Source organism: Cavia porcellus, unplaced genomic scaffold (genome assembly GCF_034190915.1).
Source record: "Cavia porcellus strain 051 isolate PalLab524CR breed Dunkin Hartley unplaced genomic scaffold, mCavPor4.1 scaffold_14, whole genome shotgun sequence".
Taxonomy (NCBI): Eukaryota; Metazoa; Chordata; class Mammalia; order Rodentia; family Caviidae; genus Cavia; species Cavia porcellus.
The window spans coordinates 22,067,467-22,139,555 of record NW_026947497.1 but is presented as its reverse complement, the minus strand read 5'-3'; the positions used below and the strand labels follow the sequence as shown (position 1 = coordinate 22,139,555).

The following is a 72,089-nucleotide window of genomic DNA, read 5'->3' as shown; positions in this document are numbered from 1 at the left end:
ATTTCATGAGTGAATTCCTTTGGGATCAACACCAGCAAAGGGAAAGGAAGGGAAGGAAGAAGCAGGAAGAACAGCAGGGTGACATGTTTGACTGGGCTGGTGGAATGCTCTGAAGCCAGAGTGATTTTTCACTGGGTCCAAATGGCCAGGCCACTCTAAATGTTCTTCTATTTAGATCAGCTGCTGAATGCGGCCACCTGGGAAGGCGGCATGACGGTGCCTGTTCCCTGTCAGTGAGGCTGCTCCTGGTGGGCTGAAAGTTGAAAATCCTTTCAGTCAGGATACTCATTCATTTGGGCAACACGTCACTTACTAAAGGGAAAGGTGGGCATGATATCAGATTATCTGCACATTCGCTACATTCCCTACCAGGTAGCACGTGGCTCTCCAATCACAAGCACCCTTCACACATTGGTGGGACTCTGAAAGCTCGTTTTCCAAGCTTACGGTGAAGCCCAAGGGCTGGCCAGCTCTGCTCTCTCAGCTGATCACAGTTAAACTGACTCAAATTATAACCTCTTTCTCTTACTTGCTTAGTGATATATCAATCTCAAGCCCTAAAGAGGCCTTACAGGATCCAAATTGTTTGAAATATCAATCCAGTTGGTTGTGTAGCTTTATAAACCAAATAAGTTTTAGCATAACTTGCTTTACACAGTATCACAAAATCATTCTCCCCATACTAATACAAAGAATAAAAATAGTTTTAAATAAAGAAAGGAAGAAAGAAAAATTCACTTAACAAGCAGCAACCAAATAAGGAAATGAGAGCAAAGTGAAGTCATAAATCTCAAAAGAAAAGCTGAAGAAAGTTACAGAGGGCCTTACTGTGACAGGTGGTGGCCTTGGGCCTCTGAGCCAGCTCTCTGGCTCCCAGAATCAACAGTGAAAAAGAAAATGATTGCATAATCTTCTAATTTCTCACTAAAATCTTCTATTTAGAAAAATTTGGACTGGGAAGAAGTAGATTGCCTTTTTTTTTTTTTTTTTTTTTTTTTCAAGCGAGGATCAAACTCACGACCTCACACCTGTCAGGCAGTCACTTATGCCACTGAGCTAAATCACTGGCCCTAGATTGCCATTTTCATAGTTTTTTTCCTCTTCCATGTAGCTTGGATTTCTAAAATGAATTAATATATACCATTTTGTTTAAATAATCATAATTTATGCAATCAAAATTAGAAATAAAAAGTGGAACCCATAAATGATATCTACTTAAAATTGTCAGTATAATGCTTCAGAATCTTAGTAGTGAAGTTGATCAAATATATTTTTTTGTTCGTCAATTTGTTTCCATAGAGATATTTCCAAAAAAGAAACAATTGTTTCATTCAAATCAAGTAATAGAAATTATACTATATCAGCTTCTGCATGGTTTATTCTTTTAAAAATTAGACTGTCTTTCGCATAGCCTTATTATTTTGTTTTATTTTAGCAGTTAAAATTAGATAGTATATCCTTTTATATAGTTTTATAGTCTAGGTAGTATCACTAACGAGTAAAAAATATGTATTTATCTCCCTGCTATGCATTCTTACTCTTTCCATCTGGTAAATGGGGTAAATGCCACCCAATTTCATCCTTCATTTTCAAATTTTGCTAACACTGTGCAAGTCACTGTGGGAAATGCTGCAAATCTGCGTGCTCCAAGTAAGTGCAGAGCAGTTAGTGACACAGCTCCTCTCAGAAGCTACCGCATCTGCCAATCACAGATGCTGCACAGATAACTGCTACCTGGCATTCCCTTGTGGGCATCTGCATAGGACCTAGTATATACTACTAACAACTTCCTTTCATGATTCAAAATAATGATCCTGGAAGCTTATGTCCACACTCAATCCAGGAATACTGTGTTGAGGTTCTGCAGATGATATTCTGGCACTATTCTTCCTCATATTTCTAAATAGCAGAATCTCAACAATGGAGAAGTCGTAAGGAAGGGAATTAAAGGACAGTAAGGGATGGGGAGAGAGAAACGGACAGAGAGAGAGAGAGAGACAGCGAAAGCGAGAGAGACAGAGAAAGGGAGGGAGAGAAACAGAGAGAGAGTGAAGAGTCAAAAGAAAAAATTGTTCAAAGCTAAAGAATCCCTGTCAACTCAGTCCAGTCCTAAAGTTCTTGATGTCAAAGCCACTTCGTTGGCCTCACTGACTTTGTGAGTAGGTGTCAGGAAACTTCAAATTAACTCCTCCTATGACCTTGACAATTCTCTTGGCCTATTTATACCTCGATTTCATCATTTGTAAATTGATGACAGTAAAGACCTAGTATTTCTCAGTGAATAAGAGAACGGAGTCTGTGAAAGTATGCTATATTTTATAAGTGGTACCATGATACAAAACATAAGTGCAACAGGTTGTTCCAGTTGAACTTAGTCTCAAAGTAATTTACAATCAGTTTACCTAATCTGTGAGATGATGATTATAGTAGAAATCTACTGGCATGCCTTAGTGGGCAGACAATATTGTATTTCAGGCTGGAAAAAAAAAGAGCACCAGTGTGTGTGTATGATTGTGTGTGTTCTCAGAACTTGGACAAGTGTGAGAAAAGCAAGTAAAAGCATGGAACTGAGAATCTGTGTCCCCTATCTGTTTAATAAGGTTTCTATCCTTGCTGGGAGAAGACATTAAAGCCAATACTAAAGAAAATTTTTACATGAAATATTGTATATCCTAAAGCGCTAACCATGCTTTTTTTCAAGTGTCAAAATACAGCATCATTAGAGAAAAGGCCCCCTTTCTGGTCCCTAACCAGCATGGATCCCAAAGATCTCCACAAGTAATGAGGGCCATGAACGGCCATCCTAGAGAGAAAGTGGGAGAGAGAGTGGCTTGGCAAGCCAGCACTCGAAGCAGAGCACCACTGGGCACCATGACCCACTTGCAGGTGATGTCAGGGAGCCAAAATCCTCAAGGAAAGAACTGAAAAGCAGAACCAGACCTGCTGGTTCGTGTGTGCTAATACTTCCAGGGGGAAACGTCTTTCAGTAGCAAAAATCTAGAACTAAACAGAATTTCGGTATCAATTTTAATCTTTGCGTACTCAGGTAAGTGACACTAATTAGAATGACATATACATAACATCTATGAAACAGGGCTTCCGTGTCATTTTCCATCCTCTTTTGAATGAAATACTTATTTTATGGACTTAATATCTACAACCTGGGTGATGAAGTAGTCCACTGCAACTGAAGTTATACCTGCCTCCCAGGCTCCTACAGTAATGCTTTTCCAAATTTGAAATCATAAACCTCTTCAATGAACTCTACTGATCCAAGTATGAATATAATTAAAGCCAACATAATAAAGAAAAAAATCATTAACTCTAAATCTCATACCAGAGTTTTTACTTACAGAAGAAAAGTTTTATTGAGCAACAAACTCTAAAAAATATTTTAAAATTCTGTGTTTCTCCTCATTTTTTTCTATTACCTAGAGTTAAATTGAAGTACAAACAAGGTGAAAAGAAATTTTGGCTTTTAGAATAAATGTTTGCTTGGTTCTGTGTTCTATTTAAATGCATAAATCAGTGAAGCTAATCAGCACATTGAAAGTCAAAAACAATGTAGAAATACCAAGATGGAAGAGATGGGTGTGGCCTTAAGAATTTTCAAACATATTTAATAGTTTTTAAATGATCAGAGTTTCTTCACTTGGTATAAAATTGAGCCAAATGTACCTCACTTTTTAGTAGGAGAAAATCCTGAGGTAACAGATGAAACACATAAAAGTTGAACTCTGTTAGAAATAAATGTGAAGCCCCAGATATCCTTCCATCCATGGTCAATCTCAGCCCAGACAAGTGGCTCCTACACCATCTCCACAGTCACCCTAAGGACAGCAATGTGAAAAACATTAATCTTTCAAACTATATCCACAAGGAAGAATTTTGCTGAGATTTATGGATTTAGTGTTCAACTTTTATGTTATGTTCCACTGTTTTGGTTTATGTCAAGATTAAAGATTGTGTGTTGGGGATTTTCCCACTGTAAACTCACCTCTATGAGCACATTTAAACAGAAAGAAACCTTGTATGCCATAAGTCTCTTTTCTGTTCCCCCTCTTTCAGCCCTAAGACCTCGGATAAGTATTACAATTGCCACACACTACAATGAAGTTGTATTTCCCTACAGATGTACAAACTGGTCTTTGACCAGACATGCATATTACCGCTATGAAAGACATTTTCCACTCAGTCATCACTTTGAGTGTTTACTATGCTCAGGATATTAAAGGTAAGGCATGAAATGCCAGGTTGCCTCTGATAAGTTTCCAGGCTAATAAAGAAAAATAAAAAGAGCTCTGTTATACCATGATGCGTTACATATTATAAAACAGGTACAAAAAATGCTATGAAAACACACTGGATAAACAACAAAGTCTGTTTGGAGGAGTCGTCACCTGACAGAAGTAGCATTCTGCATGAATCTTAAGAGATGAGTTGGAGTTAGTCATGTAGAGAGAAGAAGGAGGTGATGGTGGGCAGGGGCGATCTGTGTCATTGGGATGAAGTGGTCAGATGGACAGAGACATGCAATAGCAATGTATTAGCTTAGTCTTCAAATTGATGATTGCCACACTGCAATGCAAACAAATATAAAGCCCGCTTGAATGTATTTTATTTTTAGTAATTAATCAAAAAATCTCAACGTTTTGTTGTGATTGTTAAATTTTCATACTGATTTCTCCCAGACAACACATACCTCATTAAACATGAAACATTTTCCCACTGTGTTTCCAGAGGTAACTTTCAGGCTTGGGCAAATTTCTAACTGACATTTTGCTGTCTGTTTAACCAGCAGATGGTAATACTCGATATGACAACAGAAATTTGACATTATGGGGCTTTCTGGCTATATTCAAGAGAAATGGTTTAACTCAAGTCAGGTTTTAACACGTTCATATGAAATGAGCCTTCAACCATTTAGAATTTCACTCATCATCATAATTATAATTCTGTATGTTTCTGAAGGCTTTAAAGTTCAACTTCAGCATTTCACTCGGGGCAGACACTTGGGCTTTCCCTTCAAAACCTCATAAGAACTAGAATCAGGTTCAACCAGTTTAGCAGGCTTCCCAGAGAGTGAGTTACACTCTCCCACACGGTCCCCACTCCAAACACTTACCCCCAAATTGATGGCTGCTGCTGCTGGAATGTCAACATTCTCAAAAATACTGTCAACAACAGCAGGGCTGCTCTCCAGGACATTCAAAACAAGTAACTCAATAAGGTACTATTTAGAAATATGACATCTTTCAGGCCGATTTTGGAGTTATTGGCCACATGTAATTTTATTTATCTGGCCTCTCTCGAAGAGAAAACTTCTCAGAGCTTTGTGTACTGATCATTATTTTTTCTTAAATAATAGGTCATGAAAAATTTTGAGGGCAGTGGAATTGCCTGGAAAGTCGTAGACAAATATATCATTTGTAACGCTAACAATGAAAACAAATATTGGTTAAAAACCCACAGGCAGCCATGAAATTACAAACTGAAACAACATAAGCATCTCATTTCTGTTCATTTTAGAGTATCTATAGTAAGTGACCTTTCAGGAGATTGAAGAAAAACTTAAATATGTTGTCACACATACATGATCATAGAATTTTAATGCTGGAAAGGACTTCCGATATTACCTACATCAACGTCTTCATTTTATGGATGAGTTGTAAGGTGTAAGAAAAGGGGGAGAATCCTAAATGTACCCAAGATTCTTACTAGGAAGGCTGTAGTTAGACAATAGAACCTTTCACTGCTAGTGCTAAGTTTTTGACAGGCATCATATAAAAAGGATACCATTGAGAACTATTACTCTATTTTTTTAAAACCATGTCCTATCCTTTTAGACACTTTCCTATTCAGTATGAAACAGCATGATGCTACCATATCTTTGGGAAACCAGTGTCTAAGAGAAGAAAAATTCATAGTTTTTCACTTAAAATACACATATACACGGTGGAGGAGAACACTTATTTAGGGAGAAGTTTTTCTTCATTTTCCCACTTCTTCCTCTGCCCTTACAAATAAAGGGGGGAAATGTTAGAGATAACAGAAACATGAAAACACAGAAGGGAAGACAATTAAAAAGGAGATTATATCAATGGTTTATTCCAAAAAGAAAATGAGAAATCAGCAGAAAATTTTATAGACAAGAGCATCCTATGCCTACGGACAGGGAAGCAGTGAAATCAAGGGTGTTCCTTGGGCTAAAGGGCAAGAAATGGCTGCCTGAGTTACTGGAGGTAGCATCCTTAGCTTTTCTCTAGTCACAGTCTACAAAAGACTCAGACACTCCCCAAATTCCTAAAGGAAATGGCCTGTACTATGGCTTACATCTAGATGTCCCCCCAAAGCCTCATGTAGTCATAATGGGGCCTTTCAGAGGAGGCGGCTGGATGCAGAGTGTGTGATGCCGGGATCCAGGACGTGACACTGGGATGGATTCGTGGTGTGATGTTAGAACTAAGGGTGCCCAACCTGGGAGTGAGTGCTCTCTACCCTGAGAGTGGGCAACCAGGATGGGATGTAAGGGACAGAAAAAAAGTAGCTGCTTGTTGCTTGCTGTTTCTCTACTTCATTACTTTCTGTCTTTGGCCCCCTGTGAAGTGTTTGTCCTCTGCAGTCCCTTCTGCCAGGCCACCCTGCCTGGGAGCCAGTCAACTATGAACTGCAACTTCTACAGACTGTGAGTTCCAATAAATGTTTGCTCCTTTAACTTTGGGTTTGGGGTATTTTGTCTTAGCAGTGAGACAAGTAACCAAGATAGCAGTCACCCGAGATTGAGAACTCACTGATCCAGAAGTCTAATGGGAATAAAAGAAGGGATAAGCAAAAACATATGCAGGACTTATAAGAAATCTCAGGAGTAACTGGTGGGCAAACAAGATAATATATACCTCTGGACATGACAGGGAGCCCAGAAGCCAACCAAAACCCAGCAATATCAAAGTATGTCAATACTTTGACTTCTACAAGAGTTTACACCAGTTTTAGGTTGAATTATATCCCCCTAAAATTCGTGCACTGAATTCCTAACTCTCCTTACCTCAGAAAATGATACTTGTAGAAAGGATCTTTAAAGAGATAATTAAGCTGACGTCAGGTTATTAATGTGGGCTGTAATCCAGTATTAGTAGTATGTCTCTAAGGAAAGGAAATTGGGGCATAAAAATTCATAGGGGGAGAATGCCTTATGAACATGAGAAAAGCCATAAACAATCCAGAGAGAGCATAGGTAAAAACAAAACAGAACAAACAAACAAACAAAAAAACAGCATTACCAACAATGCGATCTTAGCCTTTTATCGACTAGCACCAAAAAGAAATGAGCTTCTGTTGTTACACAAGCCACTTTATAATACTTAATTCTATGGTAGCTATCACAAACTAATGAACTAACCTAAACATCAAGGGAGGAAACCTGCATATAATTTATACACTGGCTACAGTAGCTCTGAAATTGGTCTTGGAACATACAAGATTAATTACAAAGTGGCAATTCAACTATCAATTATGAAACTGTACCAAGTGAAATTGTGCTAAGTTAAAGAAATAATTGTTTGAAGCTATCAGCTTTCACAGTCTCATTTGAGAATGATCATTTGAATTTTGTCTGTTTCTTCACTTCCTTTATGCTCAGTTCCTAAGGAAGTTATCTGAGAAATTTGAAGCAAGGACCTCTGCTTTTTCTACTGTCCTTCTGTAATTCGAGAGACAATTAGTACTAAAGGGAATGTACTTTGGTGTACTGCATAATGTCAAAAGTTTGACTTATTGAACTATGGAATTAAAAAATGTAGCAATCCTTTTTCAGAAAGATAATTTCCATATTATTTTACTAAAACTGCTGGCATAGATTGACTTTGCTTAGGGAGGTAAGTGAATCAATAATTTGGGACAAGGTGTTCTTTAAAGCTAATTTTTTTTTATTTTTTAAAGTTAAATATTTTTGACTATTGTTTTGACCAGGATTCTACTCCCAAGCCAGCTATACATTTGTCAAATATAGAAAACAACAGGAGTAAAACTTCAGTCATGAGGGTGTTAGACACCAGGCTCTATCACTAGGAAAATGTGTAGCCTTTGGCAAGTTTATCAAACTTCTCTAAGCTTCAATTTCCTTGTCTGTATAATTTAAAAATCTGATTTCTATATTTTTGTGAGGATGAAATTGGACAGCACTGAAAATATATAATAAATTATTGTGATAGATAAGACGTTAGTTTGAAGTGTCAGAATCAGTTTATTTAATTTTTCACATGCAAACTAGAGTTTGTACTTAATTTTCAGGTAAAGAAGAATATTCATAAATTGCTGAGAAGCCTCAGCTTTCTGTTACTACAATTAAAACTTGAGGATACTTATTCTCTGCTAATCTCTTGAATTCTGTGTGCTTGGGCACAGAGCCTGAAGATACCTATCACCTTGGAGAACTTGGTAAATTTTCCATTCTGGGAAATTAACTTCCCTAGTTGCAAATATCTTAGCCACCAGGTCTCCATTAAGGAGTGAATGACATTCCCCCAGCAGCTGAGAGTACTAACAGTGGGCACTCATCAATGGTTTAAAATTAAGAATTATTTTGCTAAAGAATGTTACTTCACCCAAATTATGGCCCCATAGGCAATTTACTCTTATACTTAGTGAGTGATGAGGGGTCCTTGTAAACAACTGATGGAAGAAGCAGGATTCAATATTGATTCGTGGAATGGCTCTATATGTGAATACAAGTTGGAAATGACCAAGGATTGCACTTGAAAGAAGATAACCTAAAAAGACACAATAAGGAAAACTCCAAAGAATAGAAAGCTAGGCAACATAACTGGTTACCCACATGGGCAGAAAAATAATAAGGATGGAATAACCAAGTAAGAAAAAACTATCAACCAGTGATGGCAGCTAATCTCCACTCTCATTCGTTCTTGTGCTGGAGCAATAGTCACATGACTGGAATAGCCAAGGTGCCAGGAATGCACACTGCACAGGGCCAGATAGCATTTTGATAGCTGCCATTCATAATATAGCAGTACATGAAGAACGCCCACTGTTGAACATTCAAGAAGCCAATGATAGAAAATGAGAAAGCCCAACGTAAACAAGCTCTATGGCAAAGAGACACATAGGGCCCCATCCTTTGTGAAGTGACAGTGATTCATTTGGACCTGTTCTCTCATAGGTTTGCATTTGTAGATCGCAGTTACAGACAACTGCACCATCCAAGGTTCCAAAGACTTTAATCCAACTAAAGTACAATAATACTCGATAGCAAAGATCGTGCAAGTGTGTGCTGTCGTCATGGGGTTCATTTCTTCTATCACATAGTACTCTACCTAGAAGCTTTTAGCCTAATAAAATGATAAGAAGAGACGATGAAAACACAGCTGAAGCATCAGCTTGGAGAGGGTAATTTGGGAGGATGGGAAGCGTGCTCAAGATGTAGAGAACATGCTAAATCAATGACTTCTAAATGTTGCTGTGTCTTCAGTGGATGGAATACTTGGAGCCAATATCTAAGTGATCTCAAGGAAGAGAAGACACTACTATGATTACTGTGAGTGCCACTCTTTGGGAATGCGTATTTTTCCTTTATCTAACTCTGGATTTTAAGGATTTTGAGAGCCTTCCTTCCAGCACAGAGCACTGGACACACAGACAGCATTCTATAAAGTTATTTTACTGTAAAGATCAATCGCAAGTGGATCATTTGGGGCTCCTGGTGATACACAAGAGAGCAGAAATCAAGAAGTTGAGTCCCATCTTATAAGGAATAATTGGACCTGAACAGCAGGTAGGGTTGCTGTTACATAACAAGGGCATAAAAATGTGCTACAGCCTAGGCACTTACCTTGGGCACCTCGGAATTCTGTGCACAATTGTATGACAAACAAAGTAAGTGCCCCAAGCAAGTCTGGGAAGGACACAGGTACAGAGCTCAGATTTCTCAAGGACGGGTCTCTAAGTAGTGACATTAGGTAAGTCATCAAGCAAGCAGTGAAATCTAAAGAGAACAGAGCACAGAAAGCACTGCTAGGTTATGCATATTCATTTCTCAAGGTTAAAAGCATCAAGGAGCCTCGAGGCCAGACTCTGTTCTGTAGAGGCAGACTGCTGTGAGTGCTGAGGCTGTCAGTTCTTTCTGCAATGACAGACTGCTGTCACTACTTCAGGGGAATATTCCGCCATTACCAGTCCTAGTCAGGAAAAGGGAAGAGAGAGCCTCCTCACTCAAGGGCACACTCTCTTCCCCCGGAGACTCATCTTAATGACTGATCACCTTGGGAATACATATCCCAACCCCTGGCACCAAATCATGACAACTCTGTAGGGCCATTCGACCTTTCCATTTCTCTGTGAATTCGCTGGAGGCCACTGAGGAGACTGCAGCAATCCCCCCTTTCCTTCTGCCAGGTCCTGGTTCCTCCCTTTGTTTCCATACAGTGTGTTTCCAGGACCCGGCCCTGAAAATTTCTCTCTATGGTCACCTTTATCTCAGGATCTGCTCCTGGTGAACCCAAACTACACCAAGTACCAACTACGATACAGAAAAACTAACCAATCTCAAATGGAAAGGAAAAATAAGGAAAGGGGAAAAAATAACTGAAATTAATAAGACAGACAGTCAAAGAATTACTGGGAAATATTCTTTGGTGTCATAAAATGCAATTCTGATATTTATGCCGAAGTAGTTTACAATAAAAATCTAAAGCTGACTACAAAAAAAGCAGTTTTTCTCTCTTCCTTTCTGTCATATTGAATGAGAATTTACAGAGATTGTTGGGATAATGGAATTATATCTCACCCCTGCTTGCTCATATATTCATCTACCTGGGTGGGAGTCCTTTTAGAAAACCTAAAAAATGAAAAAAAATAAAACAAAACTGCTATACTGTTCCAACAGGCAAAGGAATGCACAAAACAACATTATGCTATTAAAATAATTTGAAGTAGCTGCAGTATTTTCCCTGTGTGTTAAAAAAAAAAATCATATCTCAAGGCACTGTTAGATGCAGAAGCATAATGAATTTTTTACTTTCTCTGTAAGTAAAAACAACTTTCCTGCAAAAAGCTATCATATGATGATTATTAACCTCAGCTAAGCAAAAATAATCTGAACTATAAAGAACTCTAACCCTTGTGAATGTATTTGACCATCAAATTCTTCTGAATGCCCTAAAACTTATTTTAGACTTCATTTGGACTCCAATAAAATAAATTGTAAAACACTACTATGGTTTAGTATTTTTTCCAAAGATTTTCTTATATAATTTTTAAATTCAAGCCTTTGAATAAAAGACATATTTCTCTTTAAAATTCTTCATCTAATGTTTATAGTTCATATAATTTGTTTTATTGTAAAGAACAGATTAAGCATCTTAAAGACAAATGTGTTTTATTATTCAAAGACTTGGTATTCAAAATTATATTGCCAAGAAAGCAATATTTTATTAAAATGTTAATTAAAACAAGCTTATAAAATAGTTGAGGGCTGAATTACCCCACATATAGCAGTTCGAGAAAATATCACATACACTTGAATTACATTTTCTTTGTTAAGATTACATATATTATGCACAAAATTTAGGACATGATTTATTATGTGGAAAGTTTTACTCATGTGCTTTGAGATCAGCAATATATCTTCATGTCCCTTTATATTTTTTGTCTTCAAAGATATGATTTTTGGGACAAATATGGTAAGAAAGAGAAAACAATCACACAAACAGTACAGAAATATTATCATATTTGATCAAGATTTTTTTTCTAGAAACTGAAATCATAGTATTAAAACTAACTAAAAGAGATGTGTATAAAATTTCTGTCATGGGTTAATACTCAATAAAGAGAATGTATTGTTATAGTCAAAATGAAGAACAGTTGGAAATGCAGAAAGAGATTTCTTTTTTATGAGAAAATAATTGATTAAATTTTTTAAAAATTCGATTTGGATTTATTTATTTAAGATTTAGAAAGTTAGACACAATCCAAACATTTCAGTAAGGATAACATCCAATTTCTTAATTCATGATTTTCTTCAACTCATCAAAGAGTGAGATAATATTAAATCAAAACTGAGGAAACACAAATGCCTCAAGATATGATCACATATTTTCCTAGAAATGATGCCACTGGACACCAGTAATAATTCACTAATGCTCTATAACCCCAGCTAGTCAGCAGCCTGAGGAGGCAAGTTCATAAATTCAAGGTCAGCCTTGAAACCTAGGAAGATCCTGCCTTCAAAAATTAAAATTGTCTGTCTTGAGGTCAATGTCATTTCGTCACGATTGGTGTAACGTTGTGACAAGTCGTGGGATTGGGGAGAGTTAGAGCTCTAATTTTGTTCCTTCATCAAAGTTGTTTAAAATTTGAGTCTTACAAATGTAAGAATTATAATGTTAATCTTTATGAAAAATGATGTTGGCATTTTGATATGATTGTGTTTTCTGATCTTTATTATTTTTGTCTATTCATTTTTGGTTTTATTCTGTCTTTTATTTTTAATTTCTAAAGGGAAGATATGAGAATATTTCATAACTTTATTCTTTTCTAATAAACACACTTGCTGTTTAAAAAATAAAAGTAAATAAAATAAAAAGGGCTGGGGAAAAAAAATTTTTTTTTGTAAAAGGGCTGGGGACACAGCTCAGTGGTAAAGTATTCTTGGGTTCAAGCCCAGTGCATGAAGCAAAACACAGAAACAAAAAATAAAAAGAGAATTCAGTTAAAAATAAAACTTAGAAAAAGACTAATGGCAAAGTTTAAGTAATTGAGAGAATATTGAACTTCTGAAGGCTGCAGATGCAAGAGGAATTTGTACCCCTCCACAGCCACGGATCACACTGGGCACAACTGGTTGGGATGCAGGCTTGGAAGAGTGGATAAGCAGCCACTGTGGGAAAGTCACAGTGCCCTCCTGTACCTTTTCTGCTCCTGCTATAGAAAAACAAATAAACCCCTAAATCAAAACCACCAGGACAAAGAGAAAAAAAATAAAAACAAGTAATTGTTTCCTTAGACCCCTGGTAAAAGTCCATTGCACTTTGGGGAAGAAATGAATACAATGCTGCTTGCCTCTGTGTGGGGTAGAAAAATATACTGAGCCGATACTTGCAGTCTAGGAAAGGCAGAATCACAGAAAGGCCCACCCTTAAGATCCAGTGCCTGACGTTCAAGCTAACTAAGCGCAAAGAGCAACCTTCCATCCTCACAAAGTGTCAGGGATTAAAGAATAGTGGCTTACTGCTGGGAGAGGGGTCAGCGCACTCAGAGTGACACAGGAGAAACAGAACTCCCAGCTTGCTTGGCAGGAGATGAACCAAGTTCATGTTCCCTGAAACATGCGGAGTTTAAGCGTAGGAGAGATACATTGAGAGAGTTCTTGGGGGACAGACAGGGTCCTGAAAGTGGGCTGTCACCAAGGTCCTTGGTCAGAGGTAATTTATACAGCAAATTCACAACATGGGTATAACATAGGTCATTGCAGAATCAATCTATGGGGTTACAAGTGTAGCCACTTGGCTAATATTGACCCAGCAGGGAAGAGAGTCAAATAGCAATGGTACATGGAAAGAACAAAGGCATTTGGGAAGAGATGGGTCCCGATTCTCTGGCTACTTATCTGGGTGACTGATGCCTCGCTGGACTTGCTGAACCAGGGGATACCAATCACAGTGCAATCTCAAGTTACTGCTGATCCTTAGCGAGGCTATAGGCCTGGTGACTGTATCTTTACCCTGCGGACTGGCCTTCAACATAATTTTGGTGTGTTCTTGTCCTCTGCACTGACTCTCCCAAGGGCCTGTCCCTGTCTGGCTGCCTATGAATTTCCATCTAATTTAACTGCCTATAATAAGAGGAACCATCTTTGAGGCACACAAAGGGGAGGTGTAAAGTGTGGTTGGAGTGGGGACATTGATGAAAAACTTTAGACCTACTAGCCATTGTGTCAAATGAAAAGCAATGCTAGAGGAATGGAAAGTGGGCTGTGCACTAAGGATAAACATACCAAAAAAAAAAAAAAAATAATGACAATAATAAACAGGAAATGCATTGACTACTGATTAGCTTTACAAAATCCTCTTACAAAGGTCTGGAAAAGACAGGCAAACTCAATTCTAAGCATATAAGTTATTTACCTCAGTCTCTACTGTCTACACAAAATATCTGATTTTTACTAAATGACAAAAGAAACAAGCAACATAAAAGACAAAGTCAACAGTAGAGTTGGAAGCAGTTATGGCATAGATATTAGAAGTATTAAACACAGAAGGTATTAGTTGTTAATGGGTTAAGGTTTGTAGTGGAAAAGATGTGGATAATCGTAAGGGTGATTTTATCACAGAGACGAGGACTGTGAGAATAAATTGAATGGAAACACAGGATTAAAAACCATTGTGAAGTGCCCGTCCTGGCTCTGCAGTAGATCATCACAGCTGAGTTCATAAACTCGAAGATATTCAATCAACTGACACAAAATGAAACACAAAGGAATAAGGATAAAAACAGAAGGGAGCACCAATGTTATATGACAAGTGGTCTAACACACGTGTTTGAAATTCCAGAAAAAGACAACACAAAAGACAGATATTTGAAAAAATTCTGGCTGAGAATTAATGACAGACATTATACTATAGGTCACAGGATCCCAAGATACAAATAGGATAACTATGAAAACAAACACCACCCCCACCAACACACACACATACAATCTAGGTATATTCTCTCTCAATCAAAAGTAGCAAGGAGAAAACATCATATATAGCATTATAGAATATCTTATAGCAGAATCTACAGAAGATAGAACATAATGGAGTGACCTCTTTAAAACAATGACAAAGAACAAATTTTCAATTCAAAAATCTACACATAATAAAAAATGTTTCAAAGTGAAAAAATGAGTTTCTCAAACAAAAGCAGAAACTATCAGCAGAACTATCCTATGCTACAAGCGATGTTAACAGAAGTTATTCAAGCAAAGCAATATGACAGAAATTAAAAATTGGATCTAATGAAGTAATAAACTTGGAATGAAAATGGGCTGAAGGTGATTATACCAACTGCTTTTGATTTTTAAGGGAAAGTTACTGTCTACAGCTAAAATACTTCATAGGATATTTCTATGTGATGACACATGTAAAATCATAGTATATGAAAACAGTAAAGAATGGAAGGAAAAATAGGGAGTATTTTTATTGCAAGAATATTTTATTACACATGAAGCTGTATAACATGATGAAAATATGTACTTTGATTACAGATATATATTTTGAATGAGAATACAATCACTAAAAATACTTTTAAAATCATGTAAATAGTAATTAGTATAAATAAAGCAGAACTCTAAAGATATGAAAATAGCCTAAAAGAAGAAGAAAAATAGCAGAGAAGAAATGGAAATTAAGGTTTTATTTATAAGTGATCTAAACACAGAAGCTAAAACACAGATAACAGTTTTGATGAAAAAATAAAACTTAATCATTGGGAATTTATTTTAAACATGAAGACATGGGTTACAATAGAAGAATTTTATAATTATAATGTGAAAACACCATCAATAGAAAGCTGGTAAACAATACTCATATGATCTTACAAGATGGCAGAAGTCATACAGTGATAAAGGTATCAGTTCTTAAGGTATGATCCTCTTAAATGTGTAAATTTAACATCAGCTTTACTATTAATGAAATAAAACTAGAATAAATAATAAATAGAAATCAGGCAATTCACAATTATATTAGATTTCAAAAAGTTTCTTTTAGTAACTGATTAAACATGAACTTATAAAATCCACAAGCACATAGAGAACTTAAAAATACTACAGACCAAATTAAAACCTATTGAGATTTTTAGAAAATACTTTGAACGATAGAATATGCTTCATTCTCAGAAATGCAAAGATCAATTATATTCTGACCCATAAAATAAACCTTAAGCAGAAAGTACAAATCACACAGATTACTGTCTTAGACAATGAAAAAATTAAATTTCAGGGCTGGGGATATAGCTCAACAGTACAGCAGCTGCCTTGGCAAGTGTATGATCATGAGCTCGATTCTTTGTACCAAAAAGAAAAAAGAAATTAAATTTGTACCTAGACTTTGTAACCTGAGCAATAACTTCTAAGACAACAATATGCAATATATATTAACGTACTAATTTCCTACTTTTTAAAAAAATATTCTGTATCATTTCTATCCTTTTTTTCCATTTTGCTTTTTTAAAAAATTTTAAAAATTGAAATCAATAATGGATATTTGGAAAAATCTCAGAAATTCTGGAGATTACACTTACAAATATATTATTTGTCAAAACTGAAATCATAAGGTAATTATGAAATACTTTGAGTAGAATGAAATTTAGAGTACAACGTTAAAAGTTTTGTTTTCATCTAAAGCAAGGCTTAAGTGAACTTTCAGTACTAAAGAAAGCATTGCCAGTAGCAAAATCAAATGTTATCAGTAGCTTAAGCTTCCAATTTAAGAAACTAATGAAAGAGAAAATTAAAACCAAAGGAAGCAGAAGAAAAGAAACAATAAAAATAGAACAGAAATTGATTGAAAAAAGAAAACAAAAGACAGAAAATGAATGAAACCAGAGATCATTCTGTGCAGCAATTATTAATAAAAGTTTATCAGTGATTACATGGAAATTAAAGAAAAGTTTATTCCATGATTACATGGAAATTAAGGAAAACAAAAACCTCAAGGGAAAAAAAAAGGTACAAGTACACATCCGGCAATTATTAAAAGGATAATTGTAAAAAGATAATATGATGAACTATATGACATAAATTTAACAACAGTACTAGAAAAATCCCTTGAAATAATAGCAAATATAAAACTAATCTTCCACTTCTGCAAATGTGGAATTTTAAGTGAAAAACCAAACTCCACCACCAATCTGTGGTCCGTTCAAGTTTCAGTTAAGATCACAAAGGATTGAAGATATCCTGAAAAAGTGGGGAGCTGGTGGCAAGAATTTTGAAATGAAGAATCTGAACACTACTGATTTACCTTAAAAATGAAATAAGCAGAAAAACAAAATAATACCTACAAGAGAAAGTACAGCAATGTAGAACCTGAGTAGCCCAGAGGGATTCACAGGTGCAATTTTATCACAATGAAGTTAAAAAAAATGCATGAGCTCTGTTGCTTTAATTCCACCTCCAATTGAAAATATCATGCAGTGTTTGTTAGTATGGCCACGTACAATAAAAGAAAAGTTACGGTTTAATTATGGTTATTTAGCTTTACTCAAGTTGCTCTTCAAAAATGCAAAAGAGACAATGTCCAGTTTCTAAAGGCATAAATATACATGTGAGAATATACAAATTTTTATGTTTTGTATTTTAGATTTCACTGTTTTGCTTGATGAAAAGCAACATAACAAGTGCCTTGCAAATGCATATATTCTACACACTTACCGGTTTTGAAGTGGCACATGTGTATGCTAAAAAGCAAAAATATATAAAAGAATAAAATATATGAATCTGATGCTGAAAAATAAAACAGAAATAGAGAAAAGGGGGAAAAAGAATTGAAATGTATCATGTACATATACCAGTTCTCTATAGTGAATATAATCATTAAGTACTGCAAACATGTACTAATAAAAGTCAAAAAACCCCACAGGTACACCTACTTTCTAAGCTTATTAAATATTTAATAGAACAATTTGGCATTCTATGATATTTGTAAGTAATTCATTACCTAGAAAGGGGAGTAGAGAAAACATTCACAAAACTAATGAAAATGGAAATGAAGCTAGGCACAATTGAAATGAAATCTGAGAATTGGTCTCTTGAGAATGTTGTTATTGACACTGGTGATTTGAGAAGTTTAAGCAATTACACTAGTAACAACTGGATGCGAGTTTTATAGCCTCTTCTAAATATTCTAAATCTTTTTCCAAGACAGAGGATGAGAAAGATTAGATATAATACCTTCCAGGCAACAAAGTGGAAGAAATCTCCAACCGCTACAAATATAAGGGTTTATTCAAGAATAAATTTATGATTTTAAGTAAAATACAGAAATACCTAATGTGTGGTAGAATCTGTATTTCCCAAATTCTGAAATAGCTGATGTTTAAGTGGAGTTTGTGAGCCAAAATGGAATAGTTGTTCATGTAAGTATGTAAAGAGGATATAAAAGTAGATATATTTGAAGTTATATTCATTGTAAAATATTTCAAATCAGTTCATGTTATAATACTATAATATACATACACCATGCTAAAGCTAAAGAAAATGGTGGATACAGGAAAATCTAATATTGCTACACAGAGATACCGTAGCTCTCACTGTCAAAATCAGAGACAAAGATAAAACGAATCTTCCATTTCAGCAAAAGTGAATTTTGGAGTTCAGCCAGAAATTTTATTGGTCCTCCATTGGGAAAGCAAGGTAGAAAACAGGTATATGCACACACACACACACACACACACACACACACACTGATTAGAACATTTTATTCTTTACAATCCCAACGTGATTCATGGCAGCTAAGTGATTTTATTTCTGACAGTAATTCAATTTATATTCCATTTGGGAAAATTCCTCTTGAAATATTGAAACAGAGCCAGTTTGGGTTTGAATTTCTTCTAAGTGAAAGGGAAGAAAGCACAGTTATTCATAAGGCACATAATATAAAGAACAATAAACAACACTATTTTGTGAACTTAGTGGATCTTTTTGCAAACAATCTGTAGAATTGGTTCTAGTTTTAAAACTCATTATAATGAATTTATACTATCTTATTTCTAATCCTGCCAAAAATGGTAGAACTGGAACACTATAATTTAATATTCTGTTGGGATGTTGCTGACGAACTACACAATGGCAATGCTCCAGAGGTACCTAAGAATTACAGACATCCATTTCCGTGGGAAGAGAAATTAAATCTTACAGCTTGCTATCATCTGTTGTGACTCAGTACAAGTCTGAAGCTACATTCTCTTTTTTCTAAATGAGAAAGGATTGTTTATTATTATCTTCTTAATTATAACCTGGTATTAAATCCTGCAGAAACATAAAGGAGGAATATACAGCAAAGAATTAACTCAGAGGCAATCTAAAACTTACTCTTCAATCTAGATTAAAACACTTTTTCTCATTTAATAGATGAATAACCAACTGGTCACTAGCATTATTGATATCCTTTGCCATCAAGCATCACCCTTCTTAGGAAAAATGAAAGCCAGTAATAATAATTAACAGGATAATACTCTTCTCTGTGTAACAGGATTATGTTACTGCTTATTTTTTTAAGTACAAAATGATGTGAAATCAAATCTAACCATAACGAATCTTCAATACATTTGAGAGATAAGACAATGCAAAAGGATAATTTTTCTTTTGTCGTACTGTTAGAAACTATGAGCTCCAGAAAGTTATAAAGCTTTAATGCTCGGGTCACATGTTCCCAATTTCTCCCTTTTTGGGGGTACAGTGGCAAGCACATTGTCACTCTGCCATAGCAGAGGGGGCTTTTGAAGTAGAAAATCTCAATGTCAGGAAAGGTTCTGGGACACTCTGAAATTGGCAAATTTCCAGAATTTATGTTTTTATTCATACCTCATTTTTTGAAATCATGTGGATTCACGTTTCTAATGTTTCCCAAATTATTTCTTAAAATCAATTGACAATTCATGACAGATTATTTTTGCTCTTATTGTTCAAGACTTTATTGATATATCTAGAATTATTTGCTACTGGATAATAGTGTTTCACACAGCTCTTCTCTACATGAATGTATTATTTAGTGCCAATTGAACAATTTTCCTAATTTTATATATACATATACACATTATTAAAGACTTCTAAATGTTCTATCAAATATATGGTAAAATATTGCCAAATGTATCTTTGAGACTAGAGTTTTTCCAAGAGCCTCAAGTGCAGCTCTGCCTGTTTACACGGATAAGTAAGGTAAATATAAATTAAATAATAAGAGACTATTTTCTAGCCAAAGTCTTTAAATACTAATATATTGCCAAGTAAATTGTCTTAATATTCAAAGTAGGAACAATAATAAGTCTACACTGAGGAATTTGGTTCAACTAATTTATCAAATTAAATAATTCATACAAACTGGGTGTGTTGGCACATGCCTGGGAGTCTAAGGCAGAAAGACCACAATTTGAAGGCCAGCCTGAACAACGCAGTGAGATTGTATCTCAGAACAAAGAAATAAAGGTTGAAAATGTAGCTCAGTGCTCCTGGGTCTAAGCCTAGAAGCAAAAACAAAAAAGAAATATACAATTTTTACGTCTTCAATTGGAAAAGAGAAAAAGATTGAAGACATGTTATTTACATGTGCCAATTCCACACAAGGAATATAAATTTACTAAACACGTACTAATAAAAAAAATTCCTTACACATAATTTCTTAGGAAAGAGTATTTAAAATGCAACTGCATATTAGATATGCAACAGAAGAAATTGTCTACTAATATGACTTACTAGAAAAAGATTTATTTTTATTACATTAAATACAAGAACATTTGCTTTTTTAATGGGCTAGGATTCTGATCTAACTAGATTATTTCACTCTAACATACAGTACTTATTTTATAACTAACAAACAATAGGTACACTAGTTGAAACTCCTAGAGACATATGACATAGTTGGGTTCACTAAGTTGCTTATTAACAGCAAATTTATAAAGCCTTGGGCCTTTGAGAGCTTATTAAAATGGTGGATCTCTACATACACATACACATGCACACACACAAATATGTATGTGTGGTTGGGTCTATAAAATTAAATACTGTTTATACTATAATGATTTAAAAATATTAAAATAATTTTAATCATTCATATGAACTAGATCACAATTAACAACTGGTTGGCTCATGAAATTTTCTTTTCCATAGTCTAAACTACCTCCGTGTCCAAAAATATTAATAGATAAAACTATCTTTGTGAATAAAGCAAAACATTAAGTAGTTTAAATTAGTGCATGTGGTTATATGTGTAAAATTCAGAAATTTCCATCACTGTAATCAAGAACTTTCCATCAGATAACCTTTATGTTAAATTAATAGTCAAGTGTTATCACCTTTTCTTGGCCATTTAAAAAGTAAATTGGCTAGATGTGGCATATTGAACAACTATTCAGAAAATTTTCACTCACCTGGAGCCCTCTTTATGGGAAATGTATACTTCGCTGTTGCATTGATACTGGACTACATTAAACGTTATCCTTTGGCCAATGGAATATAGGCAGAAATGACAATATGTGTGACAGTGTGTTTGCATATTTCTACTCACCTCTAGGAACCTTTAGTCAACCCATCAAATCAACTGAGCCAGGTATGGTGGTATCTAACTGTAATCCCAGAACTTGGGAGACTGAGGCAGGAGGATTGCCATGAGTTCAAGGCCAGCCTGAACTATACAGTGAAACCTTGTCTCAAAAAGTAAAATCAGTCATTCTCTGGGGATCTTTGCCCTGTGGGGGGAGAGTTTCTGAAATGTAATTAAATTTAAATTGTTATTAATTTTAAATAGACTATCATAGGTTGGTATGGTGGCACAAACTTGTAATCTAGTTCCTCAAGAGACCAATGCCAGATGATTACAAGTTTAAGGTCAGCTTGGGCAACTTGATGAAATTTTGCTTCAAAATGAAAAATAAAGAAGCATAGATAGAATTTAAGAGGAGGAGTACTGCTGGGTTTGGTCTCCAATATAAATGAATAAATAAATTAAATGAAGTAAATTAAAATAGAACATTATAGTTATAAGGTATTTTAGCCTCATGATAACCACACATACAAAAAAATTCAGTAGATACATACGCACAAAAAAGGGAAAGGAACCAAAGCACATCACTCTAGAAATCAAACACCAAGGATGACATCAAGAGAAGAGAAAAAGAATAAGAGTAACACAAAACAATAATATTTTGATAAATGCAAAAAAACCCCAGAATTTTAAAGCATATAGAATACAACAGAAGCAGTTTTAAAATGAAAGTGTATAGTGATATATGTTTACATTATGAAAACATGGAGAGCAAGCACAAGCAAAAAGCCTAACTTTACATCCAAAATAACTAGTGAAAAGAAGTCTAGGATTAACAGAAGGCAGGAAATAATACAGATCAAATAAATTAACTGAAATAGTAACTGGATAAAATAGAAACTATTAATGAAATTAAGATTTTTTGAAAAAAAATTTAAAAATCGATAAATTTACCAGGGCTAAGGAAAAGCGACAAGACAAAAATAAAATTATGAATAAAAGATGAGACATTACAATTGATAATACAGAGTTCCAAAGTCCACACACATCACTACTATGAAAAACAATATGTTGGGAAATTGGATGACCTAGAAAACATGTGGATTAATTCCTAGAAATATATGACATCTCATGATCAAAACATGGAAACCTGTAAAATTTGAATGGATCAAAAATGAGTTTGAATCAGGTATTAAATTCTTCCTATCAAAGAATGTCCAACATCTGATACCTTCAATGATAAATTCATTTTTAAAAGTAAAAATTTAAAGAAATAATTTTATTCCTTCTCAAAACTTTACAAAATATTAAAGAGGAAGAACTACTTGTAAACTTATTTTTGGCCAGTATTACATCTAGGCTGATAAAAAAATTGCAGGTCAATAATCTTAAAAATATTAGTGCAAAATCCTCAGTGAAACACTAGCAAACTGAATTAAACAGGACGTTAAACGATCATATGCCATAATCAAATGCAATTCATTCCTAGAATGCTTGAATGATTCAACACATGAAAATTAATAAATGTGTTATATTATCCTAACAGAATGATGGATAAAAATTATATGAACATCAAAAGGCAGAAAAATGCTTTGAATAATTTAATTAAATTAGTTGGTGAGAATGTGTTAATAATTTCACAATATGAAATGCGTTTCTTAAAACATGCTATAAAACTTAAATATCTACTATTTTTTATATATACATTATATCTCATTAAAATGAAAAAATCAGAACATAATTTTTGAAAAGTATACATGGCATGAAATTGACTAATTTAATTAAATTAAAATAAGAATATTGAAAAACACACCATTGAAAGAAATGAGCATATCAGTGAAAGAACGAGCCAATATTTTTGTAATATCTTAAACACACACAGGATTAATCTCTCAAGTATATAGGAAAATTCTGAAAAATAAGAAGAGGATAGTAGTACCAATTTAAAATTGGATATAATTATAACCTAAAACAAGGTAATTTATATTTTTCTGTAATTTATTTTATTGTATTCCTATATATTTGTGATACATAATAATTATATTTATCTTGGGGAATTGGTACATATCCATACATCTTGATAATCAATATAATTTTTAATGAAAGAATTTCAAAAGGCCAATGTCCACAAAAAGTACAGACCAAAATGAAGACACAAAAACACAACCTAAACATAGATTTCATCTTTAACTATTATACAGAAAAATGAAAAAAAATGGATAATTTCAATTATTTGAGAGAATTACTCATATCAGAGTCCTGTACATTGCTCTTGGAAGGTAGACTAGACAGCTGTATTAGAGAGATATTCATCATTGGGCCAATAAATCACAAGCATAGCCTAAAACAAAAAGAAATTTTCATACGCATAGTTAAAAGGAATTTTTCAGAACATTCTATGTATTACTCAGGAGTTGGAGGCAGCTTGAATCCATCACTGATAGAACAAATAAATAAATATATAGATAAACACAAGTGAATTTTACTCAAAAAAGAGCAGCAGTAGATATATGTATAAATTATGAAATAGATTTATCTCAAAAACATTATTTTTATTTGAAAACAGAATGACATACACTTTACAATAACATTTAAATAAATCAAAATGGCCCCTAAAATATTTTGCAAGAATACACATTTTTAAAAGGTGCAAATTAAATACAATATATAGTTGTTCCTTTTTACCTTTGGATGAGTAACAGGTTACTTCATAACTTAATGTTTAAAACACTCATTTTTCTCAGAAATCCATAGGTGAGGAATTTAATCATGGCTTGAGCAGGGGATACCTTGCTGAATGGGTGGCATTAGAACTTATTTGATAGTAACTCAGTGGTAGCAAATGATCTGTTGTGTCAAAGACCTTGCCTTTCCTACAGCTGGCACACTAACAGAGATACTGCAGGCTTGGTTCTCCGGGGACCTCTCTGTCTCTACTGTGCCTGCAGGACCTATGTACATGATTTTTTCATAAAGATGGTCACAACGTTTGAGCAAAATAGCATTGCCCAGACTCTTGAAGATTAGCCCAGATGTTCACGTAGCAACGTTCTCCTCACAGATGACATAACAACTTAGCTGTTCATGGGCTAGCTCAGATTCAAGGTCTGAGAAAGTTCACCCCACCTTTCAAAGAGGGAGTTATCAAAGCACTTACAGCCATTTGCAGTCCATCATTGTCAATGTTATGATAAAGGAAAGTACATTAAATGAAAGAGGATCTATTAACAATGATATGTCATGAATTGAGGAGCATGCCTTTGACATTAAAAAGTCACTTTCAGATTCTAAAGGATAGACAATCATATAATGCTGTGCATCTCTTTTGTCTAATAATTTCTGTAGGCTTCTGCCTACAAAATCTTTTCTGCCTAAACATCATGACCAATATTTCCATGTTAATAGTGATATAACAATGAAAGTGTTTACTAAAATTTTTCAAGTTGGAGTAAATACTGCAAAATCTTAATTTGTGTTAATTCTGGGTAATATTTATGTGAATATATAGGATAATTTTGATAGTTTTGTGAGGATACCAAATTTTTCATAACTTAAAAAATAACACTGACAACTATAAAACATCCAGTTGGGAAAAATACCAACATTTTGAATAGGAAGAAACCTCAGAATTCTGAAGGAAGAATGGCCAATCCAGTTTAAACTGCTTCTAAAACTAAGCAGCGGCACAGCTGCATTTCATAAACAAAAGCAATTTGCACACTCATTTTCCCCAGTTTAACATGGAATGCAAACACATACCATTGTTTTAGTTTGAGAAATAAAGCATAGTTTGATTTTTAGAGATACAGTATGAAATATGAATCCTTTTGCTGAATCTACAATTACGTGTTTGTATGTTAAGAAATCCCGACTAAAGTCTTAAAAGGGGTATTTGTTGAAGTGGAGGCAGTTTAAATAACAAATCAGTCAGTGCATATATATCTCTCATGTATACTCCACTAGATAATTTTTGAATATCTAGAATGTATAATAACTCACAATGTAAAGTTAGAACATTTACTTAACCCTTCCAAATTATTACATAACATATTGATCAGTTTTCCATCCATTGCTGTGAAAAAATAACTGAATAAAACAAGTTAAAGGGAAAAAGATTTATTTTTACTCACGGTTTTAGAGATTTCAGTCCATGGTCAGCTGGCTCCATTGCTTTTGGGCTTGAGGCAAGACAAAAAGGTATAATGGAGGAAAGCTATTCACTCACGGCATTCGGAGTGAAGGAATGGGATGTGAGTGTCTGTCAGTGTATATATGTGAGAGAGACAGAGACAGAAAGACAGAGACAGAGATGGGGAGAGAACATGCCACAGAGGAAGGAGTTGGGTTCACACTTCCATGATCTACTCCTTTCAAGGAGATCCCATTTCATAAATTTCCATCAGCCCCCAAAGTACCAGCAAAATATTAATCCATCAGTGGATTAATTCACTGATCATTGCTGACCAATCATCCTGCAAAGCCCCACCTCACCTTAGCACACTGCGGCTTCCAGGATCAAGACTTCAGCATAGGACTCTTTTGGCGACTTTTCACATCCAAACCATAAGATACAATGAGGGGTTGAGCTACAAATTTAGTGTCTTTTTCCCAGAGAAGCTTCATCTTTAATAAAAGATATGAGCAAAACTAACAAAAAAATTAAAGGTAGTGTATGTATGATAGAGCTGCCAACTTGGTAATTAATCATAAATGTATTTTATTTCAGAGAGGGTGACCAAGCAGGAGGGATAGGAAACAGAGTAAGAGTGACCTACAACTATGGATTTGAATAGATGTGGATGAAAGAGAAGTTAGACATATTACATAAGAAAGGCTGATAAAACAACAGCAGAATGCAGGGTCCAGGAAGAGAAAAGTCAGTGCCTTCAAGAATCAGCCATGTGGGGACTGGGAGGAGCCCACCAAGAGGCCAACTAGCCAGCCTTTCTGGTAAGCTGTGCAAACTATGCAGGGCCCAAGAACAGCCCGTGAGCTTACCCGCGTCCCTCCCCATAAGCAAGTGGCTGATTCAGAGGACAAGCTGAGTTGATAGCAACTGAGGTACAAAAAGCAACTAAATGCTTGCATTAGTTGGTTGACTTTTCAGGCCTGAAGCCAGCAATCTGAGCATCTCTTGGGAAGTGACAGTATGCAATATAGCAAATATGAGAGATTTCCTTCTATCTGTCTTCAAAATCCAATGTTGTTCTCACTTTTGTTCTTATTAATTGTTTTGCTTTATTCAACATTCTGTTTTGGTTGGGTTTGTTCTGTTTTGTTATTTAGTTTCTGATTTTACTACACCTGATGAAATGGACAACTATTGTGAAGGTAACAAGATATACTACAGCAGCCATTGTTGTTTATCTAGTATCCTGCTTTGAAGTTCTGTACCAATTTTGCTCCTTTGTTTTCATTGGCTTTGTTCTGGTTTATTTTGTTGGATTCTATTATCTTTAAAAAAAAAAAAAAAGAAAGAAAGAAATGTAGCATAGATGGCTGCCAATGGAAGAGACAGTAAATCAACTTTGAGCAGGTACAAATGGTTTCAACCATTGCGTTTAGTTTCACAATCTGAATTGTTTTCAAATGTTTGCCATAATAAAAAAAAAAGTGTTTGTTTGTTTGTTTGTTTTGGCACCAGGAATCAAACTCATGTTTGAGTTTGTGTTTGCCAGTCAAGTGCTGTGCTGCTAGCTATAACCCTGTACCAAAATTAGTTTTGAAAAGTAAGCCTTTACCTAGCTCTCAAAATATCTGGCAAAACTGGCCACCATTTTACTAGATGAAAATGAATTAGAGCTAACTAGAAATTGTTTAATTTTAACTGATTCCCACTCATTCCTATGACACTCAATTAGTTTCACCTGTCTACAATTCCTGACAACCCTATAGATATTTCAGTTTGTCAAAGTTAGAGAATGGGTACATTTTTAAGAAAATATGGAAACTACTATTTCCAAGCTATCAAATTTTAATATCACCCAATTGATATCTTACTGCATACATTTTTTGACAAGAAGATTTATAGTTTTGAAATACATTTTTATATTAAAATAGTTCTAATTAAGGGACTGAAGATGCTAAAATCAAAGACAAATCTTTTCAGGAATTAGGAAAAGTGGACAAAGCAGGCAGTTGATTTTAGAGGCACATTGTTTTCTTTGAGATGGAAAAAAATATAATAAAATAGGGAAGCATAAGTGAAACCTAGGCTTCGAGTTGCCACGGAGTATGGGAGGAGGTATATAGATTATTTGCTCATAGTTCTGGGATGGACTTCAGGCTCTTTACACATGATTTTTATCATTATTGGCATCTCACTATCATCTATTGGTTCCTCTTAAAAAACAAAAGCTCAATCAAAGCTACTCAGCTCTTTTCAGCATGAGGAGGGGTTCCACCACGACAGGCCCTCAACATGGAAAGCTAGGCCCTGAACTGGGTGGTTTTAAAATGAGCCCCCTGGGCTGGGAACTGGTTGAGCTTGGATAGATAGTGTGTATGATTTTAATGGCTTAAACTGGTGGGTGTGCAAAATCAAGGTTTTAAAAAATGGTCCAGAAAAGAAAGCTGTCATCTTTAAGATAAGATGTTTTGTTGGTTCAGTCTTTTCTCCCGGAAGCAGGTACCTCCTGAGATATCTCAGTTATTTTTCCTGATATTAACATTATTATTGTTAACATAAAGATAGAATTATATGATTGTGGCATTAACACTAGAGCAGGAAAGTATGCAGATATCTGGTCCCAAGATGCTGGTTTCGGTTCTTATCACTCAACATGGGGTTTTATCTGCTCAAATAATTTTCTTAAATGGTGATAATTTCTTCAGAGAGATCTAATCTGACTACTCTGCATAAAAGAAGTCCTTGTTCCTCATTCTGCTGTCCTTCCTGTGTTTTTCCCTATTCTTTCCTACACAATACGTGGCCTTTTGTCATTTTAAATTTTTACTTTTTAATACCTGCTTCTTTATTTCTCCATGAAGCCAGCCTTCCTATCTATCTTACTTATCTTTTTCCTCCAAAATTTATCAGAGTCTGGTTCATAGTAAAAACTCATTTATTAAATGAATTGGTTAAGAAAACGAACGTATTTCGGTTTGGCATTGGAGGTTAGAGGGTTTAGGAGAGGTTAGAGAGGAGAGGTAGAGAGAGAGAACTCGATTAACCTGAACATCCTGAGAAAATATTTATATTTTTGCAAGAGTATTTGAAATGGCTAGTGATACCTATAAGGGCAATAAGTAAACAATCAAAAATTTATTACCATAAACTCAATGGAAAGAAAAAACATGTAAAATAGAAAAGCAATTGTAATGTAGCTCAGCCTTGAATCATATCTGTATAGTACATACAATTAGGCCAACGCAATGCAATAATTACATTTGCTCTCCATGTAAATAGTAATATAAATGTTGACTCAACAAACAAAACTAATGAAATGGGAAATAGGAGTTGGCAGAGAGTGTGGGAAGGATATTGGTGTAGGGATACTGAATTTCTTCCAGAGTAAATAACAAAAGGTAATATAAAAAAAATTAACATTAACATTTTGTTTAGAAATTTACAGGGAAGCTGAGGGATGAGATTCAAACATAGTTACCTGGAGAAATGGCAAACTGCAGGAGGAGGAAGAGTGGAGGGCCGCACACTGAAGCGCTGGGTTTTGCTTATTACTGACTGTAAGCACCGCAACAGTGTTGTCATTTGGAAGTCACATATATATATGCAACTTTAGTTAATGAGATGCCAGAAAAAGACCTTAAAAATACAGTATAGCCACTTACACATATAATTCAGGCAAAAGATCTTAGTTTTCCACCAATGTGAGTAAGTACAAACCTTCAAGGTCTACTTTGTTTTTGCAATCTCAACAACAATCGATTTTGCCCCACAGACGCTCGGTTTGGCAGCCCTTCTCCACACACAGTAAGCTCCTTCCTCCACTCACATAGCTACAATATTCCTTTCTTCTTTTATCCTTCACTAACCTAATTAAAAACTCCTGTGCAATCATGAATGCTCCACATAAAAACCTGCTTCTATAGAAATTCTTTCCTTCTACCCTGATCACCTCTGCTAGCTCTCTTTTTTATGCCCCCACTGTACTTAGCATTATTGATGATCTCCCTCACATACATACAGTTTAACCATAGCCTGTGCTCTTGAATATGAAGGAAATGGGTTAAGGTTAAGGATGATAAATACAATTTAATTGTCTATTCTTGAATACATAATACAAAGAGCATTTCTGCTAATATATTGAAAGCATCCTCTCAGTTGGTAAAAACTAGTACAGTTTCTTTTAAAGACAAAAGAACAGTGTTTTGTTTACAAAAATTTAAGAGAATTCATTCTCATTTCTTGAATATTTCAATTTTAAACCTTCATTTTCTCACTTGGCTGTATTCCATTACAGGGATCACTCTCATGGATCACAGCCTAATTATCTTATTTAAAAGCAAGTTTATCATAACTACTTAAATAAAAATGTAATTTTAAATTCAACCTATTCTCATTCTTAGCCTGCTGAGCCTGAATATCAATGCACCTCACTAGGTCCTCTAAATGACTTTGTTTCAGTAATGTGTTGATGACAGCTATTTGCTGGTTCAAATTTAAATTTTCTTTGCCTGGTCTATTTAAATTATAATTGACGCCGGCAGTCAGTGGTCACAAAGAGGCCACGGTTACAGAATGTGTATTCTTAGCAACCGAAAAATAATGGAAAAAAATCACTATAGCAGAAGCACCAGGGAACAGAGCTAATATGACCTGGTGAACATATAGAATATGCATTTAACATGACAAATATTTTATCTTGTCTCAGTAGCAAAATTCATCAGTCTCGTTGCCCCTACTGGTAAGGTGACAGTTAAAGACTGCAGTAATAATAGCAGCCCTTGATGTGTCAGTTTCTTTTATGAACATGTATACATGATTTATTGCTTTTGATTTTTTATATGGATTTTGGCAACACAAACGACTAAACTGTTTTGAATATTTTGTATAAAATAAACTTTCGGTATTATAATAGATACAGACTAGTTTTCCGTTTCCTTTCCCTTTGCTGCATGAATTTATGCCACACCATTGGTCATCTTCGCACTAAATACTTGCATTTGGATGTATCTGATGAGTGGTATAAAATCATAGTTGTTCTGTTTACTTTCAAGCAATGCATATACATTTCACAGAAGTTACACATATCTGTAAGATGAGATAAAATTCCATTACCTCTTGTGAAAATAAACATGAACAAAGAGCAATGGAACTCTGGGAAATTTTGTTTGGGCCATAGTGAGGCTGCTTACTACATACAACCTATTAAATGATGCTACCAGTTCCTTGTTTCAGGGTGCTGGAAACAAACCTCCCTCCAGTAACTGTCCCTGCCTTTGCCTCACATACACTCACAGTAGGAATTTATCTCTACAAATGTAGAGTCACTATAAAGACAGATTTTTACCAACATAAAACTAGCAAACTCCTTATGATCAGGAAACATATCTTTACCAAAAACAAAAGTCTAGTGCAGTGTAATAAATACCTGTCTAATGTCTGTGATAACAATTTTCTGAAGGATGCTTCTGTTAGTAAGAATTTTGGGGAACTTTGAAAAGAATTTGCAACTGGGGATTTTTCAACTTATTATTTATTAAATAAAATCCTTTTAGAGAAACATAGATGTTGCAAAATTCAACCTCTTAATGAATGAAATGATACTAGAGATTTTTGAATATTGATTTATAAAGCCATTTCAGGGGGAATACATAATGACCAATGGGGGAATATTTATATTATTTATTTTATTTTATTTTATTTTATTTTATTTTATTTTATTTTATTTTTTCTTGTTACCCAGAATCAAACTCAAGACTTTACACCTGCTAGGCAAGCATAGTGCTGCTGAGCTGTAACCCTGGCCCAGTGAGGGGAATATTTAATAAGCTCAGGACTACACTGGTTTGTGTTCCTGGCACACAGAGGAAAGGAGTTTGGGGTATACTTAGACATCACTGGTTTATAGACATAGACATTAAGCTATGTAAATAGTTTTCGTCCAGAAATATAGAGGAGAGTTCATTGAGTACCCACAAATTGTCTGAACAGTTCTTCACCTCCATAAAAACTCAAATGTGGGCCTAGGGATTTAGCTCAGCGGCATAAGTGCCTGCTTTCCAAGCAGGCAGTCATGAGTTCGATCCCCAGTACCGATAAAAAAGAAAAAAAAAACTCAAATGCCGAGCATAATTTCACTTTCTTAGTCTTCTCTACCCCTTATTATTCCTCCAGCAAGTCACTAGTTTCTGGGTCTCTCCACTTCGATACAACTTGATGATTACCATGTTGATTGATTCCCAGAATATGTGTTTGCAAAGCCTCTCTGATCTTGAGAATGCACATTAAACATGACATGGAATTTTCATCATGGCTAAGAGTGGATATGAGTTTATCCTGATGTGTCTCCTGTTAGTTAACATTTTCAAAAACCTAAAATCTGTTGTTGCTGCAAATATAAATGTAGCCTTTAAAAGTGTGTCCTTATATGAAATTTTTAAATGAATGTGACACTGTTTGGCATTATGTATTTCCATTCTTCCCTAATATGCTATTACTGCCTTTTGTTGCAGCATTAGTTTAATGTAGAATTAAGTGAAATGTGCAAGAGATATGGTACAGTAACTCCAACATTTTGAACTTTAGTTCTTTGCTCTGGGGCAAAATGAACAAACAGACTTATTAAGGGTCTAGCGTATGTTTAGGTTCCAAAATGCAAAGTCATTAATAAAACCTTTGATTATATTGTAATCAGAAAATTGTCTAAGCAATATGTCACACTGAAATGTTATGTTTTCTATGTTTTTTCTTTCACAGGGCATTACTTTACAATGAACCAACCACTTTGAATTGCTGAAATCAATTTTTTGCCTTTATTTCTATTTGGACTGCATAATATTCAGGAAGAAAAAAAGGACAGTAAATAAAGCAAAGAAACAAAAAAAGTATTCCTCCCCACAATCTACTTATGACTAAAGAATTACTTACAAGCATTTATGATCAAGTTACACCAGAAATTTAAGTAAAATACAGGTATATTTAAGGAATATTTGAAATAGGTGGCTAAAAAAAAAAATTTGCTGTTTCGTGAAATTTCTCCTCACCTATATTTCCCTGTCTAGTGCATGTAGTGGTATGCATGCACACACATATATTAGTCTTGCTTTGCCTTTTATAATGTATTTTTGTATTTTAATCTTACTTAAATGTAAGTTCCCTTCCAAACACATGGAGGAGCTTATATTCTGTGTGTTTAAAAGCAAGACTTAGTGGAGCATGGTGGCACACATCTGTAATTCCATCGCTTGGGAGGCTGGGTAGGAGGATCATTGCAAGTCCATGACCAGCCTCTGTTGCAAAGTGAGCTCAAGGCCAGCCTGAACTGAACTGCGTAGTGAGACCCTGTCTCAAAAAGACCAAGACCAAAATCAAAACCAAAAAGAGAAAGATGAAAGAAAGAAAGAAAGAAAGAAAGAAAGAAAGAAAGAAAGAAAGAAGGAAAGAAAGAGGAAAGTCTCATCTGATCACACTAAAGCATTAGTCAGCAGAATGTCTCCTGAGAAACAGTTCCACACCAAAGAATGGGTTCAAATCAATTTATATTCATTCTCATTGTAGTCACCTAAGTCACAAGTATTATATTGCTATCAGGATCACAACATAGTCCCTCCCAAAATATGAAGGATTGTTAAACCAAAAACAAGTAGCAGGAACTCTAAGATGGACATAGATTTGCAAAAATAACAAAGTACCCTGCCTGGTCCCCAAACCCAGCACCTCCTAGGAGGACCAAAGTTAACAGCAAAAGACAACTTTAAACTCATCTAGGCCCAGAACTTTACTAACAAGCCTTTATCTGCCACCTATCTGCCTTCGTGCAAACTGACATCCCTAGAGACTCAAATTCCTTTTTGCTGACCTTGTCACACCTGTTAACATGCATTGCTCTTTGCTGCAGTTGATGCATATACTGAAACCCAAAGCCACCTCTGTGAGAATATTTCACTCTCTACATGTTTGTCCCATTACAGCCTGTTGTTTTTCTCTTGTTAATCTGTCTCTCGTCGCAGGGGCCCATTTCAACTCAGAACCTCCAGTTGAAAAAGTTCACTTTCTCCCCACAAATTGAACTCTTCCTGGTGATTCTTTACAGCAAGTGTAAACTGTTTTTAGGAGGACAACAGCTGGTTTCACAATTAACTCTTGACTCTGAAGTTCATTCACAAAATGACAAAATTATTCTCATTTTAAGTGTATCAATAATTATTATGATATTTTATTCTATGCAGAAGAAAAATCTGTTGGATTCACTATTTCAGTTCAATTCAAGGTTTATTGGATAGTCACTCTTTGTCAGGTCTGATGCTAAGCAAATGAGACGAAAAGGCCAATAGTGGTATTTGGATACCAACAGATACAGGATTAAATTATGATTCTGATATCTATTATCTGGGATATTCTGACAGTTTATGCTAATGAAGTAGCTCTGGGGTTCTCTGTCAACACTTTGTGCTAATGAGGCAACTCAGGGTGGCATCTAGCCACCGCAGAAAGTTGGACCACATAAATAGAGGCTGAATTTTAAGCCAGTTCAAACTCAGAGGAGGGAGTTAGGAGAGGGTAGAGTTTGAACTTAACCACACTTCATCAATGATACCCGTGTAAGGAAATCTCAGGAGATCCCTGAACACTGACGCCTTGCTGTGTTTTCTAGAAGGGAAAATTGCACATCTCTAACTGTGTGGAGGCTTCCCATTTAGATCCTTCACCAGTTCACATTCTGTTTTCTGCATTTCTTACAGTGCATCGCCTTTGCTTGTAATAACCATGACTGTAAGTATAATTGGTTTCAGGGATTTATCTGGGTCTTTGTAGGGAATTTTTGAAAATGAGAGAAACCCCTCTCCAGTTTACAGTTGATGTCAGATTCTTAGACTAAATAGATAATCCAGTGAATTGTACCTTCAACCTTTGAGTCTGATTAATTCCAGATACTGAGCAACCTTCCTAGATTAATTTACTTATCTTTTAAGTCTCAGTCTTTATTTTTATAGATAAAACAGCAATACTTAAGTTATTGGTTATTAGGTAAAATAAAACATTGTGTAAAGTACCTATCATATACTGCCATTATAGGGGCTCAGCTAATATATCATTACTATTATTGGTTAGGAATTCAAAACTTAAGCCCTAACATTTTATCTTAATAAAAGAGAGACTCAGTAAAAATTGCTCTCATAGTACAGTAGCAAAGAATATGAAAATTTTCATGTAACAAATTTTGACTTGTCGGTTGGAAAAGAGAAATCCATCTGTGAATATCTTATCATTGGAGTCAATAACAACAGAGGAATCTTATTCCTATGACTAAACATTTCATCTTAATCTTTGAGCATTAGAATAAAAGTCTCATAAATATTCAAAATTTAAATAAAAAATATTACAAGAAATAGTTGAGAAAACCACCATGGAATAGCAGAAAACTCGGTGGGTCACCATTGTAGTCAGAGGTTGCAAGAATAATTACATACAGGACACATAATTTATAGTATAATTTATAATCATCACCCAAGGAGTCAAATACAAAGAAAGTGCAGGAAATCTGTCCACAACACTAAAGACCTAGAAAATTCAGCTGAGGGCCTGGATTCCATGGCAATAAACTGCCTGAGTGCAGCTGAAAACCTAGAGCCCAGGACAATGACTCATTCAAGTCTATTTCACAGATCTGTCCTAGGAAGGCCCAAAGGTCAGCAGTGAAAGCTAGAAAATCTGTGCCCACCAGATGAAAGCTTTGTGGAAGAAGCGCGTCTCTCAAGATAAAAACCAGGGCTCCCCCCAAATGTGCCACAGTCATCTTCAGCAGCAATGAGGTCCTGAGCTCCTCCAATGATGACAACAGCTGAGTTCAAATCAGGGATGTCAGCATAACAAGCTTCTTCAAGAGAACCTGTGCTTCCAAAAAACAACACTCCAGAGAAACTGAACAGTACTGTTCCTCTCTGGGTCTCCTTTTTATGCTGGCAACAGTCCTCAGGTGGGCCACCCACACTCAGTACCACACCTGGTGTGGTTCACCTGGTGTTTAAGTTGACCACCAGTTAGCAGTCCACTACAGTCCACCCCAGCCAACTTGATAACCATACACATTTCCTTAAACCATAGTCTCTAGTGGCAGATTTGTGAAAAGTTAACATGTCTTGGTGTATTCAGATTTACATTAACAGTTACATATATACAATTCTTATTACATTTATTCTAGCACCAAAAGCAAAATATTCAGAGTGACCAAAATTCAAGGTAAAGCACAATACTTTGATTGATTAGTCTAGTTACAAATATATAAAAACAACATTAAAATCAAATTAAAAGAACTATTACAATCACAATCCTTGCTTCCCATTAACTTTTAACATGACATGGCAAGACTAAAATACAAAGCTCTCCTGCAATTCAAATAAATTCTTCCTTTCAGGTGAAATAATTCAGTTCATTTTTCCATTTGCCTATTCTTCTCAATAATCACATTCTCCTCTGTTTAATCTTTGCAACCCACAGTTCCAGTGGGGCCTTCTCTTCAGTGAAATGTTTCAAATCACTCTACTGACACTTTGCTCTTAATTTCCAACTTAGATGTGGTAAAAAAAAAACAAAAAAAAAAAAGAAAGAAAGAAAGAGAAGAGAAGAAAAATACTCAGAAGTAACCATGCTACCATCCCAACAGTAGACTACACTGAAATTTTTCTACCACTCAAGTAATATCTCTAAATACAAGCAAAATGCAAACCAACTTTCAGCCAAAACACAATACACTCCTGAGATCTAGCAGCTGATGCAGTTCTTATCAGTAGAAGCCTCTTGAGCTTTATCTTACCCAGCAGCATTTCCACCAGTACTCTGATTTTCCAGGATCCAACCAGTCTCTAATATAGTTTACAGCATCCAAGGGTTGTCTTTTGGTCAGTCTCTCAAAAACTTTCTGAATTAATGTCCCAAGTTCTTAAGCCAATGGCCAGGCAATATCACAGCAACGACTTCACTCTCTCAGTACCAATTTTAGCCTTAGTTACTTTTCTCTCATTGCTGAGACAAAATACCTGATATCCAAAAGGAGACAAGAAAAAGTTTATTTAACTCACAGTTTGTGGAGGTTTCAGTCCACATCCAGCTAGCTCCAAGGCAAAGTGGCCCATGGCAAAAGAGCAGTAGTTCATGGGAGTAGGAAATAGCACAAGCAACAAGAGCAAAAGGGGAGGAGCAAGCCTCCTTCCCTCCCCTATAGCTACCTGCCTCTGGGCAGGCCCAGCACTCACACCACCAAACCCAGCACTAAACTAGACAATCAACCAATCACAAACGCTAGACTCAGTCACCTTCAAAAGGCCAGCCCCCATGATCACATGAGGCTTTGGAGGAACATTTAAACACAAACCATAGCAGTCAGAAACCTTACTCAGAGCTTTCATGTAAACATGATCTCTTTTCTGTTTCTCTTCTCTGATTCAGCAAGAGGCCAGTAAGAAAGTGACATTGTAATGCTTATTATGAGAGCCGCCAGTGTGACTACTAAATGAAGTGGTGCATGTGTAAGATCTCAGAAACTCATTTATTTGATGTACAAAATCCTTGATTTTGACACATGGTATTCTAATACAGATGTGAAATATTTTTGAGCAATGAGATATAAAATCCTAGTTATCTGAAGATAAGAAAAGTGGTATAAATCAAGTTACAATTTAGAAATGAACTAAGCTTGAAATCAAATCAGTGTTGCTTAAATATTTATCCTAAAGTATCCGAAAGAAAAATGAAGAGAGAGGCACATATCTGATACAAGCCAAATGAGTCCACATGGATGGTCTAGTTGATCTATAGACGTCTTTACATGTTTTTATATTTTGACTATCACTAGAACTATATTCCCAAGTGACAACTTTTGGCTGGAAATAAATGTACTTATTCCACCTCATATTTTCCAGTTCTTAGTCAAAACCTACCGTGAACAGAATATTTATGTCCTCTCAAAAATATATATGTTGACATTCTTATACCCAATAAAACTGTATTTGTAGACAAGGTCTGTAGGATGAAGTTGAAGTCAAATAAAGTCATGAGTGACTCTCATCCAATAGGAATTGTGTCCTCATTGAAAGAGACATCAGGGAACAGAGACCCTATGAGGACACTGTGAGAAAGTATCTATCTGTCTTCTAGCTAAGAGAAGAACAACCCATCCCTGCCTATAGAACCTCAGTTGTCTAGAGCCATAATCTTGTACTTCTCAAAATTCAAAAATCTGGAAAAAAATTGTTATTTGAAGCCACCCAATCTGTTATTTTATGGTGACCCAAACTGATGAATACAATTTTCATTTCCTCACTAATATCACCAACCTGTTGTATACGGGGAAGGGAGCCTCTTACTCATTTGACAGAGCTGAGGAGCTGTTAATTATTAGAGGTCAGAAGAAAGGTGATCATGGACCATGATGATCAGGACTGGAGGTAGATGTGAACCAGGATAGAAGAGCAAGGGCAGAGATCAAAGGACTGTTGTTAGGGAAAGAGAGGTTCACAGGTCAGGTGAGGCAGAGCAGTGGGAGGAATTACACTTCAGGTACCTCCAGTGCCTTGCAGTGACTCATGGACAGAAGGACTCGTGGTGATGAGTGTAGTCTGGTGCCCCGGCAGCCTGCCATGCAGGGTACAGTGGCCAAGAAGCTGCAGCTGACGCAGACTGGGTTTCCCCGTCACCTTACCCAAAGCAAGCCGTGAATGTTTCTGCTCTGTAATCACTGACACAGCTATCAGAAAAGCTTTATTTCTGGCTCCTATTGAAAGATAGATGATAATCTCATTCTGGTGAATGGATAACGTGACACTCATGGACATTTTGAGCATCAGGGTGAATACATTTGCACTAAGCAGAGGCCAAAAAATGTTCCTTTTCGTGCAGGGTGTTAAGTGTTCCTAACTCCCTGTTCCTACAGCAGGAAATGTTCAGCCTCCCTGTGACTGAAATGGAAATGAAGACTGGACTGTCAGGTGGGAATGACCACCAGGCGGAAATGCTGGTGGCCAGATATACGCAGTATTTTGAAACTTGCCTGTTAGAGTTCTATCAGGACACACAGAGAATGAGGTGAGTCCCAGACATCATTCCCTCTCTCTCTCTCTCTCTCTCTCTCTCTCTCTCTCTCTCTCCACTGTTTTTTATTACTACAGAGATGTGAGGAAGACAAGGTTGAATTGACAGGATGTGTAAGCAGATCTAACAGTACCAAGGAGAACTCATTTCCTTCCATATTTCTGAGGTTAGTGATACATTTGTATAACATTGTATTTTATTTTAAGGAAAAAGTAGAAGCCAACAGAGTCTATTTAATAAATTACTAATTTATTTAATACACTGTTTCATAAATAAATAGCAGTTAATAAACTAATGTGAGTTTGCTGACCATTTCAAGAATTACAAGAATTGCAAGAATTACAAGCTTCAGTGAATGTAAAATTTGCTTAGGAAAACAGGACACATACTTCTCAAATCTATGAATTCCTTTCTAACTAAAAATTAAAAGAACATTAGTGGGCAGGAGTACAGCTCAGTGGTGGCATTTTTTGCCTAACACACATGAATTACTGGATTTGACACCCAGTACTGGAGGGGGTTAAAAAAAAAAAAGAAAGAGCATTACTGACCGGTGATACCATACATTTTCAGATATGGGAAACGCTATGTTATGCAGGTATATCCTAGAGAAAATAAAACTTAAATATTTGGGTAAGAAAAGGAAGCAGAAGGGCAAAGGATTTAATCAGACAAACCTCTGCTTTAACTTTGAGATTTCCCATTACAAAATGGGGAAACTTGTGAACTTCTTATCATCTCAGTCCGGAAGTTGAAAAATCTGGCTCCAAACTGAATTCTAGCCTGATCTCCCACTGCTCCCTGTTTGTCAGTCACTCCAGACATGACCTGTGTGTTCAAACTGCCACATCATCTGTGGGGTTGTTCCCTCTGCATTTTGCGTGTGCTTCATAAAAATCTCTCCTCTGAGGGGCTGGGGATTTAGCTCAGTGGCATAAGCGCCTGGCTTGCAAGCAGGTAGTTGTGAGTTCAGTCCCTGGTACCCATAAAAAGGAAAAAGACAAAAAAAAAAAAAAAAAAAAATCTCTGCTCTGTTTGCCAGTGAATGTGGGAGGCCTTTTAAAAATCAGCAGGATATATTATAATAACTTATTTGATTTCCTATTAACTTGATTTGAAGTCCTGTAATACTCCCACTATCTCGTTTTGACTGATTAGACTCTGTTCCATTCTGTATGATAGTATCAAGTTTGAGGGTATAGGCAACTACTTTGAAGGCAATAAGATTCACTATGATGCCCATTCTGGTTTGACTATTATCTTCTTTGGAAGTCCTGTAGTGTTTACAAGGTTTAGGTTTTATTGGTCTTGTTCTCTACTGTTTTGTTCAACTTTATAATACCTAATGAGATAGACAATTCTTTTTAAGGAAGCAAGAGGCATTATGGTAACCACTGTCAATAACCTTGTACTCTGTTTTTACATCATGTGCTATGTCTATCCTTGGTTTTGACTGACAGCTTTGTTTTGCCATATTTGACTTTGTTCTCTTCCAAAAAAAAAGTAATAAGAACTAAGGAGTATAAAACACAAAATGTGTAAATTTTGTTGTAAAAAAGAGAGGGGAAAAAAAAGCACTCTAACGTATACAACTGCAAGTGTGTTTAGGGGTGTTAAATAGATGACCATATTAATGTTTTTGGTTGGATCATTGAACACAACTGTTTGCAGTCTCACTGTTTGAATGTCCACTTTGTATGCTTTGATACTGTGACTTGAGCAGCTGTCTCTAGGATGATAATTGTAATCTATTAACTGGTGATTTCTTGCTGGTTTTTTTTTTTTTTTTTTTTTTTTTTTTTTTTTTTTTTGTGGTTCTGTATTAATTGTACCCTTACACTGCTTTGTTTTGTTTTGTTTTTTCTCTTTTTCCTTTTAAATAAAATTTTTAAAAAATCTTAATCACTGAAGAAAACACTGCCTTGTGCTGATGGTGAACAGCTTCAGCAAGCTGTGGCTTTGTGTGGGAGATCCATACCCCTGATAAACTCCATCGATAACCTCTAATTCTTTACAACCAGTCACTGTCATTCCTTTGATGTTGTGAACCTCCCAGTAGAAGACAAACCTTACTCGTGTCAGGCGCTGCACCTCAGGTGAGCAACTCTGCAGGTTTTTTTGTTTATCACCAAGCAGGGTTCTAGGAAATGACTTTCACCACATGCTCCTTATCATCTTCTTTTGATTCTATGCTAAGCACAGTTGGGTGCAGAAATCTGTGTGTGCTCCTAGAAACTAGAACAATGCCTGGTGCACATTAATTTTATAGGGTAGTCCTTGAATGAATTATTGAAGTGTAACCAGTGAGAAGACTACTTTTTAAAATCAATGTATTCATGTACAGGATAGTAAGAATTTTTGAAATTGTACATTAGTGTCAAGTTGTAGAACATATTAAGCACCAGAGTGAAGAAGTTCTCTCATTTTAAAAGCACTAGGTAAGTATGATTTTACATTCTAAGCATGGGGTTACAGAATTATAGATGTAGTTTAGGAACATTTTTTCTAGGAGAATTTTTAAATCCATGTTAGGACAACTGACACACAAATATTTTTCAGTAGTCAAAACTTGAGATGGTAAATCCTTTTTCCAGGCTTTACTAAGTTGGAATGACCACTAATTACTAAGAAAAGGAGGTAACTGGAAGATGATGCCACGTCTTTCATGCTGGGTTAATAAAATGGCAATAATAAAGACAGAGATGCTGGACAGTGCGGTGTAGACCCCTACTCCCATTTGCACATGTTGTGTTTGTGCTGTCCACTGACTGTTGAGATACCAAATGGAAACAGTGATGGACAGCATCAGCACAAACTCTGCAAAAGAAATATTTTGAATGTCTGGTTCCTAACAACTAATTGGATTCTGGAAATTCAAAACTCAGGAAAGCAGTTTTGCTTTTAGCAAGGAATGGTGAGTATCTAAAAACGTTCTCTTCAACATATAAATAAACCACTTGGAATAATTAGGACAGTTGATGTTTGGGCCGGTTACTATAGCAAGATAAAAAAGAAACATCTAAGTGTGTTTGTGGTTTATGATAAAAGAGTTCTGTTAGCTCTGAAAGCTAACAGAACTGGAAGACGAGCACTTCCTTAGGAAACTGATGTTTTCATTATATGATCTGAATCTCATTGAAGAAGCAGGAATTTGCAAGGCGAAAATAGAACATTCAAAGCAAAAAAATGTAAACATAATGGTTCATAAAGTTTTACTAGCATAAGAAATTTGTATTTATGGTTATATAGAAGACATAGCTATGTAGAAGAGATGTGATATATATAAAGCAGGAAAAAAAAGGATCCACAACTGAGTTACAAGGAATGGCAGTTCACATACAGAGGTTGAAAATAATCCAAAAATAGTACACCCTGTAATACATGTAGCAGAATTATTTGAGCAGAATGAGAGCTGAGAAAATTGTCTTGGTGCTTGCCAAGAGCACATTTCCCATGAGTGGCAAAGAAGATACCAGATTGTCATTGAGAAGTGACTTGGTGGTGAAAAGTGGAAGCAGAAACCTAGAGCACATATTGAAGCTGTTTTACTATTAAAAAGGAGTGAACAGCACTGGTAAGATTCTATCCCCAAGTCAGGGTTTGTTGAGAACTGGGAGGTAGGGTTCTAAGAGCTGTGCCCAGACCACCAAGGACCCTGCTATCATGGAAATGTATTCACGGAAACGTGGAAACTGCTCATGTTAGAAGCAGAGAGAGACAAATACCAGAAGAGAAGCATTACGAGGCTGAATGAGGTGTGACAGATGGGGCTACTCTGCTGGGACAGGTGTGTGCTCCGGAAAGGGGAAGAAGAAACTGGGTGAAGAACTCTTTCTGAAATTTTAAATTCTCTGACTGCAGGATCTATCATGATGTAAGTTTGCAATGGCCTCATTAAGCATTTTTAGAGCTACAAATGCTGATTTTTTACTGCGATGCTTAATTTTTGTCTTAAGGGTTATCTGATGTTTCTTAATGTTTCTCTTGAACTGCTTTCCAAATTTGCTTCTCGGTCTTTTTCTACCATTATTTCAAATTTTTATGGGTTCATTTTAATATATTTATTTTGGTAATTAGACTTGAATCAGCTTAGAATATATATGTTTTTTAATGTTAGAATTTCCATTTTTATCTAAAATATTGCCAAATGACTTCTTTCCAACTTTGAAAAAAACCCCATGATAACCTGTAGTTTTCAATGATAAAGTCAAGTAATCTCTGAATAAATATGAATTGTTACCATAAATATAACTATAACATTAAAAGTCACTTATTTTGCAGTTGAATACAATTATATACAATATTCCATTAACCATGATTTTTAAGTTATTTTAAACCAAAATAATTTTTTCAAGAAAATTTATTATCTAAAAGCTTTCTTATCTGGATGTAGTGGCATATAGCTATAAAACTAGCTCCTGAGAGGCTGAGGCAGGATGATTGCAGTCTCCTATCCAGAGACTTAGTAAGAACTTGTCTCAAAATTTAAAAAGGGAATATAGGAATGTATTTCAGTAAATTCTGGGTTCAATGCCAAATACCACACACACACACACACACACACACACACACACACATACACACGCGCACCACAGAATACAAACACCTTTCTTTTACCCATTCAGTATAAAGCAATTCAGTGGGGATTCTATGCCTTATATTCTAGGTAAACGTTCTCTTTCCTGGTTTCCTGGTTTCTGGTCTAGTTGTGGTACATACATGAAATACAAGCATATCAAGGGGACTTTCTCGAGTATTTCAATGAAAAGTAGCATCTCAGAAAAAAATATGCTGAAATAAATGATTAACTTTCTACCCAATCTTCAAATGCTGTCACTTGAAGGATTTTTTTCTAAAGCAAAAAGGCAAGTGAGTGGCACCCTCTTTAGTAGATTGTTAGTTGTTTCCCGATTCCGTTGCAGCCTTTTTCTCCAAATCTCCTGGTTATAGGCTCACTGTTTTCTATTTTCCTTTGAAGGTTGTGTCCGTATAATTAAATAGCTGACAATGGACTGTTAATGAAATGTCATCCTCAACTCTTCTTTCATATGGTTAGAAAGAAATGACTTCTCTTGAAGTTCCATTTTTGTGCATCATATCTGGAAACGATTTGCTCCCAAGATTAACTCTTTTTCTTTCTGGAAGTACTTGTCCTGGCTTTGAATGTACCTTGCTATCTTCTTCTGAGTTAAAGACTCTCTTCTCGATATTAGGTGCAAGACAATGCCATTTTCCTCTAGTGTTTAACACTAACAGCTTAATTCTTAAAATCCCCCTATTTGCCATTTAATACAAAACTTTCTGCTTTCTAAGCTATTCTAATGAGATGGAAGTTATTTTAAAGGCCTATTTCTCCCTTCTATATATTTTTTTAAAAAGTTTTTATAACTTGACAATATTGTGTAAGCAAAGCATTAGAGAAATCAGAAAACCAAAAAAGGGGAATAGTGAAGTTGGATAGGAATTTCCCAACAGGGGTAGGATTTGATATATGAGCTGTAATCAAGTTTCATCAAGTGAATGCTAAATTGCCCAATGTATTTCAATGCAATTTTTCATATATATATCATACTTCTTGCAATAAACAGCCAGTTACACAAAATTTTCTTGTTTACAAGAAAGTAAATCTTGCTCATCTAATCAGATTATGAAAATGAAATCCCAGAACATCTTTGTATTTCAAAAATTTTGCTAGTCTCACAAAAGATAAAATTAAAATATTTTACATTACAAAAATAGAACACCAGGCCTTCAAATTTCTAAGTCTTAATTGTAATTTTTATTACTATACATATGTTTGCTGATGATTTGTGCATTTACTATAAGGTATTAACATTTCTTCAAAGAATATGTCTTAGATACAAATGAATCTGAGTTTCTGAGTCGTAACTCTTCCAATTACTAGTAAGACTATTCAAACAGCATATGACTATACATACAACTTTCTAAAGCTTCATGATAAAATGGAGTCGAAATTACCTATTATAATGTGTAAAACAAAATAACATGTTATGATTTGTATCTGAATGTCCCCCTAAAGCTTCATTACGTTATAGAGGAAGCTGACCTTTCAAATATGGCTGCATATAGAGCTTGTGATTTGTTTATTGTCTAGGGCTGGGACTGTTGATGTGAGTGTTGCACCCACTGTGGAGAGGACATCCTGCATGCAATACAAGGAAGGAAAAGCATATTGCTTCTCCCTTTTGCCCTTTTACTCTTGTCACTTTTGGGGTCTGCTACAGCCACCATGAATGGTTGCCCCTCAGCCATGCTGCCCTGCCTTAGAGCCAGCTGCTTATGGACTGAAACCTCCACAACCTATAAATAAAGCTAAATAAACTTTTGTTCCCCTTCAATTGGGCTTCAGATATTTTGTCTCAACAATGAGGGAAAAGTAAGCAAGACAATGTGTAAAATAATTAATGAAATAGGATTATTGACATGCTTGGCGTACAATCAATATTATTCCACCCTACAGAGAAACATTTGTTTAAATTGTTTACTTTTTAAAAATCAGACTATTGTGGTATCCCATCATTGGAGGTTCAGATTAAAATGAATAGTTTAAGTTTTTATGTTAGTTTTATGTCTCCATTAAAAGGCAATGAAACAACACAAATGCAAATGCTTATATGTTCCACCTTCAGTTATCAGTTTAGGACACTATTCACCTATTCTAATGACACTGACTTTGCATATATATTTTAAATATTGTCATTTGGGATTTCTTTCATGATTTTGTCTTGAAATACTTTATTGATGCTAAATACATTTTCTGTATGAAAAATTTTAAAAGAAATATCCATAAATAATTCATTAAAACAGTAAGAGATACTTTGATGAATAAAACTAAGCCACACTAATTTTATCATATAAAAAAGTCTAATATTGGGGCTGGGAATTTAGCTCAGCGGCTTAAGCGCCTGCCTTGCAAGCACGTGGTCGTGAGTTTGATCCCTGGTACTGGTAAAAAAAAAAAAAAAGTCTAATATTAAAAACTTGAACCAGTATGAATTATAAATTAACTTTATTCACTATATGCACATATATCTTTTAAGTCATATGAAAGTGTATCTATTTTTACAAAGAGACAGATGAAAGAATAGAAAATTTATTGTATAAATTTTGAATATATGCCTGTGAGATAACTATTGTTACAGCCAAATAAACACATATGAGTCAACACGCAAAACACAGTTGTTAAGATGAAATTGGGAAACATTCTCTTTAATATAAGAAGGCATGTTTTGTAGTCATTTTAGAAACTATTCATAAAGCATCTGTTCAGTATTCTTAGCTGTGCTATTGGACACTTTACCCCCTGAAATTTAGATGTTCCTGTGAAAAATCCTAAACTGAATGGAAAAATAATTAGCTTTTCCTCAAAACTATTGAGTCACTGTTAATTGCTTAAAAATATAGTTGATATCACAAGGTCAAAGATTCTAAATTGGTATCTACCACTGTTTCATTTCTGCTAAGTGTGTCATTGTATTTTTTTAATTTTTCAGTTTAACAAGAACAATAATAAAAATAGTGAAACAAAATTTCAGAACATTGTGATGTTTACACATGAGTCTGGTTTATCTCACTTATGAGTATGGTCTCAAATTGCATCCATTTACCTATAAGAGTCTTGAGTTTATCCTTCTTTGTAGCTGGATGTTATAAAAATACCACAACTTTTATATCCATTCTTGGATCGATGGGGATTGTGCTATGCCCAAGACTTAACTATTACAAAGACAAACATCACTATGATATGATATGATGTTTTTTAATTGTTCTGAGAAAATACCAGAAGGGGTATAGCTAGGTTAAATGGGATTTCTAATCCTAGTTTGTAGATGTGCCAATCTATACTTCCACCAACAGTGGAGAAGGGTTCCTCCCCCCATATCCCTACCGGCACTTCTTATTGGTTGATTTATAGATTGTAGCCATTATTCCAGAGGTGAGATGGGATTTCAGTGTTGTTTTAATCTGCATCTCTTGAATGCACAATGAAGTTGAACATTTTTTCACATATTTCTTTGGCATTTCTATTTCTTCATCTGAGAAGTGTGTATTCATCTCAGGTGCCCATTTTTGGACTTGGTCTCTGAATTTGAGGAGTCTGGCTTTTTTCAATTCTTTATATGTTTTAGATATAAGTCCCTTGTCTGAGGGACAATTGGCTATAATATTTCTGTGGATTGTGTTTTCACTCTGTTGTTGGTTTCCTTTGATGCACTAAACATTTTATTTTATTGTCTTTTTCATTTTTATCGGTACCGGGGATTGAACTCACGACTGCTTGCTTGCAAGGCAGGTGCTTATGCCACTGAGCTAAATCCCCAGCCCCCTACTAAACATTTTAATGAGACCCCTGTTGCTGATTCTTTGAAGTACAGACTGGGTTTTGTCCATGAACTCTCTATGTACCTCTATGTGTTCAATATTTTTCCTACCTCGTCCTCCAGTAGATTCAGTGTTTCTATTTTCATATTTAGATCTTCAATCCATTTTTACTTTAGTTTAGTACACTGAGATAGAAATGGGTCTAGTTTTGGTCTTTGGCATATTGTAAGCCAGCTTTTCCAGCATCATTTATTAAAGAGGCTATTTTTCATACAGTGAACATGCTTGCACCTTTTGTCAGAGATAAGATGGCTGAGTGTCTTTGTAGTTAGTTGTGTGTGCATCTAATAATCTGTTCCTCTGATTCTAGTTTGTTGTTGTTGTTTGATTTTATTATAGTAGCTGTGCTGATTTTATTATAGTAGCTTTGTAGTACAATTTCAAGTCAGGGATTGTGAGGACTCCTGCCTAGCATTTTTGCTCAGAATTGCCTTTGCTATTCTAGATCTCCTCTGTTTCCAATTGAATTTTAGGAATGTTTTTTCTAGGTTTGTGAGGTACACTAATGATATTTTGGTCAGGATTGCTTTAAATCTATCTGTACAAGAATTTTGGGAGTATTGCCATTTTCACTATGTTGGCTCTTCCTATCCATAAGCAAGGGATATCTTTCTGTTCCCTGATATCCCCTTTGATCTCTTTTTCACAGTACTGTAATATTCAGTATATAGGTCTTTTACTTCCTGGGAGATTATTTCTGATCCAAGTTCTTTTATAGCTTCCTGGAATTGTTTATTTCAGTTATTATCATTTCAGGAATTTCAAGTGTACGGCTTACATTTTCTTCTATATCCATGACTCCTAGGCTTGCTTGGGATTGCTCCTAGGCTGGAAGTTTGAGATTGCGTTTTGCTCTTTCGTTTTGTCATTATCCTGTATTTCTGGGTTTCGAGCGATGCCCCAAAGTATCCCCCATGCTCTGGGAATCACCTGGCCCACTTTTGGGCAGACTGCAGGCAACTTCTAGGCTTGGAGGTTGCTGGATGTAGCCCTGTTAGGCCTGTGGGCATCTCCTGTGCATCCTCCGGTGATTTGGGATGCTGGGTGTGGTCTTACTGCCTGGGAGCAAAGTTCCAAAGCTTCCTTGTGTGCTGGGATTCAACTCACACAGGTTCAGCTCTTGGGCAGGTCTTTGGCTTCCTTTGTTACACTGACTTCTAAGTATTTATTTCATTATTTTACATGGTATCGTGAAGAGTGTGGTTACCCTAATTTCTTGCTCAGTGTGTTTATCGTTTGTGTACAGGAATGCTACTAATTTTTGAGTGTTGTCTTTATATCCAGCTATGCGGCTGAATGTTTCTGAAATCTAGAAATCTTTTGGTGGCATTTTTGGGGTCTTCTATATAAAATATTATGTATTTCACAGTACTGTAATATTCAGTATATAGGTCTTTTACTTCCTGGGAGATTATTTCTGATCTAATGATAATTAACTTTTTCCTTTCCTACCCTCATTCCTTTTATTTCTCTCTTTTCTTGCTGTAGCTAGTGTTTCCAAAACAATATTTAAAGATAGTGGATATCCTTGACTTGTTCCTGATTTTAGAGTGGAAGCTTTCAGTTTTGAACATTTAGTATGGTATTACTGTTGGTTTTTCATAGATGGCTTTCTATAACATTGTGGTGAAGACCATCTATTCTGATTTTCTGTAGGGTTTTTATCATGAATGGATGTTGAACTTTGTCAAAATCTTTTTCTGCATCTATAGAGATTGTGTGATTTTTTTTTTAAATTTTGAAGGTAGGACAATACAACAAAACAAGACAGAACAAAGCTAATCAAGACAATGCAGTGAAATTGGTACAGTGTTACACAAGGGAGAAAACTGATTACAACATTTATGACATCCTGACCTAAGTAGTACAGATGGTAATAATAATGATTTCAAGTGTAGTTTAACTACTGACAAACTATGGTAACCATTATCATGCAACTTCGTACCACAGGTGCAAACTCTGATGTTATATAACAAAATGAAACATATACCATGTACTTGCCTGCAATATTTTTTTCCTTAGTGGAGTGATTTTATGCTGCTGTTGTGTGGGGTGTTTAGATGGGTATGGACAGGGTAAGGTGAGAAACGAGGTGAAATATAGTAGACTCAAGGCTGGAGGTCAAAGGATAAACCACTTGAGTTTTGGGAAAATGGAGGCCACAGGAGGAAAAGTGTGAAATAGAATTTGAAGGAGTAATCAGAGAGGGAAGAGATGATGTTTACTCCCTTGAAAGTTTAAAGTCAAAAAGTAGGGGCTGGGGATTTAGCTCAGCGGCATAAGCGCCTGCCTTGCAAGCAGGCAGTCGGGAGTTCAATCCCCGGTACCGATAAAAAGGAAAAAGACAAAAATAAAATAAAATTGAAAAAAAAAAGTCAAAAAGTAGCTGAGGAAAGAAAGATCAGTAGAAGAAAAAAAGAAAGATAGGAAACCTAAACAGTGAAAAAATAGGAGATAAAAGGAAAAAAGAAAAACAATGGAGACCAAAAAAGAGGAGGAAAAAAAAGAAAAGAAAAAAAATGCTACAAAATACAAGACAAAACAAAAGAACTTCCAACCAGACAGGAAAATGACAGCCAATCATAAGAACAAGGGGGAATAAAAGTAAAATATTTTTAGTAAAGTATCTCTGGTGCTTACAGATAGTGTTTCTGTCAGATTCCAGAAATGTGCTATGGACTCTGGCCAAGTCTGCCATGGCAGTCAGCTGGGTACAGAGCTGACTGTGACCTTCGGATGTCAGGGCTGGGACTGGTCTTCTGTTGGTGGAGTTCTCCAGATCCCAACAGCAGCATCTTCACTGCTGCTTCCGACACTTCCTCACTGCTGGCCTTGCGATCACTCTGCAGCCAAAGGTGTGTGTGAGCCTCTGTGTCTGGGTCTGGCTGGCCTGGGTCTCAGTGGTTCCATTATTGACTTTGCAAGCCTAAAGCCAGTACTCTGAGCAACTACGTAGAGGACAACATTATGCAATATAGTAACTATTGTACATTTCCTACTGGGCTATCAATGTTTCAATTCATTTTATTGTTCTGTTTTTTTTCTCTTTAAAATTAAGTTTTAAGAAAATATCTATTTTAAAAAGCAATCAATTATGTTTTCAAAAAAAATTTTAGTCCTTCTTGAAAAATCATAAAACTATAGCAAATAAGTAATAAATATTTATATATAACTTGCTTTGCTCGATGTCTAGTTGAAAACATTTAAATATTCAATGATTTGTTTTTTAAATTGTAAAAGCAGAAACCACATTTTCCTACTGCATATCCAAAGCCTTGGAAATAATCTCTGGTACATAGTTACTTACTAAATGTTGTTTGAACTGACCTGGACTTACAATCTATCCAGCATGAGTCTGAAATAGGTGAAAATCTAAGTAAATACAGTACTATGTTATGGATTAATATTTTAAATCTAAATGATAGCAAGAATAATAACATCAATAGTATTTAGAATACTGCAAATATAAAAGATCATACACGGACAAAAAAGGAAATATTTTTATTTTGTACTTGCAATGAGAATTTTTGTAGAAAAGCACTTCCTTTTCTTCTGATCGTGCTTGTATATTTGTTACATTCCTAGGGTTTAGTGAGTAGTGAGATTTTTGGTTAACTTTATATGAAATGCTTCAGCAAACTGTGCTCTTTAGAGGAAAAAAAAAACCACATCCAAACTGTTTTTGAAATACTCTGCTGAAAGTATGGACCTACATAAATATTAATTTTCAGGGAAACTTTCAGGGAAAGAATAAAATTCAAATTTTATTTTGATACATTATTGGTTATAGACTAGGAATGCAGTACCCAAGATGATAAAAGATCATTTCACTGGCTAACAAATCACTAGATTTAGTAAAAGTCACCAAAAAAATGACTAATAGCTACAGTGTAAAACCAACTTAACAGTTCGTTTCTGTGCAGTCTCTCCTATCAGAGTGGAAAAGATTTCCTTCTATCAGTTATCAGTGCCATGACTGATTCATATAGAGTTGGTTCTCATGAAACCAGCTTTGCTGCTGGAGATTTAATCTCCTAATGGTGTGAGGAACATTCCATCCCATTGCTTAACATGAAAGGGAAACTTGCAATTTGTGAACTGCATAACAGAAAATGAGACTAAGTACAAAAGACAAATAAGCTAGATAACATTTCTGATTTTTAAAAGATAACATTTGCAAAAGCACCAAGATATTATGTCTTGCCCAGGATCTCTCTCTACATTCTTGTTAGCATAACTTAAAAATTTAAAGTTGCTTAATCAAAAATTAGAAGAGGGTGCTAAACACAAAAACTGGACTCTTCAAGTTAGAGCCCTGAGTCCTGAAGGATTTAAGCATTTTGAAAGGGATTTCAGAATAGTGAATTCCTGTATTTTCCTACAATACACACACACACACACACACACACACACACACACAACAGCATTCACAAAGAAAATAATGTAATCCAATGACTATTTCAAGACTTTAACAGAACACCTAAAATATTTTGGCCAGTACTATATTAGATATCCCTAAGCAATTGTTGGTCTAATTGATACATTAACAGTACATCAGAAATAAGACAACTTATGAATTATACCACATTCCATTTCTCTTGTTCATTACCCCACACTTAATGAAATGAAAGCAGAATGATCTTATTTTAATGAAACCATTAAGCTGTTCTTAAATAGTACCTGGTACATAAAACTCTATATTTTATATTCTAACTAATAACACTACTTTTGACATCCTTCATAGAATATGCCAATAGCTACTGTATGAATAGACTGTCATGGTGGGAAAATTAAGTTAGTAAAAATCATCTCAGTTGTAAGTACTTTTCACTAGACATAACTTTTCATTTTAAGAAGCCACATACAGCTAAAAGAAAAGTATCATTATGCATTTGCAAATTAGCTGAATCCATGTTAAAAGAAATTTTGATCATTGTATGGTGAAGACATTGGTGAAATTCTTTCAGGAAGAAAATTCTACATCATTATTAGCCTCTCTCTCACTCTCTCTCTCTTTCTATATATATATATAGATAGATAGATAGAGAGAGAGAGATAGATATAGATTTAGATATAGATATATAGATATAGATATATATTTATATAGATATCTATATATCTATATATATAGATATCTATATATCTATATCTAAATCTATATCTATATATATATATATATATAGATATGTATATATATATATATATATATATATCTGTATTAGCCTGTATTGCCCTAAAATTACTTTCTAAATTATTTGGATATAAAGAAGATGCCAACTTAATATCTTGATCTTTCTCTTTGGGCGCTAGGAATTGAAACCAGAACCCCATGCTTGTTAGGTAAGCTCTCAGCCACTGAGCTGCATTCCCACACCATTACTTTTTAATACTTATTTTAAACCAAATTATGGTATATTAGTGTTTTCTTCATGAACACAATATATAAACATTTGTGCAAGGGAAGTTACTGGATATCTTTACAGGTTCACAGTAAGGAGAGCTGCATGGCTGTCTGCATGGTGGGGAGCCAGAGGATGTGGGAGCTGTTCAAGCCATGATGCTGGAAGCCACAGAACAAGAGGGATTGAGAATACAGTGCCATTCTGAGACCGAAGGACTGGAAGCTTCCTGGAGTTTCTATGTCAGTTCACATAGAAAAGCAAAAGAAGCTGAGCTCTGCTGTCCATAGGCCATGGTACTAGCAAAAGATGCACCCGCTCAAGCAGAATGAAGCTTTTGAACTGCAGGTTAACTTTCTCTTTCTTTCAGATGTATTGCATCCATCTGCAAGTCCATTGGATGGTGCAACCCATCAACAGGGTGGGTCTTCCTCCCTCAGTTTGCTGGCCTACATGTCTATGATCTCTGGAAGCATTCCACAGACATACTCAGAACTGGACTTTTCTAAGCTGTTAAGCATCTCTTAATTTAATCATTGACAATCACAATAATTGTCACAAGAACCAAAGTTAATTATGTACTTTATCTTAGGGAGTAGAATTATGTTTTCTTATTGATCCATCATGCCTTTTTTGTGCTTTTCAAGTTTTCTACAAGGAGTATAAATTGCCTAATAAAATAAAATATATACACACACACACATATATATATATATATATACATATATATATACATATGTTTACATCTAAATTGTAATCTAAATTGTAAATAATAAGACCATATATTAAAATACTAATGATGAACAATATGTTTATTCCTGATAATTATTTCATATTCTTAAGGTGAGATAAGCATATTTTTAACTTAGAGAGTAAGGTTTATTATTATGAGTAAAATAATTGAACATAATAAATTAGAATGAGCTAATATATAGAAAAAGATATTAAATAGTTATCATGTTTTCTATAAACAGAAGAACGAATACAATTTGCTTTTTTGATAGTCATAATAGTTGAGTTAAGCATAATTGATTAATTTGGGAAATGAAATCTGAGAAATGTTAAATAAGTGATAAATACTTTTGTTCTCATTAGACTGGAGCAGAGAACATGAATTCTGAAAGCAAGCGAAGTACATACAACTATCTTGACTGAATAACGGGCTTGGCATTCTGGTGTTGGAGTGAATTCTTGTAGTGTAACCTGTGAAGAACTATGCTCTTTTCCACCTGTTGAACTGCACATAGAAAAGCACCCTTGCTTGAATAATTTTTTATTTGAAGGCTTAAATCATAAAAATTAGGCTAAAGTGCTCTATATTACCCACCATTGTACCTCAGAGCTAATCCTGATTCCAATTGGCATTCACTAAGAAGGCAGAAAATTGAGGCAATTATTGAAAATTATTGGGTTTTAAACACACTGTACTCAACTCTCTCCTCCTACCCTTCACAATCACATGCAAATCCTTTTTACTAGGGAAATAATAATGTCTTAGCACCAAAGAAGCTAGATTTCTGGTTATTTTATTTGTATATAACATATATTAATTTGATTTTGATGTATCAAATAGATTGCTATTTGTCCCACAAAAGACTATATATTAACTTATTTTTCCCAGAATCAAAATCACTGTTCACTATCGAACATTCTTCATATATCAGTATATACCATATTTGCCTACACACTAAAAAATTCATCTCAAATCCTACCTCCTTGAAGCCTTTCCTAACTTCTCCCAGCAAACCTCTGATTTTCCTCTCTCGTTCTCCATTTTGTCATACAATTAAACATCCACTCTGCCTATTGGTATGGTGATGTATACAAGCTGCCTACTGCAATAAGTACATGGGATAGCTTAGAGGCAAATTCATCTCTCTTCTCCAAATCAACCCCAATAACCTACCTGCACATTGCTGAATTTAATTGAAAAAATAAATATTCCCTCGGCTTAGTAACTCTTAGAATAAAAATATCCTCTTACTAATTGTACAGAAATAATTTCTCTTGTTACGTATTTCTTTTGATTCAAGTAAGATTCAAGGATGTATTAATATGAAATAGTAAACTACATAATTTTAAATGGACTGCTATCTTTTACTAATATTCTCTAAGAAAATTTATGCTTTAAAGTGATTTGGCATGTACAATAACAAATCAAATTAAAAAAAAATCAAATTTAAATTTGTATCTACTGCCTGAGTTTGACTATTCATAAATCACATGCTGCTTGAAATATGATAAAATCTTTATGGAACAACAAAGTTATCATGGGCAAAATTAGCTTTTAATGTTCTTATATAAATTAAAAATAGAAAAATAATCCTGTGTGGGATTATATTCAAAGATGAGTTTTCACAAGCAAATCAAATTCTTTTTGGAATCATTATTATATATTTAATTTTACTATATTTTAGTTTAAACTTATTGATACAATGTAAGTATATATAATGGCCATGTTAATTATAGGGTATTTGTATTGGTTTATGATATGTCTTGGTCCCTCTTTTTTTCTCCCCATTCCCATCTCCTCTCTTCAAACCCCCTTATTTTGCTCATTTACCAAAGTTGGGTTTTAGTTTATCCTTCTGTTCTTACATTTTTCTTTCCCTTTCTTCCTTTGCCCTCCTTGTTCCGTACTACCCTTTTTGTTTTGAACAGTTTCTTCATTATATTTCTTGCACATTTATGTTATTTACATTTTCAGTTTCTCACATCAGAGAGATAATGCAATATCTATACATGTGTATCTCATCTATTTCATTTATGCTTATCGCCTCAAGATTCATCCATTTAGCTATAAATGTCACAGTTTTACATCTCTTTCTGCCTGTGAAATAGCCCATTTTATAAAAACCACATCTTTTTCATCCATCATTGGTCGATCAGTATTTGGGCTGCTCCCAAGATTTAGCTATTACAAACTGTGCCTCTATAAACATAGGGCATGTATATAACCATGGTATGATGCTTTTAATACTTCTTGGAAGAGATCCAGTAGAGGAATAGCTGGATCAAATGGGACCAGTTGTCTTAGTTTTTGAGAAAACTCCACAGTGACTTCCACAATGGTTGTACCAACCTACACTCCCACTAAGATTGGAGGATTACTTTTTCTTTACAGCCAGCCAGCTTTTGTTTTTAGTTGTTTACTTCATAATAGGCATTCTTTCTGGGGTGAGATAGAATCTCAGTATTGTTTTAATTTGCATCTCTTGAATGACCAGTAATGTGGAATATTTTTTCATATATTTATTTCTTGTTTGTACTTCTTTATCTGAGAAATGTCTATTCATCTCTAAAGCCCATTTTTGCATTGGAATTTTGAATTTAGAGAGTCTGGCTTTTTTTCAATTTTATTGTAGATACGTGTGCTTTGTCTGAAGAACAGCTGGCATAAGTATTTTCCCACTCTGTGGGTTGTCATTTCACTCTGTTGGTGATTTCTTTTGCTGTGCTCAAGTTTTTTAATGATATCCCTGTTGATTCTTTGTAGTAGCTCCTGTGTGATTGGGGTTTTGTTCACAAAGTCTTTGTTTACACTTGTTTCTTCCAGAGTTCTACCTATTCTGTTTTAGAAGATTTAATATTTCTGTTTTAATATTTAGATCTTTGATCAATTTTGATTTTAGTTTAGTGCACAGTGATAGACACGGTGCAAATTTAGTCTTTGGCATGTGGAAAGTCAGTTTTCCCAGCACTATTAATTAAAGAGGCTATCCTTCTGGTGAATATGTTCGGCCCCTTTGTCAAATATCAGCAGGCTGAGTGAGTTTGAAGTGCTTTCTGCATCTTCAAGTGTGTTCCATTGATCATTAAGGCTGTTTTTTCCCCACTACCATGCTGATTTTATCACAGTAGCTCTATAGTATCATTTCAAGACAGCGATCGTGATTTCCCACAACTCCACCTAAAGAGTTCTAAATTTAATAACTCAAATCAATAGAGTAGCTGAATATAAAATCAACACTCAAAAATCAATAGCATTCCTTTACACAGAAAACACTTTCACTGAGAGAAAGTAGGGAAACAACACCCTTAATAATAGTATCAAAAGAAAAGAAATATTTAGCAGTCTTCTAACAATGGAAGTAAAAGATCTCTACATTGAAAACTACAGTACTCTGAAAAAGGAGATCGAAGAAGATATCAGGAAATAGGAAGATATCCTTTCCTCTTGGATAGGAAGAACCAACATAGTGAAAATGGCAATACCCCCAAAACTGGTGTACAGATTTAGTGCAATATCAATCAAAATACCATTCTCACACATCATAGAACTAGAGAAAGCATTCCTAAAATTCATTTGAATCAAACTCAAATTTTTAATAAAAATTATTAATCTCTTATCATTGTCTAAGACATGGCTCATATATATATGAAAATTGATAATTTATCAAAGATTTTCACTAACATCAGTTAGTGAAAATTCTGTTCTTATTGTGTGCAAAAACTTACCAAATGCTGTTTTATAGCATCCCCTTGATGCTACTTTAACATTGAAGAAAATCCATGTTTTCTAAATGAGATTTTGAAATTCATAATAAAAAAATTCAACACAAAAAGCAGAACATCTTACTTGTTGGGGGGAGGAGGACTTAAATTTAAAACCTAAAAAGGTATCTTTCAAACCCAATATTTTGAACAATTAATATGAGGTAATAATCATAGTAAGTTTTCTTTCAAAAAGTTTCTTTCTAACTTAATTGCTGACTATATATTGACAGATGACATTATTACAATAATAGCCAGGTTGTCCTGAGCCTCATAATTCACAAATATGATGAAACAGGCTAAGCATGATTCTACTATTTTGAATGTTCAAATCAGATATCATCCATTAGCACACCTTGTGTTTAACACAGAATTAAGTCATAAGGACAAATAAAAATTAATTTTGTTCTGGGTCATTTCAAAATAATAACTAACAACATATATTAATTTATATAACTGGAATTATGGCCACTAATCACTTTTACCTTTGATTTTCTGAGAATTACAGATTCTAAATCCTTATAATTACACAAGTGATAGCTTCTCCTACTTGTAACAAAGGGCAAAAGTGATTAAAAGAGATGACAGCAACTTATTTCCTACTTCAATATTTGGAACTACTGAAAAGGGTCAAGATGATAGCAATAGAGTTAAATATATTTATTTAATATAGCATGATTAATTAGAATCCTTATAATTAATTTCTGATAAAATTGTGGTTCACAACATATATCATGTACTGCAATTTTCTACAAGTTTCTGTTTCTTGATTATACTTAATATATTCCAAATTATAGTATAAAATACATAAAAATAATTTCTCAAGTATGCATATGGTTTTTAGCAGACATATATTTCTAGTAAACTGTAAAATATTTCTAATCCTAGTTAGGTTGACTATTACAAGCAAAGAAACTAAGTTATCTTGAAGGCAATTAACTTAGGTTCACTCAGCTGAAGTTATTCACTATGTACTATTATGAATAGAAATTAAAGAGTTTTGTTATGCCAAATTACTTCCATGTGTGAGAAACACATGAATACATACACACAAAAAAAGAAAAAATGAAAATTAAATGGGTCGACATGGAACAAAAGCAGAAGATGTTGTCAAAGTTCTCTAATTTAGTGTGTAGAGAATAAGTCTTGCTTTTATATGACTAGGTAGATCATGAGAAACTAACTTTGCTCAGCATAAAGGAATTTGCATCAGACTATGAAAAAGCAGAATGAAAATTAAAATCTTGCTAAAAGTTATAATGCTAAACAAAATTTTTTCCTGAATCCTGAAAATTCTCAGCTGAGGGTAAATAATACCCATCTCCACAGTTAATTAGCATAAACTGAATAGAAGCTTTATGTCATTATGAATACTTCCTGATTATACAGAATATACTATATAATAGCTATTCCACATCAAATGGCTTTTTCAATCAACAGGCAGACCACACAGTGAACATTTATAAGAGATGACCTTTCTTTATTTGTATATTCCTTTAGATTTAAAAAGTTGACCTACATAATGTTCCTATATTATTTTTCATTGACAAAACAGAAAGTCTCAATATGAAAGGAGGAAACATTGTTGTTTACAATGACATATTTGTGTTTTGACAATTGGCTATTTTTCTAAACCTGTAAATAGAGCTAAATCCTGCATCAGCTTGATTTTTATTACCCAAATTTGCAACGGAAGCAGCAAGGTAGACTTTAGGTAAGGCATCCTTTTAACTCAGCAAGATTGGAGGAGTGTTTCAGAAAAATCTCTAAGGTTAACAGATTTCAAATCAGCTGTTCAGTGGGTTTGGCCATGGTAACCCTGGGCTTTAGTGTCAGATAATTGGTGAAGGATTAGAAAACTGAATTCAGAGATGGAGTTTGAGTTCCAAGTTTCTGATTTCTATATGCCCAGTGAGTCTACAAATTATTGAATTTCTCTATATTTCTATAATCATGCCTAAGAATATATTTTACATGGTGGAGAGACAGACAGAGAGAGATCGAGAGAGAGAGATCGAGAGAGGGAGAGAGAGAGAGAGAGAGAGAGAGAGAGAGAGAGAGAGAGAGAGAGAGAGAAAACCAAGATTTCTTACCATACATAAAGTATGGATATCTTTTGATTAAGAAATACTGGACTAGGCATAAGCTTTTATGTTTATACATTAAGATAAGGTTCTGTTTAGCACATATAAATTATTCCTTTAAATGCTATTATGTAAAACAGAGCACCACTATTCTATGTCCCACCTTTGTGCCTTTTCCCAGGCTTTTCTCTCCACCTAAACTTGCCACTGAGTTTTCATATCTATCCACAGAGGCCCTTTTCTTAATGCACAGTGCCTGTTTAAATATCTCAAGTTTAGCTGGATGCATTCCTCCTCTTTTGCATGCAGAAACTATTCAACGTATCTACTACCCTGTATCAGAATAATTTTATTACCCACAAATCACCTTGTGTCAGTCATTTGCCTCTCTGCATTTTAAATGCCAGTATCGCTTGCACTGTGTTTGAAGTTGGAATGTACAATATGCAGCAGTATGTCTGTTACAAAGGACACATGTGCTCAATGAGTAGTACGAATAGTTTTATGCCTTTAGTTTTAAAAATAAATGAAGACAATCAAAAATAGATATTAATTCTAATAGAGTTTTGTTTGTTTTGACTCTATGTAATGGACTTGTAAGCACTGCATACAGATTATAATAGTAAAAATCTATTCTGAACATATTTCTTATAAACCACAATTGATGGTGTTTGAATCCTCTGAGAAAAAAATGGTAATGTTGAAAATGAATCAAGAAGTTATTTAATATCTACTAGAGGGCACAGCATTTTTAAATTTACCATGTAGTGTAAGTACTCTAATTCATATGATTTATTTTCACAGTAGAAAAAAAAGGTAGTCACTCTGATCTCTCTGTTATTTAAAAATTTCATCCTCATAGTCTGGTCAAGACTCTTACCTATGTGATATAAATCATGCCTTAAAAGGTCTTTCATTATAAAAGGCATCTGCATATTTAAGCATTGATGCAGGAAAGAAAGAAACATAGTATCTTCAGGCTATCAGATGTTGGTAAATGTCAAATATTCAAATAAGGCATCATTAACAGAATAATATCATAGATAAAAGCAGGATACAACTTTTCACTTATTTTGCAGCCTTAAGTCTTTGACATTTTAGAAGATTAAGAAATCCTCAAATATTTCCAAGTATTTAAAATGTAATGTGCATGAGAAAGGAACTTCTTTGTACAGTATTATCTACTTCTGACTTAATAATTTTCTTTCTCTGAACTGACTGGCTTGCAAAACCTGTACATTTAGTAACCTAGTTGAGAAATAGTTTGTTCTGCATAAATGATAAAAATTGCATTTTTCCAATGCATTTATGGAAGTTTATGTTATTTTCTAATGTGAACTGACCACTTTACTAATTTGACAGTCCTTTAATTTCTACCTACTTGAAAAATCTCAAGATCAGTTTAATATTTTATGTAACTCTATATATGCTAGTTTGGTTTTCATAGCTATATCATCAATATAATCAAAGTCAGTTTACTCAAAATATTTTAAATATATCCTAATTAGATAGGATATTAGCAGTGAATATTATCAGTAATTCTAGAGGACATTCAAAAGAAATTTTTCAACAATTTTGTTTTGGTGAAATGTCTCCAATAAAAAATAGAGATCTTCACAGACATAAATCACCAAGTAAGATAAAAAGTTACTTATGCTTCCATCTTGATTGTCAAGAAAGGGAAAAAGAAAGAAAATACTATATCCTTAAAGTTAGATCTAAATGAAATAAGTCAAATTTTTGTTGTATCATCTATGAGAATACACTAAAAAATTAGAATTGTAAAGGAAATCACCACTTAATATTTTAAAAAGGGAATCAATTAATTTCTATCAAGAAAGTACCAGAGCTGTGTGAATGACAAAATTCAGATTTCATAGGATCAATAATTAAAAGAAAATTATTATGGACACAACTATATGGGAGAAATGAGTACTATCTTGCTGGAGAGAACACAGAAGAATAGGGCATATGAGAAGGGAAGGACAAAATTAGCTAAGACTGCAAGGAAAAGAAAAGAATGGGGAACTGGCATGAATCTTGACAGACTCCTTGGAATTGCATGTGCACACTCTTGCATCCTGAGTAAGCCGTGCTCTCTGGTTCTAATTGTCAGCACTCTGATAGTATATGTTCAATTTAGCCTCTGATTTAATCATAACTCACCCATTTATCCAGGAAAAAATTAATGAGCTCTAACTCTGGGTCAGACACTGAAGACAAGCAAATGAAGAAACATTGAGAACAGACACTTCAATAAGCTAAGAAAAACATTGAAAGAAAAATATAAGAGCATTAGAAGAAAAATATAAAAGGTGCCTAACCCAATTTCCTAGGCTAGGGAAAGCTTCCCAGAAATTGTTAGAGCTAAACTAGTGCTTAAATTTACAAAGAAAAATAAGAAATATAAGATAACCAGCTACAGGAGCCAGAGAGAGAAATCAGAATGCTGTTTCTTAAAGTTAAAAAACAGAAAAAGTCAACCTTCATGAAATCTAAGACTGATCATGGAGTGAAGGGTCTTATCAATAGTTTTAGCTTAAACTAGTAAAAATAGCTAGTTATTTTCTTGGGCTGTTTTGTGTGTTATGACAATATAATTGAGACTGGATAACTCATTTATTTACTTACAATTCTGCATGCTGGGAAGTGCAATATCAAGGTGTCAACATCTTTTAAGAGCCTACCTGCTACATCATAATATGACAAAAAGTATCAAAGTATTGAGAGAGAGAGAGTGGGGGCCAAACTCCTACTTTTATAAGCAACTCCATCTTGCAATGACTCCTGCCATGACAGTTTAATCCACTCACAAGGGCAGAGCCCCTGCCCAAATACCTCCTATTAAGCCTCACTTCCCAACACTGATAGACTGGAGATCAAGTTTCCAACACTGGAAACTTAGCGGACATATTCAAACCCACAGCAACCATTAATAGTTCGTTTTATCATTTAAAGTAATGTGATGACATATTTTATGTAAGGAATCTCTATGGTATATATATTGCTGTGTAACAAATTACCATAACCTGAATGATTTAAAACAATGCATAATATTTATCTCGCAGTTCTGTGGCTCAGAAGGCCTGGCTTAGCAGAGTCCACTGCTTAGAGTCTCACAAGTCTTTAAAGTGTCTGCTGAGACTGAGTTCTCATTGCAGGCTCAGCTGGGGAAAGAATCCCTTACAATCTTCCTGTTGATTGTTGGTAAAATTAATTTCTTTATGTTTGTAGGATACATAGCAGTTTGCGTCTTCAAAACCAGCAATAGAGTGTGTAAGTCTGAAAGACGGTCATATAATGAAATAATTACCAAAGTAAAATCATATTTGTCCTACTAGATTTGTTAGAGATATGTCAGGGCTCACCACACTTCCTGGGATGGGATTAAACAGGTCTGAACACCAAGAAGTAAGAATCACGGGACTACCTCAGAATTCTACTGATCAGACAGACATTCATTCAGTTATAAGGGGAAAATAGAGAAGAAGTATAGTTGATACTGACCCATATTAAGAACCAGAACTGAAAAAGCTTGTTAAATTCCAGAACTTTCAGCATATAGAATATGTCAAATACAGAAATTAAATTTGGAAATTATGAGAAAAGCAAGATGATTCCCAAAATACAAATCTGGAAACTGCCTGAATGCTGATTATTTGAATATAAAACCCAGAGAAGAAACAGGATTTCAGAGTCTTTCTGATGAGCTCAGCTTGACACTGTGAATCTGAATTTTAAGCATGTTAAATGTGACATAACAATAAGGTATCCAAGATATAAAGTCTGTAGTAATCAATGGCGAAAAGCAAGGACTACTAGGCCAAATACACTAATTAGATGGCTAATTCTTTATTAAATATCCATGAGTGACAAACAATGGAAACTTTGGAGCTCTTTGTCTGTTTGCACCCAGAGAAGGAAGCAAAACTATGACACAGAGGATAAGATAAACATCCAGAAATAGAAACCAAATAACTGGACATTAAGTGTAGAAACACTTAGCAATGCCTTAGGAAAAAGATTGGGAGATCTAATCAGAGCTACTTTTCAATTATCTTACTGATTTCTTTTATTTCAAAATGTCAGTAAAAGTACATTTTAAAATCAGCCTTATTTTAATGTGCCTTTATGTAGAAAATAGCAAAAACACATTGTTTTCCATAGATGAAGAGAGTAAAATACATAATCTCTAAAGTCAAAGGTAGCATTGGGATGTGGTAGCAAAGAGGTTATAAAAACATGAATTGAACAGAACATATGCTACAAAAGACAGTTTTAAAAAATAGTATCTGTTATAAAAGATAATTTTATAGTCCCTGGCCTTCACACACTGTAATGAATAGGAATTGGATCTGTTTTCTTTGGATATCAAGAGAAAGGGTATCTTGGAAAAGTAGAGGACTGAACAGAAGCAATAAGCAAACATTTGCACCTGTGCAATGACTGACAATTGCAAAAAAAACTGCCCCCTAGCCAGTGATGATTGTGGAGTACCATGATATAAAATATTTTGTTATCAAAATTTTAGAGCAAAAAAATGCTCTAAAAATCAACTTGGAGCTGGGTGCAATAGCTCATGCCTCTATTCCCAGTGAGAATGAGGCGGGAAGATCTCCATGGTTTCAAGGCCAGCCTGAGCTACAAACATAGTGACTTCCAGGCCAGCCTGAACTACACAGAAAGATGCTGTCCCAAAAAAGAAACTATATCAATTTCATAAACAGTAATCTGCCTACCCACCCTGGGATAGTGGTGAACTACTTTGCACTTATTCATTTAACTCGATCTTTGGCTTTTACCATTTTCAACTTCCTTCTACTTTTCAGTGGTCACATCAGATCTAGAAATGCATCCAATATCTTCTCAAGAGATGCCAGATGAGTGCTGGGAGTGTACTTGAACCCTACATTGCAAAACCAATGAAGAAATTTAAGAAGGCAGTGGCTTATAATGCATTTCTTACTCCTATTATGATCATAATCAAAGGAAGTCTGCATTAATAATGTGCTCTAATCCCCCAGGAATAGCTGAAAATAGAAAAACGAGTTAGGAAAGCTACATTTTATTAATCTGGCAACTGACTTGCGTACTTTTTTATTAAATACATTAAATAGCTCAAAAGTTTCCAAATGAAGCAGCCAAGTAGAGCAGGAGTTGGTCCTATGCGTTCTTAGCTTTCAAGTAAATAACGAGAGAGAAATGGAATCGATGTGGCATTTTTCTTTTTTTTTTCTTTTTTTTTTTTTTTTTTTTTTTTGATGTGGCATTTTTCTAGTCTTAGTCAAATCCCAGTGACTGTGCTCACCTAAAAGGAAGCCACATGGGACAGGTTTGAGATGATTAAATCTTAGACAATATATGGTCTCATTTTTTTGCCATCACAAATCTTTGACAGTCTCAAATAACGCAAGTATAACTGTAAGACTCAGTTGTGATATTGACCTCTCAATCAAAAGTATAAAACTAAACAGACGTATACTGAGTTTTAAAGTAGAGGAAAGAGAAATGACAGGCTAGTGCCAAAGAAATGGGCTTCTAGTTCACTCAAAAGTGTACACAGCTACATGTATAATGGCTGAAGAATCTATCCCCTTTCCCAACTTCCCTGTAGCAGATGCTCAATATCTACCAAATTAGTTGAATTTTGTTTTAAAAGAAAAAGACTATCATGAGTCCTACTATGTCCTCCAAATATCCTATAGTGAAGCTTTCAGTGCCCCAGAATGTGACCATACTTGGAAAAATGTATCCTGAGGAGGTCACTTAAATGAAGTTGGCAGTGTGGAACCTAAAAACAGGGAAACCTCAAGCACAGATGGAAGTATGAAAACACACCAAGAAGAATCCCCTTCTCACACCACAAAGAAGGCTCTCAGAAGAAACCAATCCTGACTACACTGTGCTCTTGGTCTTCTAGTCTTTAGAATTATGAAAAAATGAATTTCTATTGTGTGAACTATCCAGGATGTAGCGCCTATTATGTCAGCTTTTACAAACTCATATAAAAACTAAATTGAGGTAGTGACTGTGATCAAAGCAAGGCAAATAGCTTTGTAGATAACAGAAAACCAACCAACAAACTGGAGGCATATACTACAGGCAGAAGCGTGCAGCAGCACCAGGAGTTCAGCTGGCTGGGGGTAAAGTGGTCCAAAGAACATGGACATAAAGGTTGGACTGCACTCACTGCTTAAATTACAAAAGACTTCTATCAGTTGCTATGAGACTATGTTTTGTTTTTATTGTTTTGTTTTAAGAACAAGTGGCATGCCAAAAGAGGAAGGTCACAAACAAAGCTCTTCCCCTAGGACATGAGCCAGGCCACTTGTACCTATGTAACAAAATCTGTGATAGCTCCCAGATCACTAGGACAGAGATCCACTGCAACCGTACTGTGATGCGGCCCTGGATGTGACAGTTTAAGAACTGCAGGGTAGAAGCAAGCAGAAACAAAGTCACAAGCAATCAAAATCCAAACAATAAACAAGAACACACTCAATCTATATGACAAGCCTGCCAGTCAAAATTTGAAAACATATGAAACCTGACATTAAGGTATCTTTCATTAACAGAAAGAAAGAATGCAGTCAAAAGATTCATGATGTACCTATAACAATAAAATATTTGATGGTTTAAATATATATGCACATGTATGCCTATACGATATTCACTGAAGAAAATGAATTTCAAATATGTACAATAAAAATGAAAAGTAGAAATCAAAGAAGATAATTGTATTAAAAGAATGAAATAAAATTTTGTCAAAGAAAAGGTATTCTTTAAAGTAAAAGAAATCATTTAAAATGATAAACTTTAGTTGGGAAATCACCCATTTTCATTTGCTCTTCCTGCATAACCACTTACCACAAATTAGGGAGCTGAAAATGACACACATTTATTATCATCACAATTTCTACAGCCTGGAATCTATGTAAGGCTTACCTAGAACTGAAGCCAGCAGGTAGGATATTGCCTGCACTGCATCTCCTCTGAATTTCAAAGTTGTCTTCCCAGTGTATGTGGTTGGTAGCAGAATTTATTTTCTTGCAGTTGTAGAACTGAAGCTGGTAGATGTTAGAGGTCACTGATGGTTCCTGCCAGAAGGCCCACCGTGCCATGCCGTCTTCCCCATCAGCAGATAAGAGCATAGTAACTTCTTCAAAATATGAAGGTGACCATAGAGCTGCTTACTCCAGACTTCCAAAATAGACAGCTTTGTGTAAGACAACATTGCAAAAGGAGTGATGTCCCATCACCTTGACCTTATCCACTTCTTAAAAGCAAATCATGTGTTCAGCCCACACTGAAAGGAAATAGATTATTCATGAGCGCAACTCTTTGGGGCTGATTCACTGCATGTTGATATAAAAAGGTAGTTAATCAGAAAATATTACTACAGAATATGAATGCTTTTTTCTGATAGAAAAAAAAGACAATTTTAAAGACACATTTAGGGGCTGGGGATTTAGCTCAGCGGCATAAGCACCTGCCTTGCAAGCAGGCAGTCGTGAGTTCGATCCCTGGTACCAATAAAAAAGAAAAAGACAATAAATAAATAAATAAAGACAGATTTAGATGTAAGAAAAAAAAGTATCTTCAATATAACATGAATAAAAGTCAGAATAAAGCAATAAAAATGGAAGAGATCTGATTTTAAGAATGAAATGGTAGCAAATTTGAGGATTAAAGCAAGGTACCATAACAAAAATCAGTCCTTGGAGAATGTTAGGATGAAAAAGAATCATAAATACTAGGAAATGAGAAATTGCCATAGACTGACAATATCCACTCCTCCTCGGTAACATAAAATTTATATAAACATTAAGCTATAATTCTCAGTGAATCAGGACAGGGGGATTACCAACCCAGAATTCAATGAGCAGTTAAATCATTCTTCAGGATTATGAGAAAAGGAATTTTAAAGACACTCAAACACCCTACAGTACACACTAAAAAATGAAACAATAAACTTTAAACAAATAAAGTGAATAGATAGAATACATAAAATTTAGGTTTATATGTTGTATAATATAATTAGCATTGACAAAAATTCAATCAATGTTAACCCAAAGTGAAACACTGTATCTTTTTTTCATCTGTACTGGTGAAGTGCTGGCTTCCTTGATAAACACTCTCCCCCCTCCCTGTTGCTGTTTCACGTCCTTTCCTTCCCTTCCACTCACCATTCCTCTTTTCAACTCCTGCCAGACTTGCTGCTCCTTGTAGGACACAAAGCAAGGGTCCCTTGAGCGGTCTAGAACAGGAGAGGCAGGCTATCTGGCTTCCTGTGCGCTGAGACTTGCCATGTATATTTAGACCTAGAGTCTGAAAGCAAATCCAGTCCCAGTTACCAACATGGGCTACCCATGGAAGCACACTTCAGAAAGTCAAGACTAAGAGCAAGCACACTGGGAAATTCCTGGCCACAGCAGGATCAGCTTCCAGACTATCACACTAAGCTAATTGCTAATGTTCTGTAAATTTAACCCAAGCACAACAGGCTTCCTTTACATATTTTTCCTAATCGCACATGCTAATGAATTTTTGCTTAATTCTGTTTTCATTTCCTCCTCAAACATTAGCTAAAATGTAGTATCTCATAAAAACCTGTGTATGCGTTTGTTTGTTTTTGAGACTGGGATTCGCTATGTAGTTTAGACTGGTCTTGAGTTCACTATTAGCCCAGTCTGATTTGAAACTCATGTGATCCTCCTGTCTCAGCCTCCTGAGTACTATTACAGGTGGGAACCACCACACTTGCCTGATGAACTGATTCAATCCATGCTATACTGGCTTTATTGATCCAGCATCTTCCTCAAGGGAACTAAGGTTAATTTATTTGCTACATTGTCGATGTCCGCTCCCGGCCGGCAGGAAGGACACACGACAAAGTCTGGTAGTGGACAACCTTTTCTTTTTATTTTCCTTCTCCGTACAGCCTGCCCTGGGTTCTCCCAGCTGAAGCCTCCTCTGGTCCGCTCCCCGCGGCTCCTTTTGTGCTTCAGTCTGCCCCAAAGCCTCTACCGGTCCGCTCTCCGCGGCTCCTTTTGGGCTTTTACTTCTGGGCTTCTACCTGGCTTCTTCTTCCGCCCAGGGGTGGCACCGGTATATATACGGGTACAGTGTCCAATCATGTTAAAGTAAGCAAGGCAAGCTGATTGGCTAACATCATCAGTTGCCAGGCAGACTATATTGTTGAGCGGGTTGTTTACGCGGTAAGCAGGAAACTAACATATTCGATGGGAGGGGTAATCTACCCCAGGCTCCGCTCTTCACCACAGGCCGCACGTCCGCCGCGCAAGGCGAGCTATCACAGACGCGGCTCCCAACACTACATCCCAACACACAGATTAGAACACAGATTATTAAGTAAATATTGAAATCTTTTGCCCCAATTTGAATTTGTTAATAACCAGAATTCATTAGCTTCAAATCTAAATCACTGGTCTTCTGAATTAATGTTTTCATGTATTAGGAAGGTGAAGAATATATATTTAGATGACACATTTATTTTGTATCTAATTTTAATAACATTAGTTAACTTATTTTCAAAATAAATTCTGAAATGAAAAAAATTGTATAATTGTAATGAGTTGTACATAGTAAGTGAAAGATAGACACTCAACTACAATGACAAATTTATTGCTAGCCAGAGAAAATGAACAAATGTCTGAGAAATTAAACCTTGATATCATCTCTGAAGCTCTTTAGAAGGCTGGTTTGCAAGTCATAGATGCCACGAGTACTCTAAAAATATTAATGTTAGAGAAAATCACAATCTTTCCCATCTTTTCAGTTATCTTCAATCTTTAACATTGCTCATAAATTATCTTACAATTTATTTAAAGTTTTTAAATAGTTTAAAATATTTAAATAGTGGACTTAGTCTCAAAATATAACATCTATGGTTGGAATAGGACATCAAAAGTATTATACAAATTAATGTACACATGACACATATAGTAGAAGCCAAACTAGACAAATAGACTATTAACAAACAAAAATATGTCATTAATTTATTCTGTTTGTTCAGAAAACTCCCCACCGGAAACATTCCATGCAGTCTTCATATGGCCAAGTGCGAATGTCATGTGGAAAAGAAAATGAAAACTTGAGATGCACTTTTTTGCTCAAAAATTTGGTTGAATAGTGCAATTATTAAAGCATGGTAGCTTTGGCAAAGAATAAAAAATAACAGCTCTTTTCAGTTTCTTTACATGCATTTTTCTTTTCAGAATAAGCAACCTTTGGAATGTAATTCATTTATCCCAAACAAAGGGGGGAGGAAATTCCAACAGGACTTCAAGTACAAAATTTCAGAATATTCATACTTACATGCCATGTAAAACATTTATGCTTTAGTGAAACCAGCTCTGGTGAACTAGACTATTTCATAAAGATATTGTAAATGCCATTGGCTTCACCTTTGAAGATATCCCCATCAAAAATGCATGAAGTGATATGTATGTAAGACGACAAATGGAATTCAAAGCGTGGTTTAACCTTTCTTGGCTCTCAGTAGTGCAGATCTCAATCTTAAAACTAGAACACTGTGATTTAATTTCACATGCTGAGAAATCTCGCCGCATGCACATATAAGGAAAGCAAACTGGACTTCATTACTGAGCACGCTGCTTCCCTGACTTGTAGTGGTTTTTTGACATGTTCCATTTTCTCCATTTCTTATGTGGCTTTAAAAGTGAGGATGGACACACACCTGCATCTAATTTGAGCAACACAAACATATGGCTTAACTGGCAGAAGGTAAAAGAAACTGGAATGCAGCAAAAGGTTTTACTTAGTAATGCCAGTTGCCTCTTTTTACTGTCTCCTTTTGAAACAGAAGAATACTTAAGGTAACAGGACATGGCAGAGGTGATTTCTTTTTGGGAGGAGGGGGGCTCATATAACCTGAAAATAACAATGATAATAAATTATATTTGCTTAACTAACATTCAGTCTTAGAAATCTTTAAACACTAAATGACTTAGATTTTAAATAGTCTTACACTGCATTATATGCCAGCTCTTATAATAGGTGAACTAATGCAAAATAAATTAAATTTTTTATCATGGGACATACACATATACACAATTCCATAGACACGGATTCCAGAACTTTTGAACTCTAGCCCTCATAAGAATATAAAGAAGCTTATAATTCTTTCATCTAGTGCTTTCATCCGAATATACTATGACAACGCCATATAAATCTTCCAATCATATGTGCTACCCATAAGCTTGTTAGATATTTTTTTGTTAAAAATCCTTTCTACTTCTTGAGTACCTTATCATATCTCTGCTTTAGAAGTCAGCCTGTAATTGATAAAAATTGAAGATTCTTAAGAAAATGTTTTGCATATGTTAACAAAAAAATAGAAAAGGCTTCTAGTTTATCTCTAATGATAAAAATTGATATTTTGAAAGTATATGTAGGTAAAAAAGAGGATAATCACAGTACTTTTGTAAACTGTGATATTATGCTGTAATTATCTACTTATGATCCGAGTTCACATTAAATTTAATTCAATATGATTTTGGAGCATCGACCTCTGGATCTCTCATATTGAACATTAGCCAATGTTAGCTTCTCAGAGACATTTGAGAAACTGATATGCAATAAATCACAGCCTTGTAAGCAAATGAAAAGATTCTGTAATGGTTTTACTTTAGAACCTCTTAAAGTTCTGGTACCTGAAGTCTTCCATGGTCTGGCCATGTAACTGGTATGTCTGTGATAATATCATTCTGAAGTAAAACTGTGAAACAAAGTTGCCTTTGAATTTTTTCTCTATCTCACTAACTTTTTAAATCATTCTAGTAAAAGGTAACAAGTTGTAATCTATTTATAGTAGTAACATGAAAATTACTGTCTTGTGGGAACTAAGAATGTTGACTAGGTGTAGCAGCATAGGATATGGAGATAATGAAATCCATTGTTAACACCTTCGGTGAAGACATAGTGGAAGCAGCCTACCTTGAGATAGATCAGTCCTGTCCCGCCATGTATCCCCTCCGAGTCACAGTCCCTCAGATGTGTCCCTCACTTTTGAAGAAAAGTATTTCACAGTGTCACTGTATAAACTACTTAAGAGAGTACTTAAGAGCATTTAGGACTTTTTCTGCTCTCTCTCTGTCTCTCTCTCTCTGTCTCTCTCTCTCTGTCTCTCTCTCTCTCTCTCTCTCTCTCTCTCTCTCTCTCTCTCTCTCTGACTACCCTTCCCATTCTCAATTGATTCTTCAAACCAATCATCCTGAAAAGAATTTGTGAAGTCCACAAATACATCATTGTAAGTACACACTATAAATTTTATATTGATTCTCCTCCAAAGAGCTATGTGTTGGAAGCTCTGTCCCTAGCATAGTGCTAATAGAGAGCTGGCAGAACCTTTAAGAAGTGGGCTTTTGAAGGGGGAAGTTAGGACACTGGAGTGTGTCCTTGAAGGAGATATTGCAACCCAGCCCTTCCTCTCTCTTTTGTGTCTAGCCATGAGCTGAAAACTTCTTCCACGATGAACTTCTCCCATGACGTACTTGATTGCCATAGGTGCAAAAACAATGGTTAGCTATAATGGTAACTATAGATTGAAACCTAGAAAACTGTGAGCCAAAATAACCTTTCTACTTTAAAAGATGATTATATAAAGTGTTCTGTTACAGTACTAGAATACTAATACAGTGTCTCATAGATTGGTAATAACTATTAGTTATGTCTTCCAATAACTTTCCCATATAATCATGAAAGCAAGACACACACACACACACACACACACACACAATATTTAAAAACCATTAATAATACCATTAAAGCTCAGTAGCTGTGATAAGAAAATATGACTATCAGAATGAGGAAGAATTCTGAATAAACTAGATGTTTGCTAGAAATTCTAAGAGTGAGTTGGCTAGACATTTGAGATCTTGGTTGTTCAATCTCATCTGGCCACAACCTCGAGTTCCTTCTCTCCTACATTAGTATCACTTTTTTCCTGTCCTCTAGAAAATTCCTTCCTGATTTTCATAAACCTGACTTTCTTCTCCTTGTTTCTTTATTAAAAACCGACGTTGCCCGTTGTTTAGGTCCATGTAAACTTCCCTGCCTTGCTCTCAAGTCTCTCTAAGATATCTTCTGTGCAACCTCCTCCCCAGTCAATGGGTGTGTGTAATACTGAACCTATCTCTGTGTCTCCCTTTAGAGAAATGTCTGCTCATTAACACTGCTCTTTTGGACTTCTTTTCTGATGCTTCTA

General features: G+C 35.0%; 1 long non-coding RNA gene across 1 annotated transcript; it reads left to right on the top strand.

Annotated features, from left to right (window-relative positions):
• The first annotated feature begins 38,485 nt into the window (after positions 1 to 38,485).
• On the top strand, positions 38,486 to 52,936 carry LOC106029154 (uncharacterized). Its single transcript, XR_010039238.1, has 3 exons — positions 38,486 to 38,626; positions 40,372 to 40,556; positions 52,347 to 52,936. It is a non-coding gene; the product is annotated as an uncharacterized LOC106029154 (long non-coding RNA).
• The last annotated feature ends 19,153 nt before the right edge of the window (positions 52,937 to 72,089 follow it).